This window comes from Saccostrea cucullata, unplaced genomic scaffold (genome assembly GCF_032062105.1).
Source record: "Saccostrea cucullata isolate Sc308-1 unplaced genomic scaffold, CSIRO_AGI_Scuc_v1 ctg1896, whole genome shotgun sequence".
NCBI classification, from domain to species: domain Eukaryota; kingdom Metazoa; phylum Mollusca; class Bivalvia; order Ostreida; family Ostreidae; genus Saccostrea; species Saccostrea cuccullata.
The window spans coordinates 1-56,179 of NW_026938225.1; the positions used below are offsets into that span (position 1 = coordinate 1).

The window sequence follows — 56,179 nt, forward strand, 5'->3', positions numbered from 1 at the left end:
AGATATATCAAGGTGATTTGGAAGCCCCAAGCACTTTTTCTTCAAGTATCTTAACCTCCACATCTTGAGTTCTTGGCTTTATAAAGTTTTTTGATTCCTTGGTCCCATTTAGTTCCATATATTACAAAGTTTAAATTTTTTATTAATTTTGTTTTTGTGATTTGTTCTAATAAACATTTTTCGAATTGAGATGGACTGAATAAAGTGTACCTGAATGTCCTCCACCGTAGTTCCATCGTCTTTGATTGAGACATCATTTGACTTTTTGCCACCTTCACCAGACGTGGCAGCTTCTACCATTTCTTTGAAATAGTCTTCGTCCACTTTGTCCATAGCTGCTTTGAACTCATTCCTGAAACCCTCCTGTTAAGAGAAATTGCAAAACATTGGTAATATACAAGCATAAATCTATGTATTTTGTATCTACATATATCCTAGTAATATTGGGTGCATGTAAATATTGACACCCACCTTTATGAAAGATTAATTTATCAGGAATGCTGATTACAGAAAACATGGGGGGGGGGGAATCTTTGTTTGAAAGCTGATGTTTTTTTTTTTTTTTTTTTTTCAAATCATTTATTCAATAATGTACAACATAACAGTGAGGCAAAACTTCCGCAGAAGCCCTCTGGTAATACTTCACCAGGGATGCCAGGAGCTCCCTGGATCGATATAATATTATATAATATATTTCCAATATTTGAACACAGAATTTTTCACACTATACTAATATATAATTATTGACGCTTCATTTTCATACATATACATAAATATCTCAAAGGAAATTTTTACCATTTTTATATATAAAAACAAAGTATTCGTTTAACACCAATAGAAGCATGACCCTTGTTGCAGTGGAGATTGTGTGAAAAAAAAAAAAGAAAGTCTATATCAATCTCTAACTAGTATTTAGGGCCAGGTCACCCTAAAATACTGGTCTCTTTATGTTTTACATCTTGAAAACAGGATCAATATGCAGAGTTTTGTGACAATAAAATTAGATTATAAAAAACACATCAGAATGAATGAATTTTACAAAGACATGAATATTTTTTCCTCATATACATAGTTTGAATCATATTTTAAACATAAAGTTTCCAGTTACCTGAAAAATAACATAGCAAAAAACTAGTGTGTCTTATAGTGGATTTAAAATGTGAATACATGTATATATAGTTTATCACGGCAGCATATACTACCAATACTATAACTAGTATTAGAATCACAAGGAATTTTGAAATACATGATTTATTTTCTATCTGAAATTTGTCAAATCATGTGATTGTAATAGTGAAAAATTCGATTTCATTTCATTTTTGAATGCATTTTTAATACTGAAGTCAGTTATTTTCAAATTCTCATATTTAATTTTATTTCTTGTTTTCCATGGGCGACTTCGATTCGTACCCGAGTACGTACTCGAGTTACTTGAGTTTCAATCGAACGACCATAGTTACTACTCAAATTACGTCATATGACCTTATGAACTCTACCCAAGCTAACCCAGCCATACAGTAGGATTACTAGAGTTTCGATATGGCGGCGTCAAAAGAAAAACCCGAACTGTAGGAATTATTTTTTTCAAAATATGATGTTTAGCATCGCTAATCCTTAAAAGCAAACTTCGAAACGCACTTTCTACATGAAAGCTTTACAATGTATATGAATATATGTTTATTTGATTAGATTTTTCAGACTTACTGCCCGATAACAGCAGACATAAATTCAAATTCGAACCAAAAAAAATCAGAGCTGGAAAAAAAATTCAACTGCAGCAAAAGCTATAGAAAAAAAATAACACAACAGATGATGTCAAAATGGACCTATTTGACCGCCTTTTAAATCTCACAGAGGAAAAAAAAAGTAATTAGAAAATAGTATAAATAAAAACGAACAAGTGCGTATTGTTTATAAATTAACAGATTTACTTTTTTCTTTACGAAATATTAAAAAAAATCAAAAGTTTACATTGTAGCTGCAAAAAGTTAAGATTCTCATTCATTTTTTTTTCCCAAAGTACATTTTTTAAATGGGTACATGGCGTATGCATTATTTGTTCATTAGTGAAATGTTAAAAAAATAATAAGATGAAAATAAACACACAAAATATTCAAGTTACAAATACAGTGTACTTAAATGTTTTTAAGCATGTGAATTAAATAATTATTAAAATATTCAAAATCTAAACTTTATTCTCAGTTTATGGTCTTAGAGCCTGAATTCCTAAGAATAAAAAAAATGCGCAAAATTGTCACTTTATTGATAAAACTATTGCACAGAGCAAACATGAACGCCATTATTTTCGCTACCCTTCAAACTCACATGAGTTCGCTTGAAAACCACATGTTTGTGTAAACAACCCGTCATGTGACGTCAACCAAGAGTTAATACTCGGGTACGAATCGAAGTCGCCCCATATGACCCATTTATAAATACATATTAAAATGTTAACAACATTTCTTTGGGTTTGCGGTTCCTTCAAGTAGCCTAATGTTATTGTTTGTTGGTCAATTTGTAAAGTTCCATTTAGTTGCAGCACATTTTCAATTATATCTTCTAGTAATTTGAGTGTTGTTTTCACTCTTGTGCAATGGAAAAAGAGGTGTTGTTGATTTTCTTTATGATTTTTACATAGGTTGCATAAACCATTGGATAGTCCAATTTTACATAATTTATCTTCAGTATACAATATATTATGCACGCATTTCCATTGGAATTCTTGAATTTTATTTTTTACTTTCATTTTTGAAATACTGTCCCAAACTAAGTTCCACTGTATGTTATTTTGATAAATATTTTCCCATTTTTCTTGACATTTTGGAATTATTGTCTTGTTTAATATTTTTTCTATGTTCTTTAACTTGATATCTTCAAAGGTTACCACTTTATTAGTATCTCTTTTTATGAGTAAATTATTATTCAATTTATAAGGGAGTTTTGTTTCGCTATTTGATACTGAGCTGTTTCTTTTCAGTATTGGATAAAACAGTTTAGGAATGGCTGATTTTATTTTACTATATTCAAATATCCAACATCTTTTGTCTACTAATTTATTAAAAATGGTGTCGTTATATTTAAAGCTGATGTTAATATCTACATGTATATACACAAATCTTTTTAATATACATGTATCTTTAAATTGTGTATTGAAACTATTGCAGTATTATCTCAAAAAAAGAAGCTTGAACAAATTTTAACCAAAACAATGGTTTTCTTTTGAAACAAATAACATACCTCTCTGGCATCAGGGCCGTCAGTTTCCAGTCTTTTTAGTCGAAGATATGCTTCGTAATCACTCTCCCCAAAGAGTCGGATAGGCTCATGTCTCTCTCTAAGTCTTCTTATTACCTGTCATTATTAAGAGACTGTCAGCATTCATAATCATGATCAATATCTTTGCCAATTTACATTTTTGACTACCTCTTTCAAAGAAATTTTTTAGTGCATTTCAAAAGTTTGAAAAAATTTTCCTAAATTATGTATTAAAATTAAGAATAAATACAACTTGACCATTCCAATTCTACATGTATATGTATTTACAAGTTATGTAAATCTTATTAGCCCTTTTAGTTCACATGAAGAGAAAAAAGAAGTATTTTATTTTTGTAATTGGCAATTACAAACTAAGCACTTTAATAGAGAATTCATATTTTTCATGTCAATTAAATCAATAAAATGAGTATAGCGATACTGTCCTACTAAAATTCAACAATTCCCATCACAGTTGAGGCATTGTCTGTCAGTTCAACAAATAACTCTTAACTGATGAATATTTTGGAAAAATTTTTTGTGGGACATGATTATTCATGGATTTTGTGGGTTGCCCTATGGCCTTACCCTCACATTTACATCCCAATGAACATTTATTATCCTTCCAAAGTATAGAATATTCAGTCTTTGGAATATATGTGCTATTCACAAAATCATGTCCAAACTAACCAATATATGTTTGTTTGCCAAAGAAAATAGAACCTCAATAAACACTGTACAATGATTCAAATGTAATATAGTTTTTTGGCATCATTTATCATTTTTATTTGACAATAAATACCTCTTTTCTTGCCAGTTGAGGGACCTTTTCTTCAGACTGTCCTACAAGCTCTTCTTGTGAATCTTTCTCCTAATATTCAATTTAATAGCTTGATTAGAAATGTAGTGATTAGAACATTTAGTAGTACATGTACTGGCCTTGTTGAAACATAGCAAAATACATGTACCAGAATACCTGTGCCCATTTTTTTCTCAGACCTGTTTACCCATATCGTTGTCACTCAATATTTTTGATTAGATTTGTCAGTGAGACTTCGCATTTGCCAGTAAGATTTCACTTTCATCAATTTAACATGTATTAAATAAAAGAGAACAACTGCTTTTCTGATTACAAAAACATGGTTTAACAACATGGTCTTTGTCATTTTACAAAACCACAGCGTTTTAGCAACCCGACATCATTTATGTGTTTGAAATATTTCTCTATTGTAGCATTTAAAAAGCATGAAAGTAAGACAGATCATAACTAAAACTAATTGCTATTAAAAATTCTAATCAAACGTATTTCCGATTTCCATATTTTCATGATAGTAAAACATGAGAAGTATTTAAAACCAAAAATCCGTACAAAATACAGCAAAATTGTAAGAGTAAACAGGTCTGTTTTCTCAAGACAATTAGGGATTTATAAGGCCACATATATTTAAATATTCTTTTAAATATCTACAGAACATTCTTGTCTTTAAAAAATTTAATATTTATAGTTTAATTAACAAATTATGAAGTACACATATACAATTAGGGATTTATAAGGCCACATATATTTAAATTTTAGATTCCAGTTCTAATTTGCTAAAAAAAATTGGGGCGGGTGGGCAAATTTTATTTTTTATAATTGAAAGTATTTACAATAATTGGACTCTTTCATCTCTTTGTACACATTTTTTTTTTTCATTATGTTGATGCCAATATGAATTGATTTTTTATAGTTTTAATATTCTTTTAAATATCTACAGAACATTCTTGTCTTTAAAAAATTTAATATTTATAGTTTAATTAACAAATTATGAAGTACACATATACGACTAACGTCACATGCCAAACAAAATGAGGTGTGGCCACCAATAAATCGCATATGCATGTCTTCTCATCGGCCTTTCCCCAAATACATTTTAGTTTAACCAACAAATCCTTCAGAATCTTTTTTTGTAAAATATCACAGATTTCCACCTTCCAAAATTTGATCGTTCTTGAGACTTGACATGTTTGACATTAAAATAGGTGATATTTACAAAATCTGTTAAATATTCTACTGAAAAGCCTAAGCCTGAAAAGTTTTAAGATTTAACATTTCCTTAGTACTATTATTCTCTAAAGTCTGCTGACGATGTTTTAATAATATATATTAATTTTTTTTAATGCAAAATCACATACAGCTGGAGATTATCAAAACTTGAACAAGTGTCATTTTCCTCGTCCATTTTTACTTAGATAAAATCTCTTTAAAAACTTGTTCATGTCAGTGATGTGTTTATGGTATTTTTTCTTCACTGCCTTCTCTATACTGACAAATCATCTTTTCCTTACATATTTTAACTGCTTTTATTGGCAATTTTTTTCCATTCTTCACATGGCTCTTTTGCTATAAATAGCGGCAGTTTATTTTTAATACAGACGGGAGATAAACTCTTACACTTTGAACCAAATTCTTGCTGAATAAAAATACATGAAAATACTTTCAACACCCAAAAATCAAAATAAAAACAATGGGGCTGGACACTTTGAGAGGGGCAGGTGGGGATCAGAATCTAAAGATTAATTTTATCTAGCTGGCCTAAAGAGACAAAGTTTTCACAAATTCTAGTTATTGTTTTATGTATGTTTAAGTAAAAATATATTTATGCGTGTAATATGGTGAAAATAAATTTTCTGTGAATAAAATGTTAGATTTTACAGTAAGAATTCAGGCACGTTCTCTTGAATCATTTTGTGCGGCACAATTGGTCTGAGATTTGGAAGATTTCTGAAATTACACAATAAACTGACTGAAAGTGGTAGCTTGACCTGACAGACCATTACAAGGACTTTAATCTAGCTAGCTGGTATATATTGCCAGTGATCAGAGGTACGGTAAGCATGATAAAGACAAAATAACTACCTTTTCTAGAGATTCTTGTTTTTTGTCATCGCCCCTTTTGTGTCTTTTCCAATATTCTTCCTCTTCCTTTGCTGCTAAATCTCCTCGTTTGAAATACTTTTTATTTGGTGCCTGAAATCATGGAAACGTACAGTGAGGTTGCCAATAACGAATCGCACCCATTAACGAATCACTTTCAGATGAAAATTCTGTATTTTTCTTATCAAAGTCCAATACTTAGCTATATACCTACCCTGTCATGCTGAATTATTCTTGCTTTTATCAATTATCATAAAATTATTAAATTCAACTTGTTCAATATCCTATTTTTTAAATAAACATGAACAAGCTTTTTTGTGACGCAGAAAGAAGCGTGCATGCAAGCAGAAAACTTTCACTTTTACTGGATAAAATACCTCCAATGTGAATCGTACATTCTAGGTAAACAAATTTGGTGCAGATGTTTAATAAAATTATGTATCTAAAAGCACTGAAAGCGTCATACAATTTCTAAATCAGAAATTAATAGTATTCGCTTTAAAGTTGGAGGTATTGAGGTTTCCAATAACGAATCACTGTTTCAAGAAATATGAGATGCAGGGATCCTGTCTAAATTATAATTTTTTGTATGCAGTTTTTTGCACACCAGTTACAATTAAAAAAAACAACAGAAGATGTCTGCCAAAAGCGTACAATAAAGGTGATTAAAATGCACATAAACAAAATCAGCAGCCAAAATCAGTAAGAAGTGCAGAGCATGTGGATTCGAGAATGTCTGGCGGTATATGTGCATGTAAGTTAATGTGAAGACATCGACGATGGCAAAATTAAAATCGTCATGATTACCAAACAAAATTAAGACTTAGAAATTTTACTTATTTATCCCGTTACAATTTAAACTTTTCTATTAAATCATAGTATTTCCAACAATACCCCGTTTGCAGTTTTCCTACTAAAAATAATTATTTCAGATAATCAATTTTTATTTCTTGTCATGATCAAGATCAAGCTCGTATAATATAAAATGCATATTGCTAACAATACTTTTTCAATTCAACATCAAGCTAAATAAATTATAAACAGAGTTTTATGATACCCCCCCCCCCCTTCTTTTTCAACATATACATGTACATTTGATTTTTTACACATTGAGAAAATGATATGAGACTGCAGCCTTTTGCCTATATGAAAGATATGCCACTGTCTTCACGTATATAAGAGAAGAAAGAGCACTATGAAAGCAGCAGAGAGAGAATGAGCTGTCTTATTCATTTCTATAGTAGAAGATCATGATATGGACAGTTCAATATTCAACCCATAGAAAGTGAAAGGACAACCTCCAGTATTTAATAAATCAGAATACTGGTATTTAACCTACTGTGGATGTTGGAATGGAGAAATCCAGCAAATAAAATATCCCAACATTTTAAATTATTGTAAAGTTGTCTCTGCTCATTGGAGGAAATTTGAAGTGTTATTGTGCATTTACATTTTGCAAAAATATATTGTTCCTTTCAGCTTTAGGTATCTCTGAAGCCAGGCTCGTAGGAAGCAATTTCAGTTGGTGGGGGAGGGGTGCAGAGCCATACATTTTCAGTTGAGGGGGCACTATCAACCACAAAAATTCCTTGACAATTAATTAATCAAGCATAAAAAGGGGCATCGGACTTTTTTTTTGAGGGTGCACAATCATATATCTAGCGATATATTTTCTATCTAAATAGCGGCAAATTATGGGGAGGGGGGGGGGGGGCGTGGTTTCTCAATTAGTACAATTCTTGAATCAAAAATTAATTCTTCGGCTGTTTGCAGTTCATCACATATAAGTTTTTACGTCCTCTTAAACATCAACTATAGTCATTTGCTTTCCCTATGATTTCATTGTACGTTGTTGTTTTTGCATTAATTCTCGGATGCAAACAACTCAAAAAATTCCTAGCCTTTCTATTCTTTATTTTTGGCTGAAATATTTTAAGGCATAGTAAAACGTTACGTAAGAAGGGTATTTTTTTTAAATTTACACGGTCCCGAACCAGAATAATCAGCTTTATGTCACGTGATTCGGTAACGGAGAAAATGATCCGCTAAAGGATAAAACATCATTCATACAAGTACAGCGATAATTTTTTATTTAATCAGTGGTTATTGGGAAAATATATATGATGTTATAAGTAAAACATAGTACCACCAAACAATGTTGTAAAATGAATTTAACTCAAACTCAGGTACGAACTATCCAAGCAAATTTACTAAGTGATTCGATAACGGCAACCTCACTGTATTACATGAAAATAAATTTCAGATCATCTTTGAACTGTCCACGTGTAGCTCATTGCAATCGAAAGAAAAATGTAAAAGGCTTACAAGTATGTCTTTCGACTCTACTTTTTGTCTTTTTCTGTTAATTTCTGCTTGTAGCAATGCTTTAAAATCCATATCTTTTTGCTACTGCGTATGCAATGTTTACAAATTGCTCATTAGCTCTTCTGTTCACGAAGGCGAAAATAGACACTTCTAACAACGTGGTTTGAGAACTAAGTGTAGATTGGTTGAAATCGTTGATTTGTAAAATCTTATCCAATCAAAGTTCTTGTACTGAAAATAATTCGGAATACAAACTTGGACGGTGCCCGGATAATGGAAGAAAAATGCTTATTATCACATTATTGTTGTCGTTTTATTTGACATCGCCAGTATTCGGCCTGATGAAGGTCACAACATACAATTTATGGAACATAATGTTTAACTGGGATGTTAGAAAATATCGAATAGCAAGAATGGTGTGTTTTATCAAGATTTGATATTTATTTTATAGTCTGCATATCTGCAGGGATCCATAAGATGATCCTAGCTGCAGAACTGCAGCCCTCCAAAAAAAAATATGTATTGACAGATTGGTCTCTCAATATATTATCTTTTGGAGAGCTACAGTTCTGCAGCTAATGAGGTCCCTGATATCAATCCGAAATTGTTATTTAGAGCGTTCATTGGCATAAAACATGAAGTTGGTTATAATGTGATCAAATATCTTATTAAAATGCCCATTTAGGCATTAATGGAGTTTATCACACGCACAGTTACTTAAACAATGGAAATATTCATGTTTCAAAATCTGCAATATTGGAACTATCTTTGATTGAGATTTGCATTAAAAAGCTTATCAAAGTAGATATATAATAAACCTATTTTAAGCTATATAGCAAAATCAAGAGATTGTGCTAGACCTGAATAAGGAATTCTGTCTGGCTGCAGAAAAGACAACCATTGTTCTGTAAACATGCATGTCTTTCTAGATAAGGGAAGAACAGTCTGATGTCATTGGTTTTCAAGAGGTGAGATTTGATGCTGAAACAGGAAGGAACCAGGTGTCTGATCTTCAGAAACTGCTTCCTGAATACCAGTGGTCATTTATAAGTAAAGCAAATGATGTATCAAGGAAGGATAACTCGATTCATAGAGGATGGAAGGGAGAAGGTATCCAACATTCTGTGAAAAGATAATTCTTAATTTAGAATGACATAATATGAGTGCGCTATGATTAATTTTTCAGTCTGACATACAATGTAACGTGTAAGTATGCCTAATTAGAAAAAAATTAAATTTGTGTTGATTGTTTAGATACTTACTAGAATGTGCCCTAAATCGAGTAATTATGAAGGTTTTATTAATTTTTTTATGTTTATTTAGAAGAACAGAAAGATGTTAAGAAATGAACAGTAAGCCTTGTTAATTAAAGAGATAGGAAATCTCTTCATGTTGAATGATTTTCACATCAACATAATTAATTATCTTTATATCATGTATATTGTGGACATAAACACAGTTTAGTAACAAGGTAAATTTTACATCCATGGTATATGTAAAAACTTATTAATCAATTTAAAATATTATTGATGTTTTATTTTATTATCATATTTTGACACAGTGAACATTATTGCTGTAACTTTCATATTTTGATACAGTGAACATTATTGCTGTGATTTTTTTAAAGTATAAACACAAAGTTATCCCTTGTTTGTGATGTTTTAGGTATTGGAATATTGAGCAGATATCCAATTGTATCTGCAAATAGAAAAGTTGTTCCATATCAGCAGGGACCAGACACAAATAAAAGAGTAATTATTCATGCTAAAGTTAGGACAGATCACTCAGGAATCCTGGATGTGTTTGTTGTTCATTTCTCTTATGTGAGACAGCAACAGTGTGAAAATGCAGATGCCCTTTTACATTTACTCAGAGGTATGATTTTTTATGCTTGTGTTCAGTTATAGTTAACCTGTGTCGAAGGCTCAAGTTACCATTTCTGGTCACATTTTTTCTGACTTATGTCTTTAAAATTATTTATATTATTGAGAGTCATTTGATCATATTCAACCAACTATGCCACAAAGTATTGTTACAGAAGAGGATTCAAGTTTGTTTATATGAAGGGTCATGCCTTCTTGCAAGGGAGATAATTTTGATTTGGGGGTACCATTTAGAAATCTTATCAAGAGCATACTGAGTCAGAAAAGTTTAAATTTATGTGAAACTTTCATTACAGAATATAAAATTGAATTTGTTTGAATTATGATCCCCAGGGTAAGGCTGGAGCCAGAATGATAAATAAAAGTTTTACATAGGAATATATATATTCCATCCTTACAGAAAGAAGCTATCGATATGTTGTCATCCTTGGAGATATGAATGTCTATAACGATTTTGAATGGCCATTAAAGTTGCTGACTTCAAAACGCAGGACAGATTTCAAAGGCTGCATACCCCAATTAGAAAGCTTTCGACGAAAAAGACAAACATTTTTGGATGCTTGGACCGAGGTACATGGATTGGAAGAGGCTGGATATACTTTCAGCAACATGGTACTTTTAATATTTTGCCTCAAGTGAGCTTTTCTGATCACATTCTGTCCGTCGTCCGTCCGTCTGTCTGTCTAGCTGTCTGTCCGTCTGTAAACTTTTCACATTTTCGACTTCTTCTCAGGAACGACTGGGTAAATTTTGATCAAACTTGATAAAAAGCATCCTTGGATGAAGGGGAATTTAAATTGTTAAAATGAAGGGCCAAGTCCCCTCACAAAGGGAGATAATCAAGAAATGACAAAAATAGGGTGGGGTCATTAAAAAATCTTCTTCTCAAGAACCACTATGCCAGAACAGCTGAAACTTATATGGAAGCATCCTGGGGTAGTGTAGATTCTAAATTGTTAAAATCATGACCCCTGGGGATAGGGTGGGGCCACAATGGGGAATCAAAGTTTTACATAGAAATATATGAGAACAATCTTTAAAAATCTTCTTCTCAAGAACCACTAGGCCAGAAAAACTGAAACTTATGTGGAAGCATCCTGGGGTAGTGTAAATTCTAAATTGTTAAAATCATGACCCCCGGGGGGTGGGCGGGGCCACAATGGGGAAACAAAGTTTTACATAGAAATATATAGGAAAAATCTTTAAAAGTCTTCTTCTCAAGAACCACTGGGCCAGAAAAGCTGAAACTTATATGGAAGCATCCTGGGGTAGTGTAGATTCTAAATTGTTAAAATCATGACCCCTGGGGGTAGGGCGGGGCCACAATGGGGAATCAAAGTTTTCATAGAAATATATGAGAACAATCTTTAAAAATCTTCTTCTCAAGAACCACTTGGCCAGAAAAGCTGAAACTTATGTGGAAGCATCCTGGGGTAGTGTAGATTCTAAATTGTTAAAAGTCAATTTCCCCGGGGGTGGGCGGGGCCACAATGGGGAATCAAAGTTTTACATAGAAAAATATGGGAAAAATCTTTGAAAATCTTCTTCTCAAGAACCACTGGGCCAGAAAATCTGAAACCTATGTGGAAACATCCTGGGGTAGTGTAGATTCTAGATTGTTAAAATCATGACTCCTGGGGGTAGGGCGGGGCCACGATGGGGAATCAAAGTTTTACAATGTTGAATCAAAGCATCATATGGTAGTGTAGATTTCAAATTGTTTAAATTATGATCAGTTGGGTAGGGTGGGGTCACAATATGTATTTTAAGGGGAAATCTGGTAAAGAACAGAATGGTCAAAGCTTCTCAGGTGAGCGATGTGGCCCATGGGCCTCTTGTTTCATTTTAGTGCCTTTTGGGCATATTAGAGTTGGAATCAATGGAATCAGGACAACTCACTTCCGAAACAAGTCGCCCACAACACTACTAAAGACAACTCGCCCCCCATTTTAAGACAAGTCGCCCCCACTCAAGACAACTCGCCCCCATTATTTTTTTTGATGTGAATTACAAGGGTAAAAAACATTTATTCAATAATAATGTACATGTATATATTTTATATGGTAATTTAAATTATAATCAATATTATATTACAGAACTAAATTGTAATCAATCTTGCTAGGTTATTTTTTTTTTTCCTTGATGCATAAATTTACCTCACATTTTTGTATTAAAACAGAGTATATGCATAAAAGATTTAAGTAAACATAATAACATGCTTTCTTGAATTAATAAAATTTAAGAAAGAATGTTATTTTGATAAATTAATATATTCCTATGAAATAGAGTGAAGAATGCATTTTGATTTATCACATTTTTAAAATAATCATTTATGAATTATTTTTATTTTAATAATTTTAATTTTTGATTCTTCGGTGTTAAAACATCTAAATTATCTAATGACGAAATTAACGTTTTACTGATGGCGTTAGCACACTTATGATAATGATTTTAATGAAAACATCACAGGGAAATTTTATTGACATACCAAAGCTAACAACTAATCTTGATACTTCAAAGTGATATCTTTTCAAAGCTAACAACTAATTTTGATACTTTAGATCACTAAATTTTCGCGACACCTTATTTTCGCGTGATTGTCATTGACTCTTGATTAGCGAGACAAAATTTTCACGAATTCTGGTTATTGCTCTATATAATCTTAAGGAATGCTATTATACGCGAGAATTTTATTTTCGCGAGGACACTGTCTCGCGTAATTACGCGAAAATAAAGTTCTCGCGAATAAAAAGTGATTTACAGTACTTCAAAGTGATATCTATTGGTGTTACTTTCTGATAAATTAGGACATTCAATCTCCGAAATTACGAATATTTAGGTTTAAAAAATGGCGTGTCGTATTCAACCTCCGAAGCAACTTCAGCGTGATGGAAAATAAAAGCATGCAAGCTCTGAAATTACATATCTTTATTTTTTTTGTGATGAAAGTGTAAACAAATATGTGAATTTAGCAAAGATGTATGAATAAAAAGTTCCACTGAGTAGCGACAATATACATTAGTGTGCATATTATTAATATTTCTGTTGTTTGTTTTAATAATTATTAATATTTTTAGTTGTTTGTTTTAACTTTCTAGAAACAATTTGAATTCAAATATTTAATATAAAATATTAAATTTTTGTTGGTTTCTTAAACTGAGGGCAAGTTGTCTTGATTTTGGGGTGAGTTGTCTTGAATGGGGATGAGTTTTTTTGATTTAGGGGTGAGTTGTCCTGAATAGGGGACAAGTTGTCTTGATTTGGGGGCAAGTTTTCTTGATTTGGGGGCGAGTTGTTCTGAATAGAGGGTGAGTTGTCATGAATAGGGGGCGAGTTGTCTTGGGGCGACCTGTCTTGGGTGCAAGTTGTCCAGCATTCTTTGAGTTTACTGACATGTATATCAACCTATAATATGATTTTTAGGTCACCTGAGTAAACTCAGGTGACCTATTGCTATCCGTTTTCGTCCGTCGTCGTACGTCGTCCGTCGTTCGTCGTCCGTCGTGTGTTAACATTTGAACATTTTCAGCTTCTTCTTTGCAACCACTGAACCAATTTCAACCAAATTTGGCACAAAGCATCTATGGGTGAAGGGGAACAAAAATTGTGAATTTCATGATCCTTGCCCCCCTGGGGCCTGAGGGGTGGGGCCAAAACCACTAAAATTAATGCAATCTTAAAAAATCTTCTTCTTTACTCCTGGACATCAAGCAGTCAAACTGTTTGCATGATTGTAATCAGCATTGAGTCCTTTACCAAAATTGTGAAATTCATGACCTTGGGGTCAGGGGTTCTAGTGCTAGGGCGGGGCTAAATAAGTATATAGTGAAAATGCATTATTTCTTTGGAAATCTTCTTCTCTACTCCTGGGTATTAAATAAACCAACTAAGTACATAGTTATGATGAGCAAGGGTGCTTCTACCAAAATTGTGAATTTTATGGCCCCAGGGTCAGGGGTTCTGGTGTAAGGGCGGGGCTCTATTGATTATATATAGTGAAAATACATGATTTCTTGGAAAATCTTCTTCTCTGCCCCTGGGTATTAAATATACTAACTAAGTGCATAGTTATGATGAGCATGAGTGCCTCTACCAAAATAGTGAATTTTATGGCCCCAGGGTCAGGGGTTCTGGTGTTAGGGCGGGGCTCTATTGATTATATATAGTGAAAATACATGATTTCTTTAAAAATCTTCTTCTCTGCCCCTGGGTATTAAATATACTAACTAAGTGCATAGTTATGATGAGCATGAGTGCCTCTACCAAAATTGTGAATTTTATGGCCCCAGGGTCAAGGGTTCTGGTGTTGGGGGGGGGGGCTATTGATTACATGTATATAGTGAAAATACATGAATCCTTTGAAAATCTTCTACTCTGCTCCTAGGTATTAAATAAACCAACTAAGTGCATAGTTATGATGAGCAAGAGTGCCTCAACGAAAATTTTGAATTTTATGGCCCCTGGGTCAAGGGTTCTGGTGTTAGGGCGGGGCTCTATAGATTATATATAGTAACAAGAGGCCCACGGGCCTTATAGGTCACCTGAGCATTATGCAACAATTTTCTAGTTATTGAATTTGATTCATTTTTTAAGCCAGATGCTATATGACATTCACAATTTTGAAAGAGGCACCATTGATCATCATAACAAGACACTTAGCAGTTGCTTAGCTTGGTTACTGAATACCCATATGCAGGGTAGGGGAACAAAAATGCATTCCAACTAACCAGTATTGCCCCTAACACTGTGACATAAACCCCTGACCCTAGGTCCACACATTGCACAAATTTCAAAAAGGCACCCTTAATATCAAAAAATAAATAAATGTTTTATAAATACAAAAGAGCAGATTTCAAACAATAAATTCATTTTCAGTATATAAGTAGAGCCCCCACCCCACCCCTGACCCTGGGGCTTTGAAATTCACAATTCTGCAAAAATTGCTCATCATAACTATAAAGGTAGTTCATCTGCTTTACACCCAGAGACAAAGAAAAAAAATTTCAAAAATGTATTTTCATTATATAATCAATTGAGCACCGCCCCCCTAACACCAGAACCCCTGACCCTGGGGCCATAAAATTCATAATTTTAAAAGAGGCATTCTTGCTCATCATAACTATGTACTTAGTTTATTTAATTCCTAGGAGCAGAGAAGAAGATTTTCAAAGAATTCATGTATTTTCAATATATAATCAATAGAGCCCTGCCCTAACACCAGAAACCCTGACCCTGGGGCCATAAAATTCACAATTTTGGTAAAAGCACTCTTGCTCATCATAACTACGCACTTAGTTAGTTTTTTTAATACCTAAGAGCAGAGAAGAAGATTTTCAAAGAATTCATTTATTTTTACTATATATAATCTATAGAGCCCCGCCCTAACACCTGAACCCTTGAGCCATAAAATTCACAATGTTGAGGCACTCTTGCTCATCAGAACTAAGCACTTAGTTGGTTTATTTAATACCTAGGAGCAGAGTAGAAGATTTTCAAAGAATTCATGTATTTTCACTATATAATCAATAGAGCCCCCCCCCCCAACAAGAACCCTTGACCCTGGGGCCATAAAATTCACAATTTTGGTAGAGGCACTCATGCTCATCATAACTATGCACTTAGTTAGTATATTTAATACCCAGGGGCAGAGAAGAAGATTTTCAAAGAAATCATGTATTTTCACTATATATAATCAATAGAGCCCCGCCCTAACACCAGAACCCCTGACCCTGGGGCCATAAAATTCACAATTTTGGTAGAGGCACTCATGCTCATCATAACTATGCACTTAGTTAGTATATTTAATACCCAGGGGCAGAGAAGAAGATTGTCAAAGAATTCATGTATTTTCACTATATATAATTAGAGCCCCGCTAACCCAGAACCCCTGACCCTGGGGCCATAAAATTCACAATTTTGGCAGAGGCACTCTTGCTCATCATAACTATGTACTTAGTTGGTTTATTTAATACCCAGGAGTAGAGAAGATTTCCAAAGAAATAATTCATTTTCACTATATACTTATTTAGCCCCACCCTAGCACTAGAACCCCTGACCCCAGGGCCATGAATTTCACAATTTTGGTAAAGGACTCATTGCTGATTACAATCATGCAAACAGTTTGACTGCTTGATGTCCAGGAGTAAAGAAGAAGATTTTTAAAGATTGCACTAATTTTAGTGGTTTTGGCCCCACCCCTCAGGCCCCAGGGGGGCAGGGATCATGAAATTCACAATTTTTGTTCCCCTTCACCCATAGATGCTTTGTGCCAAATTTGGTTGAAATTGGTTCAGTGGTTGCAGAGAAGAAGCTGAAAATGTTCAAATGTTAACACACGACGGACGACGAACGACGGACGACGAACGACGGACGAAAACAGATAGCAATAGGTCACCTGAGTTTACTCAGGTGACCTAAAAATACATGAATTCTTTGAAAATCTTCTTCTCTGCTCCTAGGTATTAAATAAACTAACTAAGTGCATAGTTATGATGAGCAAGAGTGTTTTTAACAAAATTGTGAATTTTATGGTCCCAGGTTCAGGGTTTCTGGTGTTAGGGCGGGGCTCTATTGATTATATATTGAAAATACATGAATTCTTTGAAAATCTTCTTCTCTGCTCCTAGGAATTAAATAAACTAAGTACATAGTTATGATGAGCAAGAATGCCTCTTTTAAAATAATGAATTTTATGGCCCCAGGGTCAGGGGTTCTGGTGTTAGGGGGGCGGGGCTCAATTGATTATATAATGAAAATACATTAAATCTTTGAATTTTTTTTTCTTTGTCTCTGGGTATAAAGCAGATGAACTACCTTTATAGTTATGATGAGCAAGGGCCCTAATCTTGCAGAATTGTGAATTTCAAAGCCCCAGGGTCAGGGGTGGGGTGGGGGCTCTACTTATATACTGAAAATGAATTTATTGTTTGAAATGTGCTCTTTTGTATTTATAAAACATTTATATTTATTTTTTGATATTAAGGGTGCCTTTTTGAAATTTGTGCAATGTGTGGACCTAGGGTCAGGGGTTTATGTCAAAGTGTTAGGGGCACTACTGGTTAGTTGGAATGCATTTTTGTTCCCCTACCCTGCATATGGGTATTCAGTAACCAAGCTAAGCAACTGTTAAGTGTATTGTTATGATGATCAATGGTCCTCTTTCAAAATTGTGAATGTCATACAGCATCTGGCTTAAAACATGAATCAAATTCAATAACTGGAAAATTGTTGCATAATGCTCAGGTGACCTATAAGGCCCGTGGGCCTCTTGTTTTTTTTTAAATGATGAATCAGATTATGAGACACACTGTACATATGCATTATAAAAGTTTAAAAAGGATGATCATTTATTTGAAATATGAAGTACTAATGAAGAATAATGAAGTATATGAAGAATCAAATAATTTTCTAAAATTCTACTTTAATAAATTAAATGCTTTATCTAGCCATCCCCAGGACTGGAGAGCCGTCCAGACAGAATTATTGTTAATTCTAAAATGGAAATAAAGGCTGCCTCACTTACTGGAGATGGTTCCTTCTACAAAGACAAGTATAGCTCCAGCATCAGTTTCCACAGACTAAAATCCTTGATCCACCACTCCTATCTCAGTTACATGGGAGTGACAGGCTATGCATGTCTACAGGACTGTGGACCACATGGTTCATGTCGATGTGGAATGTGTGTGAAGGGGGATAACTCCAACAACTGTGATTTGCCAAATTGTCAGGAGTGCAACCAAGATACCTACAAAAACATAGTGTTGTTTGCCTTTGTTTTCATTTTTGTTTGCTTTCACATATTTTTTGCTGTTTTAATTATTTTTATTAATGGTGCAGATTTTAGAAGAGAGGCAGTGTTTCAAATCTTGGGTTGTAACTGTTGTTTATGTCATCCAGACAATTTTAAAAAGCACCGCTCTTCCACAAGAGTTAAACTCTTTAGATGCTGCATGAGGTGGCCATTATTTAGAATGCCTCCTTTTTATTTATTACTTTTCTCCATTTTAAGTTTGGCTATTGCCTTATATAGTTTTAACAAGGTATTTGTAGATTCATTTAGAACTATTTCAATGGTCATGGATGAGGAATATTATCCCTCTGATCATCTGATGCTCTCTGCTGTGATAGCTATATAACTTTTAAATTTTACGCCCTGTAATCAAGATTTGTGGGGTATACAGTTTTGTGCTATCCCCTCATATTTGATTGAATAGAGCTATAAATATGCTTTTCATATTTCTCGTTATTTCTTCTGACAAGACTTTTCATTGGGTACCAACATAGTTTGACCCATCGTCTCTAAATAACAACATTTTTGATCTCTTGACTTTGGAGTTTGACTATCTGGTACCTCTTTTTTACATTGAAGAATGAGTCCCTTTTCACACTGCCTCAATTTTAAGCTATATTACTCTGTTATTCTGAAGCAAATGAGACAGGTTAAATATGCATTTACATGTATAGATCCCAATTGATCATATCAGGTCAAACCAATGTTTTATGGCATTCATATAATTTATTTCAGATTTATTTTAACAGCCAAGCTGCTATTTTGATGATATTTTTGAAATATCAATCAGGCAAAAATTAAATATTATTGATGTGTTACCATGTCCCTCTACTTTTAATATATAATTGTATCAGGATATATCTCTGTTTCAACTGTATATGCTTGATGAAAATAAAGCAAGTGAATGACATTTTTCTTATTAAACTGAAACTATTCAAACTGTCTTTTAATTAAATTTTAGCAGCCTAAATTACCAGGTAAATATTCAGATACTACACTGTAAGTGGATAAGAATCATCAAAGTGAAACTTTGTCAGTTGATGCACATCAAGTCTTCAAGCAGGTGAAATGAGAAGTAGGTTGCCTTGACCCTTTTTAAAACATAGGTAATCAGAGATTACAGAGCTCACCTCAACGAATGTTGTCTTTAAGTAAGGCAAAGTCACACAATTAACCAACAAAAAGTGTACATTCCAAATATGAAAATATTTAAGCAATTTTGATCTGATACTTTGCAATAGACCTACATAAAAAATTTAAACTAGTTCTTCTTCATGAAAATGTAATCAAAATCCAGCATCTGAAGCAAATTTGAGAGTTTTCATCTCTTGATGCAACATTTGTGCAAGTTTGGTTTATACAATGTTATATAAGCCTTATAGTTTTTTGGTAATAGACCTGCACCCATAACTTTTACCTGGTCTATTATCTGAAAAATGTATGTCGAATTCAGCATCCGAAGCAAGTCCATTAGTGTGCATTGTATCGTCCATGCAAGTTTGCTCATTATAGGGCTCATAGTTAATTGGAAATGAAACATGCATCAAAAACTAACATTTTCACTCATCCACAAAAAGTAGGTCAGATTCAGCATCCGAAGCAAGCCTGGTAGTATGCATCCTTAGATGTATCATCCATGCAAGATTGGTCATTAAAGAACTCATAGTTACTTGGAAATGAAACCTGCACCAACAACTTTTACCTGTTCACTCAACCAGAAAATGTAGGTCAGATTCAGCATCCGAGCAAGCCCGGAAGTGTGCATCCTTAGATGTATGATCCATGCAAGTTTGGTCAACATAGGGCTTAAAGTTACTTGCAAATGAAACCTGCATCAAAAACTTTAACCTGTTCACTCAACCGGAAAATGTAGGTCAGATTCAGCATCCGAAGCATGCCCAGTAGTATGCATCCTTAGAAGTATCATCCATGCAATTAAGTTTGGTCAACCTAGGGCTTATAGTTACTTGGAATTGAAACATGCATAAAAAATTTTAAAACCGGAAAATGTAGGTCAGATTCAGATTCCGAAGCAAACTCTATTATGCATCCTTAGATGTATCATCCATGCAAGTTTGGTCAACATAAGGCTTAAAGTTACTTGCAAATGAAACCTGCACCAAAAACTTTAACCTGTTCACTCAACCGGAAAATGTAGGTCAGATTCAGCATCCCAAGCAAGCCCTGTAGTATGCATCCTTAGATGTATCATCCATGCAAGTTAGGTCAACATAGGGCTTATAGTTACTTGGAAATGAAACTTGCACCAAAAACTTTAACCTGTTCACTCAACTGGAAAATGTAGGTCAGAATCAGCATCCGAAGCAAGCCCGGTAGTATGCATCCTTAGATGTATCATCCATGCAAGTTTGGTCAACATAGGGCTTATAGTTACTTGGAAATGAAACCTACACCAAAAACTGCACCAAAAATGTTAACCTGCTCCAAAACATTAACCTGGTCATTCCTTTGCTGAAATTGCAGCATCTGAAACTTTGACTGGTACAATGAAACACACTAGAACCATCTTCCATGCATGTCTAATCAATATAGGACATAGAAGTACTTAAAAAGAAAACTGCTCCAAAAAACTTAACCTTAACCCGGGACGCCGACGCCGACACCGACGCCGACACCGACACCGACGCCGACGCCGAGGGTATTACATAAGCTCCCCCAACTTCGTTGAGGTGAGCTAAAAATGTTATGGCTGTATTTAAATATTGGCTTGATGCATCTCGAGTCCTTCAACTGAAAGGTATGTGTAGGTCACCATGACCTACTTTTGAAATTATATGGCAATATTTAAATATTTGAGATATTAATAAGCTTTGAATCATCAAACTTTGTCAGTTGATGCATTTTAAGTCCTCAGAAATTAGAATGTTTCAGCTAAAAAGTGAGTCAAAGTATCCCACTTTTTAGGATTTTAAGGCAATATCTAAAATACTGTAAAATAACCTATTTTTGAGATGTTAATTTTTCAAGGTTTGAGAAAGAAATATTGGTTTGTGGGATTTTATTTCTAGGTTGGAGAAATATTGAGGAATAATGCATATTACATTTTACATTTCAAGGGTGCCGTGAATTCAGGGGTCTCTCCACACCCCGAAAACAACAAAAACTAAATACAAGTGATTTCACAGTATATCAAATAATGAGAGACTTAAAATTGTTAAACTTTGTCAGTTGAGGTATTTTGGGGTCTTTGAGTATGATTACCAAAGAGTAGGTCACCATGACCTACTTCTGAAATCTCAGGGCCATATCTGAATATTTCAATTAATGAGGCTTAAAATCATTAAACTTTGTCAGTCCATTCATCTTGGGTTCTCGGAGTGTTTTTACCACAATGTGGGTCGTGCCGATTTATTTTTGGAATTTCAAGGCTAAATATAAATATACAGGATACTTAGATTGCTTCAAATAGAAGTGATAAGAGATTGTTCAGTTCATATCAGAAGAGCATTTCAAGGCCTTTGGTCCTATTGTATTTAAAATACTTTGAAGTAGATTACCAAAGTAAATTTTAACCAGCCAAGGTAAAAATTAAAATGACAAAGGAAACAAAGTCAGGTTCATATACAAGTACATTTATATTTACAAATATTTGTAGTAATACTTGCCATATAAATTTTATTGTACATTCAAATACAAAGACAATTTTGTAATAAATTATCCAGTAATTATAAATCTGAAATAACAGTTTTTAACAAAGTTGTGCAACTTTTAAAAGGATTCCAATACTTTGCATAACATTTTTGAAATAACTGATAAATAAATTTCACAAACTTGAATTAACTTATTTCAATAGGGGTTAATTTCAACTTGTTTCCATGAATTAAAAGACCATTAAATTCATGTTCAACATGAAATATAAAATTTTCTAATACATGCATAACAATTTATGTCCCCATTGACCCTTACTTTTTCCTCAAATCTTGAAAAATTTACCCCACAAAAATAAATGTACTATGAGAAAATTTGTCATTTGCTTGCTGTCGGCATTTTTTAAATAAAAATAATGTCTTCTTGCAAAGCACTAGATACCTGGTATGAGTAATATTATTTTACATCTACTAAACCATCTTTTGAAAGTATTAAATTATTATCTCATTATATCATGTTTCAAAGCAAATACTCAAATCTTCTTACACTCTACATCAAACATGATAATAAACAAACCTTTCAAATTGAGTAAAATTAATGTATTTTTTAACTTTACACAGGAACTTAAAATGTACTCCATCGTGTTAATACAAAATTGGAGGGGAGGCAACTTTCTTCCTATTAAAATAGTTTTGCAGTTTGAATTCCCTCTTAACCTGGTCAAAGCTGATCATTTCTAACCCCCCACCCCAACCTCAAATAGATACATAAAAATTCAAGTACATGTATATTGTTGTTTTAATCTTTATGACCTTGGAGCATTTTATATATCACATTAATAGGTACAAACAGTACTTAACCACTAAAAAGGGAAATATTCTGAAATGTTTTTCATATTACAGAATTTTATTTATAAATATAAGCATATTAAGTAATGCAAGTATTGTTTCTTATGGCACATTCTCAGAAAGTCTGTTTAAGGTCCAGTATATGAAAGAGCTAGACATTTTGATATTAACAAGTTTTGAATCTTGTTTGTTATCCATTATTGTTTTTAATACCATGATATCTGTTGAGAAAAAATGATAACCAACTCTGGTAGATTTTTGGCTGTTATAATTTTCAATAAGAACAATGCATTTTTATTTGTTTGTTCCTGAAAAACTGACATTTTCAAATCATGTCTTTTAGTTATAATGGCAGAGTAAATTAGCTTAATAAATAAACCACTTTGAATCAGATTTCAATCAAACATATTAATACATGTAGTCTAAAACTTGCACTTTTTCAATATCAAATGACAATTACAAGAGTAAGGTGTTAAAAGGCTTTTGAAGTAGTAGTAAACAAAACAGCGTTACTATAGTACTACATAAAAATTATTCTTGAAAGTTTCCCTGGGAAAAATTGCACATGTAAATTCATTCTATCAAATCTAATCATGTTTGATATATTATTTATTACATGGATAGTTTAATTTAATAAGGCAAAGAATGAAAGTCTAGTATTAAAAAGTATAAAGAAAAAAATAAAACTGATCTTTGGAAGTTAGATAAAAAAGTTTGCCATTTTTTTTTTTTAATTCAAAAGTCAATACTTCTAGAAATACTCTACACTCATATACAGCTATACACATAACAGACCACAATAAAATCTATTTATACATTATACAGACATGCCCTGCTTTTTATAAAACAATAGATAGGCATTTTGTCTGATTTCATGTGTTGTCAGTTCATATTCCATGTCAACTTCTATGACACGTTCGTCGTCGAACCTGTACCATTTGTTGTCACTATGGAGACAGTAACTAACGTAGTGTCCATAATTGGCACTATCCCCTCCAAGATGGCAGCACAACCCATAGAGATCATATTTATAGATGGCTTCCTCTTCGGCCAGGTCCTCGCGATTTGTGATGGTATCGAACATGACATCGGTGAGATCAAGATTGGACAAAGGAATGGAGATGGGAGCATGGACTTTATTGGTCTGCCTTGTATAGGGATTGAACGAGAACCGCATTAACTGGATCACGAGACAGTCCGGCAGCTGACGCAATGAACATCGTCTCTGGGCATCTCGTAAGCGCTGTGGGAGAGGGATTTGATTGTCACTGATAGGGGTGGATGTCTTGAACACGTTATCCTGAAAACCACTGTCACTAAGAATGTCCCTAGACCCGGGTATGGGGGACATGAAGTTTGTGGCCAGTGGAGAACCAACCCCTGACACAGCGGAATCAGCACTGGACAAGGCAGTAGTCCTCCCGTTAGGGGTTCGGAAGTTAAAATTGTTCCTGAGGTAGGGGGCGTTCACTGGCGTCCTGACCTGTTCTAGCTGCCGGGCTCTCTGAGCATTGCAGAACGAACACTCCAGTCCATCTTGTCCCACTAGATGTTCGATATTACAGAATTTAGTAAAGCAGTCACTTAAATGGACTAGCCCATTCACCTGTCTGGGGGCTTCTATAGGCACTGGCAATATGCTGAAAGTCTGCATATTGACGGAGATGTGGTTGTCAGCCAGACAGTGGTATGCGATCACCAGCTGTCCCGTGAGAAGGTTGTCCACGACGGAGGAATTCTCTTCTTTGTATGTGATCCACTCCAGATCTGACAGTCTCTGTACAGATTCTGCATAAGAATCATTCAACAGACCATGTGCTGCATTAATCTGAAATACAGTGCATAATCAGTAAATTGCTAAATTGTAACTTTCGTATGTACTTCTACATGTAAGGCGATCAATTTATTAAGCCATCATAATTAGTTTCTTTAATTAAAAATCTTGTTTATACGTTAATTGACAAAAGTTTATTATATTAATTTCATGTCTAAAATTCTATGAAGAAAATGTACTCAGAAACAGACTTGTTTACATTCTTGTATGTTCATATCCACTCCTTTTTATCCTTTTACTCAGCCAATGAATGTTAATTTACATGTAACTTACATGTAAACTGTACCTACCTCCTGTTTACATGCTTTCTTCAGGTCTGCTACTTTGGCTGGTGTCAAATCTCCATAAATGAATTTCATCACTTTTAAGCGTTTGGATTCCCTTGGAGCTGGTTTGTCTACAATATCAACATCCTAATTTTAATTCTAATATAAAGAGATTGTTTTACAATACGTATTAGATTGTTTTTTTTTTTATTTCAAGGAATATAGTATTTGCATGTTGCCAAATTGTTCTCAGCCCCTCGTCTCAAAGATAAAATGAAACATACGTTACAAAAGCTATGACATGTGACACAGTTGTAGACACCACTTAACTCTATAAAAAAATAAACCCACCATTTGACCTAGTTTTTCTGTTTCTGTTAATAATGGAATTTTGAAGTTTTTCCTATATAGCCACATGAAAAACTCTGTGGCCCCATCCTGCTGTGATTGCCGCTGAAAAAAAATTGGGCGGAGCCACAAGGTTTGGGTTCAAAGACGAGGCTGCTTGTCTAAAATGCTATAGGATCAAAGCTTTAGAGGTTTCCCATTCATCAAAAATTACAACTGTGCATCAAAGCTCAGACAGAGTGCTCAGAAGTAACAATTCGGCCATGCTGCAATCCGACATCAGTCTTTATAAGCAGCTTCATTTTCTAACTCAATGAATATTTGCTCATTTGCATTCAAGCTTTACAAGGTTTTTCTTTAATTTGAACATATGGTGTGTATTACAGCATTGATAAAACAGAGATTTTGTCCTTCATTTCTAAGGCCAGGAGGTGTTGATTCTGAAGATCCAAATCCAAATTTGGACATGATCCTGGTACGTAAAGAATCATTTTCTGGCCTTGATGCTGGTGAGTAAGGCATTAACCTTGCTGATCGTAAAGGTTTTTTGAAATTGATTTATCAGAAATATATGGAAGGAAGGCTTTGCAGGAGAAGAATGTTTATCTATGAATAGATTTAAATAGAAAGTAGAATTTTAGTAGCGAATAAAAAATATGCGAAATTGACCCCCTGTACCTTTATTTTTTTTTACACACACAAGCTTCCAAATTGTGGGCCCGCAGGGTCATGATTTGAACAAGTTAAATCTAAACTTCCTGCTTTCAAATAAGTTTCATGGCCAGTGGAGGAAGAAGATTTTTAAAGATTTTTCCTATATATTTCTATGTAAAACTTTGATTCCCCATTGTGGCCCTGCCCAATCCCCGGGGGGTCATGATTTGAACAATTTAGAATCTACACTACCCCAGGATGCTTTCACATAAGTTTCAGCTTTTCTGGCCCAGTAGTTCTTTAAAAGAAGATTTTTAAAGATTTTTCCTAAATATTTCTATGTAAAACTTTGATTCACCATTGTGGCCCCGCCCAATCCCCGGGGGTCATGATTTGAACAATTTAGAATCTACACTACCCCAGGATGCTTTCACTTAAGTTTCAGCTTTTCTGGCACAGTGGGTCTTGAGAAGAAGATTTTTAAAGATTTTTCCTATATATTTCTAAGTAAAAATTTGATTGCATTGTGGCTGGGGTCATGATTTTAACAATTTAAAATCTACACTGGATGCTTCAACATAAGTTTCAGCTTTTCTGGCCCAGTGGTTCTTGAGAAGAAGATTTTTTAATGACCCCACCCTATTTTTGTATTTTCTTGATTATCTCCCCTTGTGAAGGGATTTGGCCCTTCATTATAACAATTTTAAATTCCCCTTCACCCTCGCATGCTTTGTACCAAGTTTTATTATTGAGAAGAAGTCGAAAATGTGAAAAGTTTGAATGTCAGAAATGAACAAAGACACAATGTGATCAGAAAAGCTCACTTGAGCCTTCGGCTCAGTAGAACTAAAAAGTGAAACATACGTTACAAAAGCCATGACATGTGACACAGTTGTAGACACCACTTAACTCTATAAAAAAATAAACCCACCATTTGACCTAGTTTTTCTGTTTCTGTTAATAATGGAATGAAGTGATTCCACAAGCCACATGAAAAACTCTGCTGCATCCTGCTGTGATTGCCGCTGAGTGGGCGGAGCCACAAGGTTTGGGTTCAAAGACGAGGCTGCTTGTCTGAATGCTATAGGATCAAGCAGAGGTTTCCCATTCATATTACAACTGTGCATCAGCTCAGACAGAGTGCTCAGAAGTAACAATTCGGCCATGCTGCAATCCGAGTCTTTATAAGCAGCTTCATTTTCTAGTTCTGAAACAAGTCCCGGTGTCCTCCCAAGACATTGTATTACAGCATTGATAAAACAGAGACACACAGGAGGTGTAGATTCTGAAGATCCAAATCCAAATTTGGACATGATCCTGGTACGTAAAGAATCATTTTCTGGCCTTGATGCTGGTGAGTAAGGCATTAACCTTGCTGATCGTAAAGGTTTACGGGAAAGGTTATCACCATACCAGGAAGGCTTTGCAGGAGGAGAATCATCCTTAGTAGTGGCAAAATGCTGACCCCCTGCAAAGCTTGATTTGGCCCGCAGGGAGGGCATAAAGCTAAACTCCTGCTTCTTCATGGGTGGAGGAGGACTAGAATTGGGATTAGCTGCCTTCTCCTCGTTACTCTCAGTCTGCGATCTTTTAAATAGACTGCTGAGCTGAATTTTTGGTGTTTTGGACCATATTGACTTGTAGATGCCCCTCTCTTCCTGTCCTGTCCTAGGCTTATTGGCTGGCGTGGCATTGAAGATGTTCTGCTGACCTGGCTGTTGCACAGCATGCTGTGACTGGTGGTTGAAGGCCATCATTTGTTGCAGTGCTTCTTGTTGCTGCTGCTGCTGTTGATGCATTGCTAGCTGGACCTGCAACCTAGTCATGCTGTCTTGGTGATGCTGGTGTTCTTCCCATCTGTAGAAATACGAAGAGTTAATGATATAGAAATATTAACAAACCTTACATGTTTGAATGTCAGAATGAACATAGTAATTTATTCAAATATGTCATAGTACTAGTATGATGCAACTCTTAAACTTCAACAATCATAAATTATAATTTGTCAAAGTTTTAACACAGTGTCTCCAATAATGGCTTCTACACTATTCTCTCATTTTTAAGACTACCATTTTGGCACAGTAATAGTGCAGAACATATAAAAGACAGTTTCCGAAAACCAAGCATTTCAATCAGTCATTCGGACTGATGAGTTAAGGCGTTATACCAGTCCAAAGCATATTCTATCAGTCCGAATACATCTTAGTGTAATATATATTTCATGACTGAATTCAAAAGAAAATGGCATTTAATGTGTAAATCTTTTCGTAGCTCATCAACACTGATTATGATACCTAGAGGGATAAGGTCAGCCCACACAGGCTTGTGACAGCAATAAAGTCACTATAGCCCCAAGTAGATGTTGGGGGAAAGAAACAAATAATATTTTAAGGTTACTTAGTTTAGTATTCTTTTCAAAATGAAAAGTTTAATTTTCACTTGTAAACATGGTAAAATTGAATTATATATAAATAGCAGTGGTGATAGAAATTCAAAGTAAAAATTTAAGGGGAGACAGGGCACATGTCACATGACTAAAAAGACAGATTAAGTCAAAGTCGATGCTGATGTTTACATTAAACATTGTTAAAATCAACATTTCTTGTGTAATTTTATTCTGAAATTGTTTTTTAAACATTTATTTTTAGAAATAAATATTTAAAATTATAAAAGATCTTTCCAACATTTACATATTGTGAAATTGCCAAATCCACATTTTTGTTTCTCTTTTTCCTGTAGTCCGACGTCAGTGACGTCATAGACGTAGTGTTTGATTTCTCAGCGCAGCGAGATCAAGTACACATTAGCTACACCTGTCATGATCAGTTTTATTTCATAATAAAGAGGTCATAGTCAATGTATCATGATAAATTTCTGAAGAAGCATTTTTAAATTTTTTTTTTTCATGTTTAGTAGCAGAGATTCTCTCTATTTAGATATTAAAATTGTGTCTTTATGTTTTCGTGTGACGTCACAATTGATTTCCCGCACTCGGTAAATGCAAACGTGAAGCATTTTTATCATGCTTATGTCAAATTCAACGATGTCCTGTGCGATATTGAGGTATGCTTCACCCTGCGATATTTATGCAGTTAATAATAATGATGACAGACTGACATTCAATCGTAAAGTTAGCAACATTTATTGACAGAATTTTTCCAAAATGAGGTTTGTGTTGTTCAAACTGCCTTGAAAATGTAGAAATTATTCAACGCAAATACTATATGAAATTAAAACAAATGCTTTCAGATAATTTAAACACTTCAAATATTCTGAAATATTTGAGTATGTATAGTGTTATCTAACATATTTATTATTTGTGCTGACAAAATTCTCTTTATGGGCTCCGTTATGGGCCCGCAAAACATGAAGTATCTTAACTTCATACAAACACGATACAAGGCGATATTTGTGGAGCGATATCTTTTGAATAAGTCAAGAAATCCTATGTCAGGACCGTTTTAAAATGTTTAGTACAAAATAAAGTAGTAATATATAAAATACGAAAAAAATTCATTGACAGGAATTTTTTCAGCTCAAGGTCCTGTTCCTCTTTAAATCAACTTGACCTTTTCTCAGTGGGCATTGAACTTCATGACCTTTATCAATTTATACTGCTTGTGTTTAATACCATTAACAGAGGAATGGAGGAAATTCGAATTAGGAAAAAACGATCTTTTTTGGAAGTAAATAAGTCAAGTAGAATTACAAAATGGATAAGATTATGGATATTTATGAAGAACTGGAGCAGGCTGCATTGAAAATTTTTATTTATTGAAGACATTGCAATAGATCAGAGTACAATAGTTTAATCAGGACAAGCCCTCACCACAATCGGTCACACCGACCGGTACTCTAGCGAATTTTATCAGACATTTTAATTTTCTATCACTTTTGTCGATAGCTCTCATAGTTTTTGGAAACTCTGGGACATTACATTCAAATGTTATCAAAAAAGCACCAAGAGAAAAAAACATTTCATATACGTTTTTCTTTGTATATTTCATGTTGATTTTATGATATAGAGACAAGATATGAAGAAATACAAGTACAAATACAAGACATTTTATTTTACAACACTTCACCTAGTTTTCATCTGTCTCCACCATCTGTAGAAGTTGAAGGAGACTCCAAACTGTGTGTAGCCAAAGGTTACAACGGACAGCGTTATAAGGAGATATGGGACATGATCACAAAGATAGATGATGAAGCTCAGGATAAACAGCACAACAGACTCCCACAACCAAATCAGTCTCTTCTCTGGAATAGTTCTGAAAAAAAAAACATGCAATAACTAACTTACTAAGTGAGTTATTTTATTTAGCCAAGCTAACCATGCTAACTTTTCAATGATTAAAAAAAAAGAAGATACAGTTTAAACAAGTTTGCAAGCATGTCTCTTATCTTATAAACACAAACACATAAACAAAAGATAACGACGTTTGTTTGTGTAAAATTAATCCATTTCATAAGTTATGGATAACTATTCATGAGTCCTGCTGTTTGTATATTGGCTGCAGGACTGACACACCGACACTTAATTTTGAACACTCGATGTAGGTACAATGCAGGGATATACATTGATGACATTGTTTTGTCTGTTCATCATCAATTTTCAAGTAACACTAGATTATTGTGAAACTGGGAAACTGAAGATCCAAGTAACTGCCCCCTTATTAAAAAGGTCTAAATTATAACAAGCATTCTATACGTCATTACATGTGTCTTTCCTGGTACGAGTCGTCAGTTTTATTCCTGAAACAATGTAAACAATAATCAGCGAGTATTGCTTCACAAGTCCAATGGTTATTGTTATGTTCCCCAAACGAAGTTGGGGAAAACCGTTTTTACATGGCATTATATTATTTAACTTCTTCTTCTTCTTCTTCTTATGAAAATGTCCGGGAGAGATCTTTAAAACACATCTGAAGGTAAAACCTTTTTAATGACATGTAATGTAGATATACTTTGCGCGCACGTGCTTGTGTCGTGCAATACGTGAAATGACCAATATAATAGATATAGCCGTAACTTTTCTATTTTTTGATGAAATGCTTTGAATTCCATTATGAAAGGATATATTAGTAGTGTAGACATGACGACATGGTCTTTATAGCAAGATCTCACGCGCATGCACGTGCGCTTCTCTCTGATTGGCTGAAACTAAAGTCTCAATATCTTTCTTGTTTTTTGATAAAATCCTTTGAAATTTTGAACATAGTCATACGTTAGAAGAAACTGCATGATATATGCATTATCATAAAAGCATGTTGAATGCTCATGTGCTGTAATTAGAGTTAAATTTAAACTGTGCCATAAACACAGTTGGTTCTACAACACAAACGGGATGAAATTTAGAATATAATAGGTATGAAAGATTTAATTTTACTATCAAAATGGAATGCAAGGACACGCATGCATGCACGTGCACGCGCACAATATGCAAAATGACCAATATATTTGAAAAACGGTAACATTTATATTTCTTATGATTTGTCTAATTGATTCTCACGACACAAAGAAATGTTAATGGTTAAAAAATGATAATTTGCAAATATTTATGATTAAATAAAATATTTGATATCATTGTAGCTTTATATTTCTTATATGAAATTCACTTCAAATAGTTAAAAAAACTTGGAATATATAAAATATCATTTATTGCCTAGATAAAACAGTTTACATTGTGTATTTGAAACACAGGTATCTTAGGTTGCTTGGTTATAATATACATGTATGTACCTTATTGATATTTCACAATAATCTAGTGTTACTTGAAAATTGAAAAAAAAAACAATGTCATCAATGTATTTTTTTTACATATCAAAATTAAGGTACGGTGTGTATGCAGCCAATTTATAAACAGCAGGACCCATAGTTATCCTTATAAAATTTGAAACAGAATTTAATAACAAATATATATACAAATTATAAAAATTATATTGGTAAGTAAATTAATTTTGGTTGTAACGCGTCATTTGATTAGATAAAAATTAATCTATATTGTATAGTCTGGGATACCTTCGCCATAATGAATTACGTCAAAAACTTATCAATCCGCTAAATTGACGTTACGTTAAAGATATGAACAATGATAAAGAATACAAAATCTAGAATGGAGTAGTAGAAGAAACTGGTGATGCTCTGCATGATCCACCACATGTTGAATCTCTCACGGTACTTCTCAGAGTTAAATTTAAACTGTGTCCATAAACACAGTCATTACTACTTCACAATCACAACATTTCGGCATAACCATTCTGAAAGTTTAAATTTTGTTCCCAAAATGGCGCTTGTTTCACTACGTCTGCGTACAAAGACTTCCTACGGATTGCTGGGTAATAATCATCAAGTTGTACGTCGACTGCTTTTTTGATCCGCTCCCAAAAATTCTAATAAATGATTTTGAAATATTTATAATGTAAGATTTTTTAATCGATAATTTTTTGTCACAAAATTGTTAAAGTGAAATTAGGCAGTGACATATTTTTTTTGAAGGGGGGGGGGGGGGGGGTAAGAGAAGTTTGATATCCGAATATTTTATGGACCAACCTACCTACTTGTGTAAAATACCTTTCGGTTTGCGAAATTCCAATCGTATATTTCAGACAATCTAACTCCCAAGATGGCATATAGAGTTTTTCGTCATACTAGAAAAGTTTCTTGTTTGAATTTCATCTAGTATTTAAGGTAACTGGTTTATTATATGCGCCCTAGTGCAAAAAAAAAAAAAATCCAACAGAAATTTCTTGACAATCATTGAAAAAAAATTTAAACCTTGCAGGTGATTTGGCAATCGGGAGACATATACAGTTGCTCATTTGTACTCCAAAGGGCATGGTCATAAAAAAATCATCTGGGGCCCACTCGATTGGGACCCTTCTAGAAGGAGAGGGGAATGTTGGAAGGGTTGGAAAATAATATAAATATAATATAAAATAGTGTATAGAAGGATATTGAATAGGATGGCCAATATTGACTTTTCTGCAATGTTTTGAATTACTGCAGTTGTTGAATTTCAAGAATTTGAATCCTTTTTTTTTCTTTAAGCATTAAATGTTAGTTCGAAAGGGAAACTTGAGATAATTAAGAGTGGAAAAATTAATTGCTATAATATAATATGTACAAATTAATTATTGGTATATAATTTTTTTTTTTATCATTATGTAAAAAAGTAATTTAAAACATCAAGTGTCAATTAATTAGAAAAATATCAAAGAGCATGTTAAAAAAAAATTTAATTATGATCAAATCTTGTTTTGTATACTTAATGATTGAAATTTGAATTTCCCATGTTACATGGTAAATTATGAAACTGTGTTCAATGGTTGATTTTACTATAATTACACAACAGAAAAAATGCTTCTTAACAGAATTACCCTTCATACATGATAAGAATACTTATTTGCAACTGTATTTTGTTTTAAGTTTGGTTTATTTACAATAATAAAAATCCCCCAAGTTTTCGCCAAACCGCTTGACGCCATATTAGAATGCTATCCTTCAGCTATCCTTCCATCTCTGACGTGGAAGGCTGAGAAGGCCTTCTAAGTCTACCCTACCAAACCAATCGAGCAGACAGAATGGTTATTCTGGAATAAGAAGGGTCCCAATCGAGTGGGCCCCAGATGTTCGTGGCCCTTTTACTGCAGTTCATATATTGAATTTGATGTGCATACAGAGGTTATTTTCTGGTGAAGTAATATGGGTTAAGTTATTCATTTGCATTTCAATTTTTGTGATATTCTCCATTTGAACACGCTTGTTGTAGTGACTGCACACATTTATGTTAGTGTGTTAAAAATGCTAAAACTGCAGACAAAATGTTTAGGCATATGGTGCGTGTCTTTAACAAAACGAACTGCTAAACAAGCTATCCAGGGATGCTTACAGACTGCTTCAGAACTGTAATGTTATGAATCAATGTGTATGATTTTTGACATATTTTAAATTGTTTATGCATTTGAAACACGTTGATCCCATTATCCATTAAATTCATGAAATTCAATGAATATTTATCAGGATACTATAGAGCACTTCACCTTCAGGAACCTTCTAAGGAGAGTCAGCTTTGTAGGATTCGAGGCCAGGATGATTATACAGTTATACACTAAAATTTGATTTTGGAATTTAAAAAATGAAATCGTAAAATTACAAATTAACTTCCCCCATAAAATGTATAAATTTGATACTGCAAACATAAAATCAGATTCCCTGTACACAATATTATTTCCTCAAAGCACAAATGTCTGATCCATGAACAGACCTGTTTACTCTTACGATTTTGCCATGCATATTTTTTATGGATTTTTAGTCCAACATACGTCTCATGTTTTGCTTTTATGAAAATACGGAAGTCGGAAATACCCGAGTTTGGAATATAAATAGCAGTTAGTTTTCGTTTTGATCAGTCTCAGTCTCGCTTTTTTTAAATCGCTAAAAAAGAGAAAAACTTCAAACAAAGATGTGATGTCGGGTTGCAAAGGCACTGTGGTATAAAATGACAAAGACCATTTTATTAAATTATGTTTTAGTAATCGGAAAAGCAGTTGTTCTCCATAAGTATATGTAAAATGGATGGGAAATAAAATCTTACTGGTAAATTCCAAATCTCGTGGAAAAATCTAATCAGAAATACTGAAAGACAAGGATATGGGTAAAACAGGTCTGCATGAAAAAAGAGTTCATACTGTACATGATTAAATGAACTGTACAATACTTACTTTTTTTATCTATTGGTACACAAGGCATTCAGAATTGAAAGGAACAAGTATATGACGTATAATTTTTAGCAGTTCATTCAAGATGTGAAAATAATTATGCAACAAATCTTTTTTTTTTTGTAGATGCATACAAGAAACTGCACACCTAAGAGACACCTCTGAGTTCAGTTTCCTCAAATTTTTTCCTTTTTCGTAAGTCAAATACAGAGAACAGAATGGCAGATGATGCGGGACACAAGGCTATGTTGTATTTCCTGGAGATTTTAATGAATAGTCCTGCTCCATTAACCATCAGTCAGCTAGCGGGACGGTTCGGAAGCAGGAACTTCACCTCAGAAATGAGACAGGCTGCCGGAGGAAATGAAACTGGACTGAAGAAATTTCTACAGAAATATCCGTCTCTCTTCACAGTTAATGGAAACTTGGTACATAATTTATCTATTTATTTGAAACAAAGATTTGTTTAGGAACACTCAGTCAAGGAGTAAAATTACCTCAATTTCATTGAACAAAGGAAAATTTGTTAAAGTTTTAATTTTGTTCCCAAATTTTAATTTTTTTCCCTTCATCTCTTACTTTTACTGGCATTTGCAAAGCTTGTCTTATCTATCTGCAGATTAAAATTCAAGATTTCATACTCAAAACTAAAGTTTTAATCTTATATTATAATTATTTATGTGTATTATCATGCATAATTCAAATGCAAATATTATCTTGTTCATAGAATTGAAAGTATAAAAATTGATCACTTAACATTTTAGAATCTTTTTAACCAGTAATATTGCATAACTTACAAACTTACATGTGTACTTTCTCAGGTGTGCCTAAATGATGGAACAGCCTCACTTGGGAGTACTTTTCGTGAAAGCAGTCCTGCTTCCTCTACAGGTCTTCCAGAAGTTTCGGTGGAGACAGAAGCCGTCCAGTATTTTAGAGGGAAAATGTTAAAGAAAGGCGAGAAGTGGATGCCCATCAACAGTCTAGCTGGCCACTTGTCTCAAGCCAGTTCCGAAATCCGTGAGTGTGTGGGGCCACAAAGTGAGTTCAAAGACTGGCTTTTAAGACATCCTCTTATTTTCGAAGTAGATGGAGAGAATGTCAGTTTGAAGGACAACATCACTTACAGTGCTATCAATCCAAATGCCGAAGCCATTGAAGATGTGGAGCTAAAGTCCAGGTTCAACAAGATTGAGAAAGAACAGTTTGTCCCTCCACTGACTCCAAAGAACAAACGGAGGCCCAAGTCCTTGGACATGCTGGAACCCAGGTCACCTCTAATGTCCCCCAGGTCTCCCATGGTGAACAGAAATCTTCCAACCCCCAGCCCCAGCCCCCGGGCCGGACCTGCCACTATGACGGCCAACGAGTACAAGGCTGTCATGTTCATAAAGAGTATTATTGAGAAAAAAGGAGACATGAAGCTAGCTGCCCTCACTGGCCATTTCAGCCAGGCACCAGAAAGTTTGAGGAACACTATTGGCTGGACAAAGAATGACCTAAGCAAGTTCCTTGCGGCTCACGGTAATATATTTACCATTACAGAAGATGAAGTTGTGTCTGTGATCAAGAATGCAAGGCTAAATGTCATTATAACAGGCAGTAGACCTCAAGTCAGTCCGAAACCAGTGGTTACAGCCAGGAAAGGGAGAATATATCACATCGCCAAATTATGGGGCATTATAGATTTAGGTCGTCATGAACATGTGTTCATTGACAGAAACATATTTGGAAAACATATAGATGATTTAAATAAGCTTCTAACTGTGGGAGAGATGGTTTGTTTTGATGCCATACCAGCCCCCAAAGGCAGTCGAGCTAGATGGAGGGCAACAAAAATCTGGAAAGAGAATGAATCCATTGAAGATCTGATAGAAAAGGTGGCTACACGCCTACAGCTGCCTCTAGATGGAATACCCTACAAAGAGCCTCCCAGCCCAATAGCTAACATTGATGAAGAAATGCGCAGAATAATTCCCGAATTGAACGACAGCAGTATTACAGCAGTGCCTATCAGCGTGGGAGGAATCAAGTACGCTTTCGCTGATGCAGTGCCAAGTGGAACAGGGGTGGTACCAGTGTGGAACTTCAAACATGCAGAATTAGAGGGCATGAAGGACGTTGATGATTTAGATTTAAGTGACGAAAATGAATCTCCAAATCTGTCCATGGTGGCTGAAAGGTACTACATGAATAGATCCGTGTTGGGCGATAGTCCAAGAGACGAGAAATCCCTCTCTAATGGACACATTGATGAGTCCGTGTTAGTTCTGGCTGAAGACGAAAAACCCCAGGACACATCCCCCAAAAAGAAGACTGCTGACGCGGGCTGTCAGACAATTGTTACAGGGGAAGTTCTTGCCACTCAGCTTTTCCATGAGGAGTTTTGATTTTATTTTTGTTTTTACTGTCCTAATTGTTCAGTATCCCACAATGAGATTTGTCTTTTCACTGAATTGGTTTCCAGTTAGACACATGTATATTGTGTTTTTGTGCAATGGATATTTATTTTTCAGCATGCATTGTTAGTGACCACTTGAAGACACATTGTTATTTATTAATTTTTAGAATTTTCAGAGATCAGTTGCATGTATGATTTGTGCTTTTGAATTCAAAACCATGTCTACCTAGACCCTTGAGGTCACTTTTTTCTTAAATTAGTGTTTCACAAAATACACCTAGGTTTAACTCTTGAATAGTGCACTTTTGTAGCTTTTCTAAAGAGGCAATAGCAAACTTTTTTCTATATCTTTGTAGAACTTGGATAAAAATCTTGCATCCACTGATGTGACAAAGGAAGGATATAGTTTTTTTTATATTTGCTAACTAGATAGAGATTGAACCTTAAGCTATTGATGTTGTGCTACTTTTGAATTTTACAATGGTGCCTTTATCTTTGCATTCAATGTGTTTTCATAACAAGTTGTTTTATTTCATTTTATGGTTTATTGATCTTGAAAGTACCAGAAACAAAACCATATTTATCCATATTTAGCATGTATATATGTACAAGCTTAAAAACTTCCCTTGTTTTCCTTTTCTGTATTTTATTTTTTTTCTCCATTTTTTGAATTTTACTGCCAGATAAGGAGATTTAGTGAGTTACTATGGGTTGTGATGATTTTTTTCTTTTCATTGTTTTTTGGGGGGAAATGATTAGAGAAACTTAACTTTTTCATTTTTTATGGATTTTGTTGATGACATTTTCAAGAAAAATGGGTAAATGGATTTTCAAGTCTATCATGAGCTTATCTGGCAGATATATGCCTTAATAGTATAGGATTGGAGTAAGAGACTGATGGGATAGACTATACAATGTGTGAATGCATAGATTAACAGTATGGTGCAGTTCTTTTACATGTATATTTTTATGATCATGTTTTTCTACATAATCTTTTACCTGTTGACTGGGAAAAAAAAACGACCCTTGGTGATCATGCAACCATTGGATCCGAAGCAGTATGTAAAATCTGATTCATGTGAAACAAAATCAGTATGCAATTTTATATAAGCCTATCGCTGTGTGATCATTTTTTTTATTGATTTTTAATTAACACCAAGTGTTGCTCTTCAAAAGAGAGAGAGGGTTAAAGATGTTGCACTCTCTGTAGCCTTTTCTGCTATCAAGACAAATGGAGAGAGAGAATTGAATTTAAAAAAATTAATAAATAGTAAACCATGTTTATACTGAACATGCTCATAGTGGATTCATGCTTACAGTGAAATTATTTTTGCATGTATTATAGAGGTTATTATGGTTATTGTGAAATTGTGAGCTGTAATAAATATGATTTGTTTTTGAAAGTTTTTCTCTCAGCAAATGAGCTTTTTTCTCATGGGAAATTGCTAAGAGATACAAATTTTATTAGAAGATCTGATTTTAATCAGATTGAAGTAAATTCATAACTGTTAGACTTACCGTAATTAATTCCACTCAGCAGATTTTTTTTTTAATTTTTACAAGATTAACTAATTTTTTCATATATTACTTTCTGGGAATGTTTCTTTTTGCATTTTCTTTTTGGAAAAGTTTAGCTTTTATAATGTAAACAGTACATCATGAGTTTGAAAATTTATTTAATATTTTAAGATTTTCTTCCTTTTTTTCATTTTTGGATATACCTGACAATTTTTTTTATTGACAATGTATTAATTTTGATTTTCACACTGCCTTTCTGAGGATGAAAGAAGTTCCATCTTTTTGTTTCCAATAATGTATTTTACTTTATCTTTAAATGTGTTCTTTAGTATTGTTTCATTTCTTTAAACTGATTCCTTCGTAATTATCAACAATTTTTGTCGGAAATTGAGAATTTTTTTTCTACTTTATGCCTTCATTTTTTTTGACATTGAAATGAAAGTATGTGACTCTAAACTCATTTACAGTGTATGATTACTGTAATAATCACAAAATTCTGCTGGTAATTTGTCAGATACAATGTAATTTATATAGGCTAATGTAAGGTACAGTTTTATGACTCTTTTTGACTCTTTTTGACTCTTTCTGAGTAACTAGCTGTGATGAGTAATCTTCATACTGTAAAATCACATATTTTTTGAGGTCAGATTTCCGTGGTTTAAATAAAAACCCTTGGTTCGTTCAGATTTGAATTCGTGGATGAAGAATTGTTGAGTAGTTATGTATGTAAAATTTTACATTTCGTGGTGGACATGAATTCGTGGGTCTCTTCATACCATGAAAACAACGAAAATTAAACCCCCATGAAAATTTGTGATTTCACAGTATTGTATTGGAAATGAGTTTAGCAGCTTGCAAGCTTTCACCATGTAATCTAGTCATCCCTGGTGACAATAGGGAGTTTCGAAAGAAGACGAACATTTTTTCGAGAAGCCTTCTGATTTGTCTTCTTTTTTAAACAAAAATTGCTGTTTTCTGGAAGGCTTATGTGATATTCTTAATAAAGCATAATTCAGTGCTTGCTATGAAGTTTTTTGAATGAGAAAAATGAAAACCAGATTGTTCACAACCAGCAAAATCTTTTATGAATGAAACTTGTTTAATAGTAAACAGAACTGATTTTTTGATAATTAATGTGAGTAGACCTTATTTTAGTGTTTTAAACAATATGAAAGTATATTTTAATTGTAGAGTTTAACAGTTGATTTGTAAAAAAAATATTCTTGTAATACTTATTACCAAGACAAGTAGTATGCATCTTGTCAAAGTATATATTATTCTCAAGTGTATGTATAAAGCTACCTCATATCAATATTACAAAAATTTATCAACCAAAGATAGCATTCAATGTAAAATTTATATCCAGGGTATGTGGTCATTATAAAGGACTAAATGAGTAATAGATATGAAAATATAAATACATACTTGACCAAAGAAGATGCAGTAAAAATAAATTCTCAGATAAAAAAGGCTTGTTCTGAAACACTTGCATTTTTTCTTCCAGCATCTGAAACCATCTCTCCTTTTTTGATGTGTTTTTTTCATACAAAATTAAAGCACCACTTTGGTCAAAACCTACTTTTTATGTATATAAGGTGTTAAAGCATATTTAAGTACAAGCATTGAATAAAAATTACAAAGTTGTGACTTTTTGACTTAAAATTTATTGGTTATAAAAAGCTCTATACTGTACATTTGAAATAGTTACCCAAGATGTATGGACAATACCTGAAGCATAAACCGCATCCAACAAGCATATAAGCTTACCGTGGTTATTACCTTACCATGGTATTTAGGCAGTTTTTTCCCTCTTTTTTTTTTAATAACACATATAAAGATTAATTTGTTACATCATACAAGTTTGTGACAATGACTTACACTGAAGTAAATGTAAACCTTTTCATACCAATATATGATTTTGTCCTTTTATTTTTTTTTCATCGGGTGTTCTATTCACAGAGTGGCAGCTCCTTCGTTTTTACATTCTTTAACTCAATTATCACCTTGGATTTCGTTTCTCAATGAAAGGTACATGTATATAATTAAAAAATTATTTCAGGCAAATATGGATTTGGCCTCGCAATCAGTAGGTCCTTTAGGCATTTGAGAGAAGCAAGCAAAGGCGTCCGGTCTGCAAGTGGGTGGGATAAGGAGGGGATGCAAAGATAAACATAATCTAGGCATTGAAAATAGGGTCTTGCATATTTTGGTCAGTTAAGCCTCCCCCCCCCCCCCCCACCCTCCCCTTTCAGTATGCTTCCGATGCTTACATGTATGTCATATCATTAGTAGAACTCAAGTTATTCCGCAAAAGCATGGGGGAAAGATTACATATTGAAGCTAGTGCAATAATTCAAGCAATGTATATCGGCATGTTATTTTAAAAAATATGTTTTTGCTAAGTATTCAATGCAGGGAATGCCTCAATTTTGTAAATTCTGAAAATAGGGGAGAATGAAATATGTGGAGATATTAACGAACAGTATTCCAGCTAAAAAAAAAAGCATGTAACATTACAAAATAGGAGCAGAGCAAACACGGACACCCTAAACATCAGAGGTGGGATCAGGTGCCATGGAGGAGTGAGCATCCCCTGCCGACCGGTCACACCCGCCGTGTGCTCCTTGTCATGATGGGGAAATAACGGAAAAATCATCCGTCGACCACTCAGTGTGTAAATAATGGCCTAACAATCAGTATGAAAAAAGTCAGTCAGATTTGACTTAATGATAGATTGTTTTTGTTGACGAGGTCATTGCATCGACCAAAGAACTTACGAAATGATGACTTTAAGGTTAAGATGCAGGTGATGAAGGTATATCTCAATGTCGAGTTGAGGGCGACCACAAGTGTTTTCTTCTTTTCACGTTTAAGATTTTGGACAGATTTTTATTCATTAATACAGTATAGGCTTGCTAATAACTGGGCGCAGTATGGATTCCAATCGATTGATGGAAGACTTGGTCTCCAAAAACCACATCTATAGATATTGTCAATCAGAAACTCAAGCACCTTTTTAAAATATCGACTTTAGAGTAATTGTGTGTAAAATCATGCAGAATGTTTTTAACAGAATTATTTTGCAAAAGACCAATGACAAGCTTAAGGTAACTTAACTAACGAGCATTTTTATCTAAAAAGCATCTGTCAATAATATACTTAACAGCCCGGACTTTAATTTATCGTGGTAAATGGTTGTATATTAAGCTGTTCATTTTGGTAAAATTTTGTGATTTCAAATTTTCCAAAATTTCCTTAAAATTTTTTAATATCCACACCTGATTTACACCTATTCTCGTCTATATGTATTATAAAGTCCATTTTTTTAAAGGAGCTATCAATGATATAAAAATAATCTGGACTTTAATTTGTCATGGGGAACGGTTGTATATGTAGTAGTTACACCATATCATACGCTTGGTTATGTGCAGATACCCGATAATCAACAGTATGATATGGGGTAAATGACTTGTACCATAGTTTTCAAAAATCATTCATATGTAAGTCAGCTTAAGAATTGGTCGGACTGGTTCGTGTGAATGAACACGGGACCTCTGTTTATACAGTCTCCATCTCCCACAGTAGGATTCGAATCCTTACTTGGTGACTCTATATAGGACAGACGATCCAACCACTGCACCATGTGGGCGACATAAAAAATTAAACATATCTAAGTCCATTTAAAAAGTTCGACTCCTTACTTGGTGACTCTATAGGACAGACGGTCCAACCACTGCACCATGTGGGCGACATAAAAAATTAAACATATCTAAGTCCATTTAAAAAGTTCGTCTCATTTATGTAATTGAAAAAATAAAGAGTTTGGTTTCAATGAGATATGTTAATTTGATATGATTTTTTCTCTCGTAAATTTCAATCTCAAAATCAAATAATTTAAATTTATTCTGAACTTGGTTTTTAAATTTTTAGGTCACCTGAGTAAACTCAGGTGACCTATTGCTATCCGTTTTCGTCCGTCGTCGTGCGTCGTGTGTCGTGCGTCGTGTGTTAATATTTGAACATTTTCAGCTTCTTCTCTGAAACCACTGAACCAATTTCAACCAATTTTAGGATACAGCATCTATGGGTGAAGGGAAACAAAAATTGTGAATTTCATGGTCCCTGTTCCACTGGGGCCTCGGGGGTGGGACCAAAACCACTAAAATTAGTGCAATCTTTAAAAATCTTCTTCTTTACTCCTGGACATCAAGCAGACAAACTGTTGGTATGATTGTAATCAGCATTGAGTCCTCTACCAAAATTGTGAAATTCATGGCCCCAGGGTCAGGGGTTCTAGTGCTAGGGCGGGGCTCTATTGATTATATAGTGAAAATGCATTAATTCTTTGAAAATCTTCCTCTCTGCTCCTGGGTATCAAATTAACAATCTAAGAACATAGTTATGATGAGCAAGAGTGCCTCTTACAGAATTTGTGAATTTTATGGCCCCAGGATCAGGGGTTCCGGTGTTAGGGCGGGGCTCTATTGATTATATAGTGAAAATGCATTAATTCTTTGAAATTCTTCTTCTCTGCTCCTGGGTATCAAACTAACAATCTAAGAACATAGTAATGATGAGGAAGAGAGCCCCTTTCAGATTTGTGAATTTTATGGCCCCAGGGTCAGGGGTTCTGGTGTTAGGACGGGGCTCTGTTGATTATAGAGTGAAAATGCATTAATTCTTTGAAAATCTTCTTTTCTGCTCCTGGGCATTGAATAAACTAAGTACATTGTTATGATGAGCAAGAGTGCCTCTTCCAAAATTGTGAATTTCATGGCCCCAGGGTCAGGGGTTCTGGTGTTAGGGCGGGGCTCTATTGATATAGTGAAAATGCATTAATTCTTTGAAAATCTTCTTCTCTGCTCCTGGATATTAAATAAACTAACTAAGTACATTGTTATGATGAGCAAGAGTGTCTCTTCCAAAATTGTGAATTTCATGGCCCCAGGGTCAGGGGTTCTGGTGTTAGGACGGGGCTCAATTGATATAGTGAAAAGGCATTAATTCTTTGAAAATCTTCTTCTCTGCTCCTGGATATTAAATAAACTAACTAAGTACATTGTTATAATGAGCAAGAGTGCCTCTTCCAAAATTAGGAATTTCTTGGCCCCTGGGTCAGGGGTTCTGGTGCTAGGGCGGGACTCTATTGATTATATAGTGAAAAGGCATTAATTCTTTGAAAATCTTCTTTTCCGCTCCTGGGCATTGAATAAACTAACTAAGTACATTGTTATGATGAGCAAGAGTGCCTCTTCCAAAATTGTGAATTTCATGGCCCCAGGGTCAGGGGTTCTGGTGTTAGGGCGGGGCTCTATTGATATAGTGAAAATGCATTAATTCCTTGAAAAGCCCCTGAGTATTAAGCTGATAAACAATATGATGAGGAATGGTGCCTCTTCCAAAATTGTGAATTTCATGGCCCCAGGGTCAGGGTTTCTGGGTTAGGGCGGGGCTCTATTGATATAGTGAAAATGCATTAATTCTTTGAAAATCTTTTTCTCTGCTCTTGTGTATTAAATAAACTAACTAAGTACATTGTTATGATGAGCAAGAGTGCCTCTTTCAAAATTGTGAATTTTAAGGCCCCAGGGTCAGGAGTTCTGGTGTTTTGGCGGGGCTCTATTGATTATACAGTGAAAATGCATTAATTCTTTGAAAATCTTCTCTGTTCCTGGGTATTAAATAAAGTAACTAAGTAAATTGTTATGATGAGCAAGAGTGCTTCTTTCAAAATTGTGAATTTTATGGCCCCAGGGTCAGGGGTTAAGGCTGGGCTCTATTGGTTATATCGTGAAAATGCATTTATTCTTTAAAAATCATTTTCTCTGCTTCAGGGTATTAAATAAACAACGTAAAGTACATAGTAATGATGAGCAAGAAAGGCACCTCAACCAAATTTGTGAATTTTTATGTCCCCTGAGTCAGGGGTTTTGCCATTTGCTTTAGGGTGGGGGGACTTTTGATTATGTAGTGAAAATACATTTATTCTTTGAAAATCTTTTCCTTTGCTGCAGGGTATTAAATTATGCCAATGATCTAAGTATATATATTTTTTTTTTGATGAAAGAAGGTGCATCTAGCAAAACCATTAATTTCATACCCCCTGGGTCAGGGGTATAGAGGGGGTGGGGTTACATAGTCTGAAAATAAATTAATGCTTTGAAATCTGCTTTTTGGTATAAATCAACCATTTATGATGAAATAAAATTTATGATAAAATTTCCAAAATTTTGAAATAAATGGCCCCAGGGTTAGTGGTTTCTTTGGGGAGAGGTGCATAACTGGTTATAAAGTGAAAGTGTATTTTCTTGTTTTGTTACTCTGATCTACGTCTGGGTATTAAATAACTAGAGTAAGCATGGTAAGTGTATAATTATGATAAGCAATAGTGCCTTTTTCAAAATTATGAATTTCATGGCCTCTGGTTTAAAACACGAAATAAATTCAATTGTCAAAAGTTGTTACATGATCCTCAAGTGACCTATAAGGCCCGTGGGCCTCTTGTTATAAACCCGACTTTGTCGTGCACAGTTGTGCGTAGCTGCAGATTTGTAGCTCTCCGAAGAAATATACTGATAGACCGGAGAGCTACAGTGCCACCCATTGAAAAAACTGTATATTTATTGCGCACAAAAAGTGCGCTCAATTCTTGATTAATTCTTCCAAATTCTTACCTCAATTGCAAATAGGGAAGATTTCAAAAAATCCCTTTCTCCTCTATCAAGTATTCTCGCAGTTGACATCTGAACGAAGCATATCGATCGGACCGAATTATCTTTTAAACCAAAATGGTTGTATAAATAAGCGAAATGTTCCATTATTACAATATCAGAGTCAGGAGGACTATCAAGGGACTCCGACCCTCAGCCAGGAAGGACAACTCTTTAATTTATAATTTAATTCAAAAAGTCTTTAAATGAAGCTTGAAAAATTAAATCTTTTCATGCAACAATTTTCATTATATGCCTCTCAATGTGCTTTATACTCACACATTTTTATTAAAAAAAATTAAAGTACAGCGTGAAGCTACAGAAAATTATGCATTACTAGTACTTTATGAAAGCTGCAGTTTGACAAGGATTTTTACTGTTTAAATATGCTATTGTTTCATTACAATAGGATACTAATCATACTAATGATTTCCTCTTTCCATTGATGATTTACTTATAGGATGTTAAAGGAACGGTTGCAGATCTGTTTTAATCAGTTCCCTCCAAAAAGTATTCACCGTGTGGATCTTTACTCCTGTTTCCACCTTCTTGACAAATCAAATATCCTAAGCATACGAAACTTCGTAACATAACTTAATTTACACGTGAACACTTCTTAATGCAACACAAGTACAAAATGCGACCAATGTTACAGATGACAAGAAGTTTGTGAGCGGAGAGTCATTGGAAACCTGTGACGGATTAGTTTTGGGCGGATCGAAAGGAATAAGTTTATAGGATGCTAGAGACAGAATATCATTTAGGAAGGAACTGTTCTTACGAACAAATACGGGAGGTAATCCAACGGGAGCATTCACAGTTAATGTCCCTGGATTCACGTCAGTTTTATTCCACAAATAAATCCATTTATCGTTTGGAAGATAGACACTTTGTTTTTGAACATTAGGTTGAATCACTGGAGCCACTAAGATGTCTGGACCGAACATATATTGATATTTAAGATCGTATGTTTTCACATCATTTGGATACATGAGAAATAATGGTCTTTGGACGGCTACACCGGAACTGACGTACTCATCCATTGAGGCAGATGTGTAGTTGGAAAGGGCATTGTGCATGTCAACAAGACGTTTAAACAGGCGGAGAATTATGTCTGAACTATACATCTGGACGTTGTACTTTGGCTGGTTGCCTGACAATTAAAATTCGTTATTTTTTCAAATTAAAATTAGCTTTGCTAATGATGCATCACAAAAATAGAAATGGTACTTTTATCATTTTCTTTTATCTATTGTATACGATTCGTATATGATGGAATCGGCATTAAATTCCAATCAATTAAACGATAATATATCACATACAATAATAGACCTATAATTGTCTGCAAAAGGTTCTAAAACTAAAAAAAAACTAGTATTCAAAGTAGGAATAGTGAACCTTCGTGTGTCCTCATCACAGGCGAGAAGACGGCCATTTCTGCAGACCTCAGAAGCAGCTCCGCAGATCGCCTCAATCCCAACGCCCCGAAGGTGGTGTACAGACCAATGTCCATATGGGTCATACCAATGCCACATAACCCAGAGGACAGAGCCGAGGGAATAACAGAGGGAAGGCCGTCTCCTGTACTCCAGTCAACATTCTGGTCTCCAACCCACATCAGAGTAGTGTAGTTAGAAGTACCTAGATAATTTTAAAAAGATTTAGTATGTATAGAAAGCTTTATGACAAATGGAGATAACGAACAGAAATGAAGCTCAGAAGTCCACAATACAAAATGAGAACAAAGTAAGCATTGACCTTCAAAAACATAAGAGATGGAGCGAAGGTGGTGTTGCTATATCAGCCAAAATACTGAAAATTATTGCAGAAGGCACTGCACTATTCGGACGATAGTTATGTCTTTATGAATCTATATTTGCATTTACCAGTGTGTCCAGCTCTCATCCAGAACACTACTTCTCCTTCTTTTCCAGATTCCTGGACAGCTTCACGGTTTAATTTGGCCCAAAGGACAGGCCACTGGTTGTGGAATATTTCACCTGAACCTCCCTTCAGTTTCGCATCAACAGGAAGGTATTCGCCAAAGTCGGCCATCCAGCCGCCTATACCGAGCTCTATTATGTTTTTCTTGATAACGCCTAAAAAAGTCAGTCAAACGGAAATCTACTTTATCATGCACACACAGTAGTTGATATGACAATAAAGAAAAATCTATTAAACAAAGTCTTTTTGTGTGATATCATACCTGTTTTTGCTCATTTGAAAAATATATTTATCGTCAAAATTTACAATTATAAGAATCATTTATTTATTAAACTAAAAATTGCAAAAAAGTAAATATTTATATAAGAAGGAAAACAATCCCCATTCCGTTTAAAGAGATAGTATAACATTTTTTTATCAAGTTAAATTGTGATTTATACTGTAAATCACTTTTTATTCGCGGGAACTTTATTTTCGCGTAATTACGCGAGACAATGTGCTTCCGAAAATATGATTCTCGCGTATATTAGTATTCCTATGGATTATATAAAGCAATCACCACAATTCGTGAAAATTTTGTCTCGCTCATAAAGAGGCAATGACTATCTCGCGAAAATAAAGTGTCGCGAAAATTTAGTGATGTACAGTAGATACATATCACTTACCTTTATACCAGGTGTATGCGTCAGGGTTTGTCAAATCCACAATCCCACAGAAAAATTCTCCAAAATTAAACAAATAAGTATGATCCGTCTTGTTCTTTACAAGGTAGCTTTTGCTCTCAGCTTCCTTGAAAAGCGGACCTTGGTTGTTAAGATTTGGATTCACGTAAACTGTTATACGCACACCGTCTTTTTTCAGCTCTTTGATCGTTTCATCCAAACCTGTAATTTTCATGTATTTAAATGTACACGTCTCGCTTAAAAGCATTTGAGATATATTGAGATTTGTACTTCGATTATTAAATATGCAACGAAGAGCCATTTAGCAACAAATTAAGGAGAGACCCAGTATGATTTCTTTTCAATTAAATACGATTGTGGTCTTTATGCAGTGTTTTGAATATATATGTACCTGGATATCTTGTCGCATTCCATTTCCAGTTCCAGAAAACTCTTTGACCGAACGATGTTTTGATAATACCTGACCAATCTTGAATCCACAATCCACGAACCTTCACCCCTTGAGCCTTTGCTTGTTGGTACCTTTCCATCATCTGTATGTCAAAAAGGTATATTCCTAATATCCTAATATCGCTGACTTATAGTTATATTTGATTTATAGTTTTGAAATGCCCTGAAGACAAAAAATAAAGCTGTAGAGTAAGAGAAAAGTCGTTTTGTTTAAGTCATATAGAAACTTACAGTTTTTGTGCCTCCTTGTACACCCATGATAATTCCATCATATATCCAAGTAGGTAATTTAGGCATCCGACCAAACACTGAGGAAAGACTTCCAACCAAAGGTTTAAAAGAGGATGACGATTTGAAGTAAATGTCTCCAAAATCTCCATTGATGAAGACTTCGTGAGATGTTGGGACACTGAAGTCAAACACCATGTATCTGGTGGACGTGAAGTGGAAGTAATACTTTCGGGAGGTAATAAAGGTGGGCTGAGGAAAGTAAGTGGTGGCAAAGTTCCCTCCACCGCCGGACTGAAGGTCAGCAAAGAAGGTGGTGTTGGTGCTTTTGTCTCGCCCTACACCTGACGATATAAAACAGGATGAAATAACGAAAATGTTGTTTATTGTTTTGGGCATTAAAAAAATTATTTTCCGTAAAAAGATGACGATTAATTTTATTTCTGGCGCAAAATTGATAAAAGTTTAATGTTTGAAATATACATCTGTCAAAAATTCAACATGTAAAACTGGTGCATCGTTTGACCTATCACTCTACATAGCTAAAACATATATACTAATAAGTTCATTCTGACACATGTATTGATTGGAAAGTGGGTTATCTTAAATATGATTTAGTTCAGTGTATGAACCGTAAACCGAGAACATGTTAACACGAACTTGTTAAAGTTAAGTACACATTAATGTTTGTTGATTGAGATAGAAGATTTAGTTAATCATCTTATAGCTATCTCATAAACTCCCAAATTATAGATGACAAAAATAACACCGACATTAAATTGATTCAGCCAAAATTAATTTTATTTTATGTAATATCAGTCTAAAGAGCATACGTAAAGAGAAAGGAAATGTGCATATTTCCCTAAAATTTCCAATGAATACGTATTTATGGCTTTCGCTTATTTTTCCATAATAAGGAAGAAGGCAAGATTCATCACGTTTTTGTCTTAAAATCATCTATTTCAAATACATGTTCATTCAAATTCTTCATAAAAATAAAAGTCCAATTGTGGTCAGGTAACGTTTGAAAAGCCACTTGATCAAATAAATTTACCTTGTTCTCTTGTCCATATTGGGTATGTCTGGTCGTCTGCTCTGAGAACAGTGAACAGTTCTAAGGAGTTGTAGGTCCTCTCCCTGAGATTAAGGTGAGTAAACTGCTCCCCTCCTCCGTAAATCTTGTCCGTCGGAGAGGCAGCTAGTACGACCCAGCTGTGAGTGTAATTCTGACCAGTGTTTTTGAACGATACAACCGCATCCTGGTTAAGCTTGGTCTCAAACGTTACTTGAACCTGAATGTTAAACCATATAGGGTTTATCACAACAAAAATACAATAAAATCAGAAGTTTGGGTGAACTATACTTTTCTTTGAAATGATACACATGTAATACTTTTGCCACAATGGTAAGGATCCAGAAGGGCATAATGTAGACATATGTATATATATATATCATCATATTTAAGAAGCACAATCAATTCTTAAATAAGATGTTATGATTATTTTTACAGAATAAATTCCTCCATCTGTGAAGTTGTAGACGTCGGAGGTGGTAGTGTTTTCTATTTTGGCGAAGCGTCTTAAAGCTATCCTTTCCTTTATGTAGTTTCTAACATGAAAATTTCCCAGTGCTTCCAAAAATATAGTTTTTCCTTGTCCAACGTAAAATGAAGGAGACAGCAACGTATGATTTAAAACCTGGAAAAGAGAATTTTGAAAGTTGAGAGATATTTTATATGTAAAAACCAATAAAACTTTGATCTCTTACATTACAAAATTAATCTACAATTCACAATTCTTTAACCAGGGAATTGTTAATGTAAGACGATATAAAATTAAACTGTTTTTTTAATGGGTTTTTTTTCTTCTTTTATTTAACAGGACCGGAAAAACCTTGAAAAAAGTAATGAAGTTATTTTTTTAATATATGAGTCAATATCCAATTTAAATTTTCTTTTACAAGTTAAAAATCAATAGACTATAATAATATTATCACTACACCTATTTATTCACAGCAGATGATATATGATAAATCAGATTTCCTTAACCTTGAGATAAAATTCACAATTACAAGTTTACCTATATTTAAGTCCGATTGACTTAAATTGGCCGTCCACGTTTGTTTGTTTTGCTCTTCAGAACAGATGCTGTTAAGTGCTTAGTCGGAAACCTAGTCGGTGTCTTCCCACTTAGCCAAAATTCTCAAATTGATACAGGTGACTGGTTTTGGCTAAGTGGGAATGGTGTACAGGTAAGGGCAGGGAGAGAACAAAAGAAATTAATTACAAGTGACCTATAGTCTGTTTTAGAATGCCCAGTGCTATGAATTATTTTAAATTCTTTATTTATTATATTTGTTTCTTGTTAAAATTAATTAAATTGTCTTTTTGTAATTCTTGATGACATTTTTTTTTTAAATTTTTAAAAAAATATTTTTTCAATTCTAATTTTGTTTTTTTAATTTTTTTTTATTCTAAGAAGAAACCTCCCCTGCCATTCTCCAGGAAATCCACCTGTACTTGCACGTTCGCCGTACTTAATAAAGTGATGTATAGTATCTGTTTTGTTTTTTTTTCTTCATTAGAATTAGAAAAAAAGAGAGCATTTAATGAATGATAATTGCTTTAATCCTAGGATTTCAAACGGAATTAATGTCAATTATTTCCTTTCTGGATACATTAATTACATCAAATATTAAGTAGATACCAACTTAGGCAAAACATCACAGGGCACTTTTGTTTATTTAATCACTAACTGCATTTTGTTTATTTATCTCTGGTTTGATAATTATCAACAATTTTTTTCTGTAAAAACTTTATACAAAATATACAAAATATAATCTATGATAGAGGAATTGCTAAATTAACTATTTCTTAAATATTTCTATATAGATTTTTATCTATTCATTAACTTTTTTTTTTTTATTAATGTATAACTAATTCCTTTTTTTCTTTTTTAATTTCTTTCTTCACCATTTTTATTTAATATCTATTTTTTTTTTAAAAACTTTTTTATTCATTTATTGAATTATTTTTTTGATTTATTTATTTATTTATATTTTTATTTTTTATTTATTTATATTTTTTTTATTTATTTTTTATTTATTATTTATATAAATATATAATTTATTTAATATTTACTTATTTATTTTATTATATTTATTTAAATTTTTGTTCATATATTTATAAGTAAATAGGTAAATGTATACATCTCCGGTGAAAATTACAGGTAGGCCTAATCAGTCTAAAACAGACTATACACAGGTGACCACTCAGGTGTGAAAATAACAATTTTGGCTAGGTGGGAATAGGAATTTCAGAATTTTGGCTAAGTGGGAATAAACCGCTTAGTCAGAGGATTTGTTCAACATTTCTCAATTTCTTTAATTTTACTTATCTCTGAGTGATTGTTTCCCAGTAACTCTGGACTATTTTGTTTAATGATGAGCATATCTTTACGTATGAAAAGGGGTCTCAAAAGCCAAAGTCTCATAGTATGAAATATTAAAACAAACCTCTGAGGTGTTCCTATATACATGTATACTTTAATTTAGCAAATTATAGTTAATAATTACGTATTTTAGAATTGTATGGAAATCATCCCAGATTGCCAATAATATTTAAAATCTGCTTCTGAAATACAAAACATACATTGATTTTTTTTTAAAACTCATTTTCTCACCGTGATTCCGTTAATCACCACCTGCAGTGATCCGCCACTCTCTGTAATGGTGTACTGTTTAGCAGCAGACGACTCCGACGTCACAAACAGAAGCACACATAAAAAGTCCAGACCTGAAAAGGATCAGTAGAAAATAAACAATACCTGGTGATATCAACCATCGTGTATTGACAAGACTTTAAAAGGAAGTAAAGAGGTGGGTCCCCTGAAAACAATTAAAACATTTAAAATTTGTATTAATTTAGAAATTGCACCTTAAAATAAAAGGAGAGATTTATTTATTAGCAATAACATTTTTCCGTAAATTATATCAATATACAAGAAGGAGAAAATTCGTTTTACGTACCCAAAGGACGGGCCATGGCTAGTGACTGGTTTGTCAATGGACCAAAGTTACCTTCTGATATAATCAGCGTTATCAATGATATACTCAAGACTCCAGTATTGACTTTCTTTGATTATTTTGTGTTACTTATCATTGTTTATATACAGACATGAATAATGTTTTATTTATTGTATCATGGATTTATTTGGGAAATTACTCTTAGCTTTTATTTCTTCAAAGGACATACTTTTATTTTATAGGTTACCTTTTTGAACACGGCTTCTTTGCTATATTAAAAACAAGGTTTGTTTAACATTGATTTGCGGAAAAAAATATTTGTATAAATTATATTTGCATTATAATAATATAATTTGCAAATTAAACATTAATGCAAGAACACAAAGAAGTATGGTTTTATATAAAGATTTCACTAAATCTTCGATTACGGGGGCATAAAAATGAATTAATACAAAATAGGAATTTTTACATTAGGACACTAGTGCTTTCATGAAGGATATGGAGATAAAGAACAGTATTCAATATCAAAGTCCATAAAACATTACAAAACAGGAGCAGAACAAACACGGACCTAAAAAAAACATCAGAGGTCGGATCAGGTGCCATGGGGGAGTGAGAATCCACTGCCGACTGGTCACACCCGCCGTGTGCACCTTGTCATGATACCACATTTGTGTATATACTTTGTATGCATAGTGACAAGACCATGGTAAGGACCAAAGAACTGACAAAATGATGGCTTTAAACGAGACTTCTATTAAATATTCTTGTTTTAGCAATTTGTCTGTCAGTAATTTACCTCGGTTAGAAATTGTTCACACATATAGGGCTTGCTAATGCGTATCGAATCAACTGGCAGATATGAATCCTGTATGCAGGCGATGAAGTTATTTTGCTGCGTAATTAAGGTCAAGATCTAGTAAATCACTTTAGAATTAACTTTTCAGTGCTAAATCCATTATGACGTCATAATCACTTTCAGCTTTCTTTTTCCCATACTTTACTGCTCTAATAGATTTATGTAGAAAATAAAGTATTTTCATGGAATTCAATTCAAAATCACATGAAAAGTAGTCCCGATACCTATCTTAAATTTGACATTATTTTAGAATAGAGACTTAGAACATACAAATAACCGTTTTCTGAAAAACTGTAGGCAATCTGGATACATTTTCTTTGTCTGATATGGAAAAAACTACCATTTTCAATACTGGTTTTCTTAATTTTTCATTGAAAATGACAGTTTAAAATATGGTTTTTCATCTTTTTTTTCCCTACAAATTATGCCCCGAAACACCTATTTTGACCAAGCTAATGTTATAAAGCATCATCAAAGGAATTTATTTCTCAAATTTGAAAAATCTGTAGGCACCTTCCATTTACTAGATCTTAAGATAAGATAAGATAAGATGTTTATTTGGTACTTACAGGCCTTTGCCCACTGTACATATATAGGCATCATGTACATATGTGAAATAAACATTTAATACAAAGTGCATCGCAGGAAGAAAACAAAAACAAAGAGAAAAAAAGAATTATACTAAGTTGTGTTACCAAAGTTCATTTGAGATCATAAGGTTAACATTTCTTGTCTCATGGACAAACCTTTCTTTATGAAAACAGCTGTACTTTTGAGAACATTTTTGTCTTTGCTATTAAAAAGCTGATCAATACAAACTGATACATCTTTTGTTTGTGATGGACAATATTGAGACAAAAAATTTCTTCTCAAATCTCCCAACATCGGACAATAAAAAAGAAAGTGTAATTCATTTTCAATTTGTCTCAGGTTACATAGTTGACAAAGTCTATCTACACAGTCAATGCCTTCAAATCTACCCTCTTCAATACGTAGTTTGTGTAAGGAACACCTAAAAGAAGCTAATACCTGTTTTAGGGGGTAGCTTAGAGAGGAGAGGTAGCTCTCACATGCAAGCTGTTTTTTAAACATAGTATAGAACGCACATTTTGGTGAGTCTGTTAATTGTGTATTCCAGTTTTGTAGGGCGCAATCTCGCATCCTTTGTTTTAATTCCGAGAGAAAGGCCTTTGGATATCCAGGTCCACCACTTAGCCAGACATCCCCGAAGCCGTAATGATTTAAAACTGATTTCAATTTAGAAACCCAGTTTGGTGTTAAACGATTACTGCACGAATCCAAATTGCAAAGCATCTGAAAACACTGCCTTGGATATCTCGAAGTTTCCATTTCTTGTAGTTTTAACCAGTATTTCACTGGTTTCATCATGTACGTCACACACAATGGAAGTCTTCCACATTCTCCTCTTGCCATTATATTAGTAGCTCTTCTGTTTATTCCCAATATCCACTTGCAGAAGTCGTTCTGTACAGCTTCAATCTCTTCAATGACATCTGTTCCCCAGACTTCTGCCCCGTATGTTAGGATCGGAACAATAATACTGTCAAAGAGTTTGAAACACACACTAGGTTCACGATTATTCAAATTTTTCAAGGTGTGCTTCAATATATTTAACGCTTTTCGTGCCTGTAGTGCTAGCGACTTGCAGCATTGGGACCATTTCAGCCTACAAGAGAATGTGATACCAAGATACTTGTAGTAAGATTCCACTTCCATAGGTTGTCCATTAAACATCCATTTTTCTGCACCTGCAACTGCTCCGCCTCTCTTGAAAACCACTACTTTTGATTTGTCCATATTTACTGTTAAGTTCCATTTTGAGCAAAACTTTTCAAGTATATTTAGTTTTCTCTGAAGACCGTTAACTGTATCTGATATCATAAGAAGATCGTCCGCAAACAGGAGGGCAATTATGTCCAATATTTGGTCTGTAATGTATATCCCTTGACACTGCGAATCACGTAACATCTCAATGAATTCATTTATGTACATTGAAAATAGCCATGGGCTTAATATGCAACCTTGACGAACACCGACATTACATGTAAAGTATTCAGTGATTTTGTTTCCAATCTTAACGCAGCTCAATACTCGCTGGTAAATCGACTGCAATGTTGTAATCATCTTTCCATGTACACCTTTATTGATAAGGCAGTAAAATAATTTTTTACGGTCGATAGAGTCGAATGCTTTTGAGAAGTCAATAAAAGCACAATACACTTTCCCACGTTTTTTTGTTAGGTATTTCTGCACTATCGATTGTAGTGTAAAGATATTATCAATTGTAGAATATCCTTGACGGAATCCAGCTTGTTCCTCAGGGATAAGTCCCAAGGTCTCTGACCATAAGTTTAGTCTTTTATTTAGAACTGATGTGAATATTTTACTACTGGAATCAAGTAGTGAGATTCCCCTGTAGTTATTGGGGTCTTCTCTGTCTCCTTTTTTGAAAAGAGGAATAATCACACTTTTATTCCAAGATTCTGGAAACTGACCTGAGTTGAAAACTTGGTTGAAAAGTTTCCATAGGAGGTCTCTCACGTTCTTGTTGGAATATTTGTAAAATTCATTTGGTATTCCATCTTGTCCTGGACTTTTGTTATTTCGTAATCCCTTGATCACTTCCTGAATTTCTTCTTCTGAAATTTCTGCATTAAGAATCTCATCAGTGTTACAAGAACATAAATCACAACTTTCCTCGTGTCGTTTTAGTCTGTTGTTGACATGTTCGGTAAAGTCATCTATTGTGGTATCAGCTTCTTCCTTATGGAATAAGTTGCTGAAGTATTCCGCCCACTTTCTAGGGGAAATAACTGATTGTCTTTTTACTATTGATTGGCTTGACTTCAGCAGTTTTATAGTTTTCCAGAACTCGGTAGAATCTTTGGTTGCTTCAC

General features: G+C 34.0%; 5 protein-coding genes across 5 annotated transcripts; 2 read left to right on the top strand and 3 right to left on the bottom strand.

Annotated features, from left to right (window-relative positions):
• Positions 1-210: 210 nt before the first annotated feature.
• LOC134249653 (pre-mRNA-splicing factor 18-like) lies at positions 211-8,647 on the bottom strand (the record flags this gene model as incomplete). The annotated part of the gene is made up of 5 exons (XM_062731985.1): positions 8,495-8,647; positions 6,152-6,262; positions 4,055-4,123; positions 3,238-3,351; positions 211-363 (listed from the first exon to the last, which is right to left on the bottom strand). Coding segments are annotated over exons 1-5 (519 nt in total), but the record flags the coding sequence as incomplete, so codon positions are not given.
• An 83-nt stretch (positions 8,648-8,730) lies between these two features.
• LOC134249646 (uncharacterized) lies at positions 8,731-19,076 on the top strand. The gene is made up of 5 exons (XM_062731977.1): positions 8,731-8,910; positions 9,424-9,604; positions 10,160-10,369; positions 10,778-10,989; positions 17,823-19,076. The coding sequence occupies exons 1-5, from the start codon at positions 8,779-8,781 to the stop codon at positions 18,510-18,512; spliced, it is 1,425 nt and encodes a 474-aa protein (XP_062587961.1). The 5' UTR covers positions 8,731-8,778; the 3' UTR covers positions 18,513-19,076.
• A 3,730-nt stretch (positions 19,077-22,806) lies between these two features.
• LOC134249647 (uncharacterized) lies at positions 22,807-32,039 on the bottom strand. The gene is given in 5 exon segments (XM_062731978.1): positions 22,807-24,451; positions 24,748-24,854; positions 26,657-27,582; positions 29,811-29,996; positions 31,775-32,039. Coding segments are annotated over 5 exon segments (2,343 nt in total). The 5' UTR covers positions 31,888-32,039; the 3' UTR covers positions 22,807-23,440.
• Positions 32,040-32,299: 260 nt separating this feature from the next.
• Positions 32,300-40,008, top strand: LOC134249648 (uncharacterized). Its single transcript, XM_062731979.1, has 3 exons — positions 32,300-32,415; positions 34,572-34,873; positions 35,267-40,008. Exons 2-3 carry the CDS (start codon positions 34,664-34,666, stop codon positions 36,833-36,835), a joined length of 1,779 nt encoding a protein of 592 aa, XP_062587963.1. The 5' UTR covers positions 32,300-32,415; positions 34,572-34,663; the 3' UTR covers positions 36,836-40,008.
• Positions 40,009-45,359: 5,351 nt separating this feature from the next.
• On the bottom strand, positions 45,360-52,524 carry LOC134249650 (sulfoquinovosidase-like). Its single transcript, XM_062731980.1, has 10 exons — positions 52,406-52,524; positions 52,060-52,172; positions 49,888-50,076; positions 49,434-49,671; positions 48,383-48,723; positions 48,093-48,234; positions 47,684-47,902; positions 46,961-47,173; positions 46,473-46,715; positions 45,360-46,227 (listed from the first exon to the last, which is right to left on the bottom strand). Exons 1-10 carry the CDS (start codon positions 52,419-52,421, stop codon positions 45,674-45,676), a joined length of 2,268 nt encoding a protein of 755 aa, XP_062587964.1. The 5' UTR covers positions 52,422-52,524; the 3' UTR covers positions 45,360-45,673.
• Positions 52,525-56,179: the final 3,655 nt, after the last annotated feature.

What these genes read in the sequence shown, in the direction of transcription:
- LOC134249646 (XM_062731977.1), top strand. Translation starts at nt 8,779, where the DNA reads ATGCTTATTATCACATTATTGTTGTCGTTTTATTTGACATCGCCAGTA. An exon ending in AATATCGAATAGCAAGAATG is followed by an intron (nt 8,911 to 9,423) that starts GTGTGTTTTATC and finishes ATGTCTTTCTAG; the next exon opens with ATAAGGGAAGAACAGTCTGA. An exon ending in TAGAGGATGGAAGGGAGAAG is followed by an intron (nt 9,605 to 10,159) that starts GTATCCAACATT and finishes GTGATGTTTTAG; the next exon opens with GTATTGGAATATTGAGCAGA.
- LOC134249648 (XM_062731979.1), top strand. Translation starts at nt 34,664, where the DNA reads ATGGCAGATGATGCGGGACACAAGGCTATGTTGTATTTCCTGGAGATT. An exon ending in TCACAGTTAATGGAAACTTG is followed by an intron (nt 34,874 to 35,266) that starts GTACATAATTTA and finishes GTACTTTCTCAG; the next exon opens with GTGTGCCTAAATGATGGAAC.
- LOC134249650 (XM_062731980.1), bottom strand. An exon ending in CAGATGGAGGAATTTATTCT is followed by an intron (nt 49,672 to 49,887) that starts GTAAAAATAATC and finishes TTTAACATTCAG; the next exon opens with GTTCAAGTAACGTTTGAGAC. An exon ending in GATGAGAGCTGGACACACTG is followed by an intron (nt 46,716 to 46,960) that starts GTAAATGCAAAT and finishes AAAATTATCTAG; the next exon opens with GTACTTCTAACTACACTACT.